The 72,089-nt window shown below is 43.6% G+C and overlaps 1 pseudogene; it reads left to right on the forward strand.

Moving 5' to 3' along the window:
* Positions 1-44,739: 44,739 nt before the first annotated feature.
* On the forward strand, positions 44,740-45,916 carry LOC100346000 (claudin-34-like; annotated as a pseudogene).
* The last annotated feature ends 26,173 nt before the right edge of the window (positions 45,917-72,089 follow it).

A 72,089-nucleotide genomic window follows, 5' to 3' on the forward strand; every position in this document is an offset into this window, starting at 1 on the left:
GAAGGACAGAAGGCAGAGGCAGGAAATGCTTCTGCTGAACTTGGAAGATTTCTTCCTATCCAACCACTCCCAACGCCTCTGACCATGTTAACTTCACTGTCACAGAGGCCCACTTCACACCACCAGGAAAAGCCATGTGTTGATCTGTGCACATGCATAGCGGCAGAGTTCCCACCACTCCCAATGTACATACAAGAGCCTCAAGAATCATTCTGGTGTAAGGTGGGTATTTGGCCTAACTGTTAAGAAGTTTGGTTGGTGAGTGAGCATCGTGGCACAGTAAGTTAAACCAGGGCTAGGGACACCCACAGATGTATCAGAGTGCCTGGGTTGAGTCTCCAGCTACTCTGCTTCCATCCAGCTTTCTGGTTTTTTTTGTTCGGTTGGTTTTGGTTTTTTGTTTTTGACAGGCAGAGTGGACAGTGAGAGAGAGAGACAGAAAGAAAGGTTTTCCTTTTCCTTTGGTTCACTCCACAATGGCCGCTGCGGCTAGTGCACCGCGTGTGTGCTTCTGGTCTCCCATGTGGGTGCAGGGCCCAAAGACTTGGATCATCCTCCACTGCACTCCTGGGCCACAACAGAGAGCTGGACTAGAAGAGGAGCTACCGGGACAGAATCCGGCACCCTGACTGGGACTAGAACCTGGTGTGCTGGCGCCGCAGGCGGAGGATTAGCCTAGTGAGCTGCGGCGCCGGCCTCATCCAGCTTTCTGTTAATATACATAGGAGGCAGTGGGTGATGGCCCAAGTGCTTAGATTATTGCAACCCACATGGGACACTTGAATAGTTACTGGCTCCTGGCTTTGTCCTGGCCCAACTCCAAGTCCTGTAGCCATTTGAGGAGTGAATCAAAAGATGGAAGACCTCTCTCTCTCTCTCCCTCTCTGTCACCCTACCTGTAAAATAAATATGTTTTTGACTGCTGTATAGTATTCTATAGAGTACATGTCCCATAATTTCTTTATCCAGTCTACTGGTGATGGGCATTTAGGTTGGTTCCAGGTCTTAGCTATTGTGAATTGAGCTGCAATAAACATTAAGGTGCAGACAGCTTTTTTTGTTTGCCAATTTAATTTCCTTTGGGTAAATTCCAAGGAGTGGGATGGCTGGGTTGTATGGTAGGGTTATATTCAGGTTTCTGAGGAATCTCCAGACTGACTTTCAAAATAATTTTTTTTTTTAAAAAAATGACTGGTTGGGTCACCTACGTCCCACAACAGAGTGCCTGGATTCAAGTAGCAGCTTCATCTCTGATTCTGGCTTTCTGCTAATGTGCATCCTGGGAGGCAGCAGGTGATGGCTCAAGCCATGCATGTGAGAAACTTGGATTGAGTTCCTGAACTCCAGCTTCATCCTCGAAGCAAATGGGTGCAAATGGGAACAAACAGGAGCCATCTGCCTGTCTTCCTCTTGTTTTCTATCTCCCTGCCTTGCAAATCAATCAGTCAAAATGACTGTGATTAGACCCTCTTGGGTCAGCTTCAGGCCTGGACTAGTCACTGCTCCACTCCCAGTCCTATCCTGCACTCTTTATTATCATCATTTGTTTAACAAATATTCACTGATAGTCTTCTCTCCCTAGCACTTTTCTATGTGGTGAGAATGCCTTTTTGAATGAGGCAGAAATAGCCACTGCCTATGTAGAATGCACATGCTCTCCACTGTATAGAATAATATGGACAAACAGGCAAGTGGACAATGAGGTACAGAAATATTATGGCAGCTATAATTTATGGCCACATTATTTAAGCCCCAGGCATCACACTTCATGTTTTTAGATTGCATTTTTTAAGATTTATTTATTTAGCCGGCGCCGCGGCTCACTAGGCTAATCCTCTGCCTTGCGTAGCCGGCACACCGGGTTCTAGTCCCGGTCGGGGCGCCGGATTCTGTCCCGGTTGCCCCTCTTCCAGGCCAGCTCTGCTGTGGCCAGGGAGTGCAGTGGAGGATGGCCCAAGTGCTTGGGCCCTGCACCCCATGGGAGACCAGGAGAAGTACCTGGCTCCTGCCATCGGATCAGCGCGGTGCGCCGGCTGCAGCGAGCTGGCCGCGGCGGCCATTGGAGGGTGAACCAACGGCAAAGAAAGACCTTTCTCTCTGTCTCTCTCTCTCACTGTCCACTCTGTCTGTCAAAAAAAAAAGATTTATTTATTTATTTGAAAGACAGAGTTACACAGAGAGAAGAGAGACAGAGAGAGAGAGGTCTTCCATCCAATGGTTCACTTCCCAATTGGCCACAATGGCGGGAGCTGCACCGATCCAAAGCCAGTAGCCAGGAGCTTCCTCCTGGTCTCCCATGCAGGTGCAGGGGCCCAAGGACTTGTGCCATCTTCTACTGCTTTCTCAGGCCATAGCAGAGAGCTGGATCAGAAGAGGAGCAGCCAGGTCTCGAACTGGTGCCCATATGGGATGCCTATGCTTCAGGTCAGGGTGTTAACTCGCTGTGTCACAGCGCCAGCCCTTATATTGCATTTTAATACAAAATTCAAAATAATTTTGCAAGGATCATTGTCTACATTTTAGCATTAAGGAACGCACCAAGATTCACATGACAAGTATTACTCATTTGCTGTGTTTATTGACTCCCATACAAGGAAATCAGCTGCTCCTATCTGGAAGACCCACAATTCATCCAAATGATGCCAAAGTAAACTAACTTTTTATTAATTTCTTTATAGGGATTTAGTTAAACCCTTAGTATATTTTCACAAAATATAAAGTGCTTAGAACCTCATACATTCATCAACTTTCCAAAAATAAACCGTTGTCTGCATCCTCACACAGATACTACGTATGCATTCTTGCTGATACTACTATCCACGTGATTTTAAAACCATTCTCATATAATGTGGCAATTACCTTCACCTCTTTTCACTTATTAAACTTGAATGCATTTTTATTATAGAATATTTGGAAAGAACAAAAACTCATGAGCAAATACTAAACAATCGGCTGCAGTCCAACAGCTCAATCACAACTACAGACTTAGTGTTTCCTGGGTTTCTTTCCCTCCATATTGTAATTTCACAAAATAAGATTGCATTCTGCATCCCATCTTATATATGCCCTTTCTATTAGATCTCATAATTTCACATCCCGTTACAACTTAGCTGACCTTATTTGCTATGTCATAATTCTAGTGTATAAAATGTGCCATGACTTATTTACTCATCCTTTCCCTGTTGGACACCTAGATTAGATGATTAATACATCTATTTTCACATCTTCCTATGAGGACATAAAGTACTCTTATTTATTTGTTCAATCCCTATTTATTTTTGCAACAGCATGTTAAGAAAGGACGAGCTGTGTTGAGACATGCCTAGGTTTTTAACTGTCTACGTGTCTAAATCAGTTCATCAGCTTCTTCCAGAAGAGGAGTTATTGTTTCTCTCCCACCTCCTCATTCAGTTAAGGCTTCCTATTTTTCAGGCTGCATTGGCTCAGAATGTCCAGTCAGCCTGTCTCTCTGCTCCTTGAGCATTCACATGTAGTCAGCCTATGTAGGCAGGCCACGCAGTCCTTCCTGTAGGGTAAGTGACACTGCCTTTGGGCCACTCCCGTGTCACCAATTTCAGAGGGACTATCCAAAGTCAGCCTAATTCACATCATGCTTTCTTAACTTACGAGCCATGGCCAAACAGAACTCTGTATCTGTATGTCATAAATGCTTGTTGCAAATTGTATACATTAATGTTGAATGATAATATATTTAATTTTGAAGTCAGTGTTACTGATTTTAAACGTGATTACTACTCCATCCCTGCACTCCAGTCTCCTGGTTTCAGCTTGGCCCAGCCCTAGCCACTGCGGCTTTTTGAGAAGTGAACCAGCAGATAAAAGTGCTCTTTCTTTCTCTGACTCTCCCTCTCTCCATCACTGTACCTATCAAATAGATAAAATAAAATATTTTAATAATTGTTTGAATTAACAATAAAAACAGCCAAAGGATAATGTGTGCCAGGTACTCTTCTAAGTGTTCTGTATAATTTTCCTTCCAAACTAATTTTCATTTCATAGGTGAGGATATAGAAAAAAGTATGGTTTATGCACAGCCCCTTAATGACTACAGGGTTTAGACTCTCAAACTGTGTTGTTTACCTAAGCATAACTTCTGTCATGGTGCCTGCCCCCAATATGTTTGTAAGATCAAATTACAAAGAATGGGTCCTGTTGGGTAAGACCCAGTCACATCATGGTTATCTGCATTTGTCTCAGAAGAAAGTTCAGCAGCAGTGGAGTTTGGGAAGTCAAGAATTGAAGAAAAATAGAATTATATTTTTCAGTCTCTTTTTTTAACATTTACTTAATAAATATAAATTTCCAAAATACAACTTTTGAATTATAGCAGCTTTTTCCCACCATAACCTCCCTCCCACCTGCAACCATCCCATCTCCCACTCCCTCTCCCATCCCATTCACATCAAGATTCATTTTCAAGTATCTTTATATACAGAAGATTAATTTAGTATATACTAAGTAAAGATTTCAACAGTTTGCACCCACACAGACACACAAAGTACTGCTTGAGTACTAGTTATACCATTAATTCACATAGTACAACACATTAAGGACAGAGATCCTACATGAGGAGTAAGTGCACAGTGACTCCTGTTGTTGATTTAACAATTGACACTCTGATTTATGATGTCAGTAATCACCCGAGGCTCTTATCATGAGCTGCCAAGGCTATGGAAGCCTCTTGAGTTCGCTACCTTCTATCTTATTTAGACAAGGCCATAATCAAAGTGGAAGTTCTCCCCTCCCTTCAGAGAAAGGTACCTCCTGTAAAAACTCGTTCCCAATAGTATGTCCTCTTGATTTCATTCTGTGGGGTTGTCCTATAAGCCCCAGCTTCTGGTAGGGATGTGAGCTTGAATTCGGTAGAGCTCCTGCTGTCCAGCCACTGGGGTGTCACTGAGAGGGGTGGTCAGGAGCCACTTAACCTCACACCCCACAAGTGATAGTGGTTTTGTAGCACTGGGAAAATTGCTTAACCTCTCTGAGGCTTAGTTTTCACAGATTTGAAAGAGCACCTGTTCTTACCCAATAGATTTTGTCTGGGGAAGCACTAAAACTAAGTATATGAGGGGCAGATGTTTGGCCTAGCACTAAAGATGCCTGTAAAGACACCTGCATCCCATATTGGAGTGTCTGGGTTGGAATCTTGCCTCTAATTCCTGACTCTGGTTTCCTTCTAATGGAGAGCCTGGGAGGCAGCAGGTGGTGGCTCAAGTAGTTGGGTCCCTGCCACTCATGTAGGAGATTGGGATTGAGTTCCTGATGCCTGGCTTCAGCCTGGCCCAATCCCAACCAGTGTATTTGAGGAGTGAACCAGTGGATGGGAGCATACTCTCTATCTGTCTCTTCTCCCCTTCTAAAATAAATAAATAAAAGGAAACAAAAGGAATGAATGAATGAATGAATGAATGAAAATCACCACCACTGTGCCTGTCCTGTGTACAATCTTCTATCCTTATGCTGATGACCCCCATGATGTCCAGCTTATCCAAAAGCTGTCTCTGCTGGTGCTTCTGTCAGCCATTGAAACACACCATATATGCACTGCAGAATTAGGCATCTGATAAAGAAAGGAGAAATTGTAAGCAGCAGCAATGGATGTGCTGGGACACGAGACTACGAACTGTGAGAAATTTTATATACAAGTTGAGCATGCCTAACATGAAAATCCAAACTCTGCCATGCTCCTAAACCCAAGACTTTCTGGATACAATGTATTCTAAACCTGAATATATACAATATATCCTAAACCTGAATACCATTTAATGCCGCATTGGAAAGCTTTGCTCAATATTATGTCATGGATAAAATGCAAGTGCACTGAAAATACCATATAAACGATCTTCAGGCTCTTAGTATAAGGCAACTATATATGAAACATACATTAATTTTGTGTTTAAACTTAGTTTCAATCCAAAAATATATCATTATGTGCATGAAAATATCTCAAAATCTGAATAAACTGAAATCTGAAACACTTCTGGTCCCAACCTGAACATTTGGGATAATGGATTCTCAGCAAGTAATTTATCATCTCCCAGTCTCATATCATGAACATAAGAGAAGGCCTTGGATTGAGAGTCAACTACTTGATAAATGTGCAGTACTATATATACTTCAGACTTCCACACCCACACTGCCAACTTCATCAGCCTCACCATGCCCAATCCAATAATTGAGCATTTCTGATCTCTCTCACATTCTCAAAAATAAGTTTTAGAAGGTAATAATCATCTTATAATGTTTAGTACTTAGACATAAAAAGGTATAAGTAATTATGATTCATTTTTAATATTGACCTTGGGAGGTGGTCTTTCTCTCTAAGGAATTCCTCTTGGAATAAAAATCACATAAAACTCAACATAAAATCTTTTTTGATGGGTGGCTGAGCTGCCAAGGAAATAAGGGAAATGCTCAAAGACCAGAGGTTAGGAGAAACACAAGACCAGAGAGATTAGTACATACCAGGCAGTATTTTGCAACCCCGGTAGATTTCAATGGCCACACACATGCTCAAGGACAGGAGCTCAAAGCAACACTGTTACAGAGTGAACGAACAAGAGAGAACCAAGCCATGCGGAGAAGCTTGGGAGTAACCATCTGAACTCTCCTGGGTTCTGGGAGGAACAAAGCCTCCCTGGATAGTTCTTACCACACACTCAGACTCATGAAGGTCCGGGACTAGTTAATCTACACCATCGTGTTTTAAAACTTCTCTCTCCTGATTTTTCTTTAGCAAGCTTTTTGACTGATGACTATCCCTAAGTAAAATAATACCCAATGTACTGCTGTATATTTCTAGAGATCCTTGTCATTTTCCTTCCATAATATACACCATCTTATCCAATCCTCAAGTTGCGCCTTTGATTAGATTCAAGACCCTTCATCTCTGTCCTCCGTTCTGTTGATCAACATTCAGGAGACCTAACTGAATCATTTAGCATCAAAAAAATGGGGAGGTGGGAGTCTCTACTAGAAGGTTTGGGGAATATGGAAGGAATTAATCATATCTGCCCCCCAGAGATGCTGTACAGTATTTCCCCAGAAAAATAATGTCCTGATGGATGTGAGTGGTTGAAACAGTGAGTCATAGTGACAGAATGCCTCTTGCTGAATTCATCCAAAAAGGACTCCTGATACAGGTAACAGATCATAAATCTTCAGGTCAAGAAAATGCCAACTAAGTAAGACTACAAGGGATTCATCTCAGATATAATGATATTTGTTTCAACGTAAAAGAGTGCAAAAGATACAGCACATAAACGGAGAAAACTGGGGCGGCTGTGCATATATCAGCACAACACGTTTCTGAACACAAAAGAACAGCAAGGACAATGTAAGGCATTACAAAATGATAAAAAGTCACAACGGTCCTAATGGTTTATATCTCATAACAGACCCTCAGAACTAAAAAGGAAATAACACAAATTCAGGACAGCCGCTGTGACTACAGCAGTTTTCTCTCACTAATTTATAAAACAGATCCTGAGAAAATGAGACATCACTAGCATAACTAGGACTGCTGAAACACACACACTTGTGCACACTGTCGGGGATTATGCTCAGACACAAGGGAGACAGCACAGAGGAAAGTGGTTCTACCAGCAGGTGCTTTTGTGGGGCTGAGGGGGGCATAGCAGTGACCCCTTGGCACTTCTATCTGCACTCCACTCAGCGTTCTGAGCAAGGGTGAATTTTTTTTTTTTTTTTTTTTTTTTTTTTTTTGCATAGCATATGCTCACAATGGCAGGGCTGCTCACCACCACCACCCCAGGAAGGTCACATGTCACTCACATTGGGCTATTCTGGCCATGCGTGCAGGCTGGGAAAGTCCCTAACCGGCAGTAGGAGATCTGTTTGAGGTTAAGGTCATGCGGTTCTCTGCTCCTGATTGGTTTGGGCCTGGAGATGGACAGCTGTCAGGTCAGAAGGGGCTTGATTTAGTGAGTCCTGGTTCTAGCCTGTCTCACACATGCCCTTCCTCAGATGAATGTATAAACAAACCATAGTCTGTCCTGTATTAGATTCCTAGGCTGCTGCTGTAAACCTTCACCACCAATTTTGTGGTTTGAAACAACAAAAATGTGTTATCAGATACTTCTGGAGTCAGAAGTGCAAAACGCATTCAATAGACTGAAAACAAACTCTTTCTCAAAGCCGCATTCCTTCTGGAGGTTCCAAGGTAAAACCCATTTCCTCATCTTCCAGAGGCCTCTGCATTCCTTGGCATGAAATTCCTTCTTCCGTCTTCACAGGACACCGCTGCCACTCAGTTTCTGTTGTCGGAGCTCCTGTTTCTGACTTTGACCTTCTTGCTTTCCTGTTAAAAGGATTCATGTGATTACAATGGGCCCCTTGTCACGTAAGTTAACACAGCCATAGGTTTTTAAGATCAGGATAAGGACATCTTTGGGACAAGTGCTCTTTTTCCTCCCACACATCCATCCAATGGACCCTATGAAACAACAAAGGGAAACGTGCTATTGATCCAGGCAACAGCTTGGGTAAATCTTGAAGGCATGGAAGAGGCCAGGCTCAGAGGCCGGCGCTGTGGCGCAGTGGGTTAAAGCCCTGACCTGAGTGCTGGCATCCCATATGGGTGCTGGTTCTAGTCCCAGCTGCTCCTCTTCCAATCCAGTTCTCTGCTGTGGCCTGGGAAAGCAGTGGAAGATGGCCCAGGTCCTTGGGCCCCTCCACCCACGTGGGAGACCTGGAAGAAGCTCCTGGCAGTCCTGGCTTCAGATCAGTGCAGCTCCAGCCATTGCGGCCATCTGCGGAGTGAACCAGGGAATGGAAGACCTCTCTCTGTGTGTCTCTACCTCTCTCTGTAACTCTGTATTTCAAACAAATAAAATAAATCTTTAAAAAAAAAGAGAGGCCAGGCTCAGCTGATCATATGCTATCTAATTCTTTTTATATGGTTTTTCCTGTAAAGCCAAGTAGGAATGGAGAACAGGGCTTAAGGGTAGGGGAAGGTATGAGTACGAAGAGCAGAAAGAGTGTAGTGAGATCACAGATGTATTCTACTTTCTGATTGTGGTTGTGGCTACTTGAGTTGATACCTGTGTTAGAGCTACCAATTAAAAAAAAATAATAAATAAAGTTAGCTTTTCTCTATGTTTTAAAAAATATAAACTTGGTAAGAAATGAATCCCCATTCCTCACTGAATTTCAGTCCATGCACTGTTTTTAACATATGAAGATGAGTCCACAGAAAGACGACTACAGCGCAGAAGCCAGGGGCACGCAGTCCACACTCGCTGAGCGTTTTGCCAAGACTCGTGTGGTCAGCCCTTGCACCTCCCCAGAATGCCTCTCACTCTACCGCGCGGACCCAGGAGCCCGAGGTGGGAACCTGCACGGATGCTGAAGCCGCTCCTCTGCCTGCCACCACGGACTGACAAATCGCCTGGCAGCAGTGACTCCTAACACTTTTTATTTAGGGCTTTTTAAAAAAATATTTATGTCTTTGGCCTTGTTTAACATTTTTCACTGAGTTCCCTTTTCCTTTCAGGAGGCAGAGGCCAAAATAAACAGCAAATGAGTTACAGGAGCCTCTGCAAGTTGTCTCCTGAGACGCCGCCATTCCCTGGAAAATTCTCCACGAGAGTTTACGAGACAAATATAAACATGCGCTGCACGGAGTTTTCAGTGACCTTCAAACTGTTTGCATTTCAGGAAGATTCCAGGGAGAGTCTGTATCCCTGGCACATCCTTGGGATTCTAGGCTTAAACCTAAAAATCCACACCAGATCTCAGCAGGGCCAAGGCGTCCAGAAACGGCATCGCCATGGAGCCTGGGCGTGAAGGAGAAACTCTTCCAGCATGTCCACTGGGCTTTGGGAAGCACAGTCAGTGCCTCTTCTGTGTGGCTCATTTAATCCCCAAAGCTGCTGCAGGATGGGGCTGCTGTTCTCATCATTCAGAGGAGGAAGGCAGTCGTGGATCTCACAGCCCAGAGTCGCACATTCCGTAAGAATCTCCAGCCCCTTGTGTGCCAGAGAGATACACGATGCCTGTCCTGCAGGACGGTTCTGCTGTTAGCACGGAGGAGAACCTGGCATGTGCTCAGTAAATGAGAACCATTATTTATATGTGGCTAAACCAGGAGCCAGATCCAAGTTCCACGGGCTCAACGTGGCAGGTCTTTTTCCTGTCACCAGGCAGGCCCTCTGCATAACCACAGACACCAAAGACTGTTTGCCCAGCGTATGATGGGAGCAGTCCCCCCACTCCTGAGACCCCCCCTCTCCCAGCTGTTTGCCTGGGGGGGTGGGGGACCCTCTACGGAGCTCCTCTTCCTCAGGGCTTTGCTGCCATTCATGTGGGTGACAAAAATTCCTATAAGAGGAATCAACCAAGAGTGCAGTTTGCTGCAACACCCCCGGAGCCTATGACTAGCAACACTGGTCTCTTGTATTAGCACCTCTGGACAGAGAGTGATTCAGGGACTCCATTTCTTCCGTCTTTGTTCTGTGGGAGAACTCAGCGGCAGTGGGGAACACATCAGAAATTCCCAGGAGGCCTGGCGACCATCCAACAGGCACCACTCAGGGGGAGCCCTGCCTGTCTGTGGCCTACAGTGAGTGTGTGTCTGCTACTCCTTAAGCGAGGCTACATTCAATTCCCTGAGCCTCTGAATCACCCCCACTTGGATACTTGCTCCATTCCAGTATATTAGATGTTGAGGGGTAGGGGAGGGGAAGGAAGAAAAAGTAAGAGTTGGCAAAACATGAGCTAAATCAGGATTAGAAGAAAAGAGGAAGTTGTGTGTATCTAAACGCAGTGAAGAAACAGATTAAATGCTAGGACAGACTCTCCTACACAATGTAGTTCTCTGGCTTAGAGAATTCACTGCTTTATATGGAGTTTTTCTTTCCCTCACCCTGAATTTAAATAATGGATGACCATTTATGAAAATGCATTTTCAAAAATGAAGATTGACAGTATAGTAGTGGGTACCAACAACTTCGTTGAGGGGGAGACAGAGGGGAGACTCGTATGGTCAGGGTGGTAGTGGGCACTGAGTAACAGATAGGAGAGATCAATTCTGGAGCTCTGTAGCATTGTTGGCTGCCTAAATTACTGCAATGTACTGAGACTATCAAAGAAGTCAAGAGAAAGGACTCTGAGTGTTTTCACCACAAAGAAATGATAAATACTTGAGGAAATAAATATGCTTACCTTTTGAGCAATACACAAAGGATACATGTATTGAAACATCACATGGAAACTCACAACATTGTACAACTTTTATGAGTCAATTATAAATAAATAAAGGTACCCTGATACACTGTTGGTGGAGACATGAATTAGGACAACCATTATGGAAGACAGTGCAGGGATTCCTTAGAAGTCTGAAAATAGATCTACCATGTGACCCAGCCATTCCACGACTGGAAATTTACCCAAAGGAATTGAAATCAGCATATGAAAGTTATTTGTACACCCAATGTTTACAACAGCTCGATTCACAATAGCTAAGATGTGAATCAGCCGAGATGTCCATCACCTGATGACTGGATAAAGAAAACGTGGTGTATACATGATGGAGTATGACTCAGTCATAAAAAAGAATGAAATCTCGTCTTTTGCAACAAAAATGGATGCCACTAGAGACCATTATGCTTAAAGAAGTCAGTCAGTCTCAAAAGACAAATATCATGGTTTCTCTGATGTGTGGTAGTCAATATAGAATACAAAAAAATGTAAAAGAATGAAAATTCCATCTTATGATTTGATTATTGTTTATAGCCCTTGTCTATATTCCATGGGACAGTGATTTTTCTACTTTGTATGTGTTGAACATTATGGTTAATGGGGTACTAAACCTGTGAGTATGAAATAATTTGTAAGTATATTCTTGCAAAATTCAAGGAAAAAAAGGGAAATAATCTGTATAATCACTCATCCAAGGATAAGAACAGGACTTTTCACCTTTGGCTGTTTTCTCCTGGTGTTTTCTGGTTGGATCCCTCTTTCTGGAGAGGTCACAGCATGCATTCCCTCATGTCTGTGCATTGGTGGACGTGGGGTTCATGCACGTTCCTCACCCAGCACAATGTGTTAGACCTCCCCTTATCATAAACGACATGAGAAGATCAAGTAACTTCCACTAGTTTGAAGACTATGGAGAAATAAGTTTCAAGCAAAGTGAGATTTTTTTTTAAAGATTTACTTCACTATTTCACTGAGAGGCAGAGTTACAAAGAGAGGGAGAGAGAGAGAGAGAGGTCTTCCATCTGCTGGTTCATTCCCAAGATGGCCATAATGACTGGAGCTGGGCCCATCTGAAGCCAAAAGTCAGGAGATTTTTCTGGGTTTCCCACGTGGGTGCAGGGGCCCAGGGACTTGGAGCATCCTCCACTGCTTTCTCAGGCCATTTGCACAGAGCTGGATTGGAAGTAGAGCAGCCAGAACTCCAACTGGCACCCACAAGGGATAGCAGTGCGACAGGCGGAGGCAAAACCTACTATGCTACAACGTCAGCCCCAAAGAGAGATTCTTGACAGGATCCTGCAAGAGAAAAAGAATGTTTATGAAGAAAATAGTGAATCTATTAAACTGGAAAATTGAGGTGCTAGTATTGTAGCAACATTCATTCCCTGGTTTTGTTCACTGTGTTCCAGTGAAGTAAGAATCTGAGGACACTGCTTGACAGGTATGTGGGAACTCTCCTCCTGTGTAGTATATTTTCTGTAAGTCTAAAATAAGTTCAAAATAGTTTTGTAATATCTTCATTATATAAAAACATATTTACCATGGATAAAAATGTCTATAAATTGTTTCATATCTTCATAAAAAAATCCTACAACATTGTTCCAACATTGTTCATTTTGTAACTGTTTCACAACTTTGAGAACTTTCTCAAAATTAAACCTCAGAAGGAAATTACTGATTCAAAAGATTTTGTTACAGATAAGGATATCAGAGGTTGAGAACAAACAAAGAGCTGGAGGAAATGTTTCCTCCCTCCCTCCCCAGGACAGACTCCAGAATTCCTCCTGTGACAAGCAACCTGAAATTGCCGTGGTAGTAAAGCCTCCCCCAAAACAGCCTTATGTTAGAGTGTGGGTATCAAGACACGTCACAATAGTGTGAACATGTGTAAGCCCTTTGCCACAATGGTCTTCTTAAAAACCTTTTAACAATTAACATTCTGATCATCAACTTATGTATGATTTTTGTAATTAAAAACAGCTCTTTACTAATCTGATAGGTGAAAATGGCTGTGAGACTTTTTATCGCATTTCTTTGAACAAACATTCAAGACTATATCTTTTGATCTTGATGTTTAAGTATTTCTTATTGGTTTGAATAAGGTGTATAAATACATTGTGACACTTCTTTGTCTACATTATCTGTAACAAATTTTCTTAGGCTTGGAAATATTTTTAATAGTAGAGCTCTTTGTTTAGAGAAGCATTGAGCCTGTGATTATAAAGTAAGGTGAAAGTATGGTGGGGGTCTGCACTGTGGTGTAGGGGGTAAAGCCACTGCCTGCAGTGCCGGCATCCCAGTGGGCGCCAGTTTGAGTTCTGGCTGCCCCACTTCCGATCCAGCTCTCTGCTATGGCCTGGGAAAGCAGTAGAAAATGGCCCAAGTCCTTGGGCCCCTGCACCCACATGGGAGACCCAGAAGAAGGTCCTGGCTCCTGGCTCCGGATCAGATCAGTGTAGTTCCTGCCATTGCAGCCAGTTGGGAAGTGAACCAGAGGATGGAAGACCTCTCTCTCTCTCTCTCTCTCTCTCTCTCTCTCTCTCTGCCTCCCCTTCTCTCTCTCTGTAACTCTGACTTTCAAATAAATAAATAAATATTTTAAACAAAATAAAGTAAGTAATAGCAAAAAAACGAAAAGGAAGAAAGGAAAGTGGAGGGAAGGAAGGTGGGAAGAAGTATCTGTTCTCTATATATTAATAAACTCAAAAATAGTAAAAAAAAAACACAAAGACATGCAAACATCTTAATTATATCAAAGTGCATACCTTAGTAGAAACAGGACCTTATATGTTTCCCACTTAATTTTAGTACTAAAGTCTACACAGTTGCATAAAAGTTACTAAATTCTTAAAACAATTTAGTATATTTAGTATGTAAAAGATTTTCTCCATATTTCTTGTACTCAGAACAATAATTTACTTCCTTGAGTGGAACTGAATTAAATTTCCAAATTAAGCAGATGAACAAATGACTCTACGACATGCTATAGTTGAAGGATGTTGATCCCGGGCCAGGATGCCTCTGTTGGAATTTAGCCCACAAATGACACAGGCATTTGCCACGGGTGGATCACATAATATCTCCTTGCTTTAGTTTCTTTGCCTGCAAAATGGCAGTTATACCTGCCCTACACCCCTCATGATGGTGGGGGTCTAATTGCTTCTTGACCTTTTGGCTAAGACCAAGCATGAGAAAATAAGCATATGATGTGTTTTAAACCATAAATTTATTCCTTCATTCCTCTAGCAAGTGATTACGGATCCAGTGGCCTAGCATAGAGCATGGTGTCCACAGAGCATGGTGACAGTGAGTTGCAATTGCCCAGGAGACTAGCTCAAAATCTTGGAAAACACATTTGAAAATATTTTGGACTTTTGTATTTCGTAAGTATGAGGTGTAGCCATTCAAGTAACTTTTGTCCTCTTTATCTCCTGTTACAAGGAATTAGGGAAGAATTAATATGCAGGTCTTTAAATAAATAATCTATCATATTTTTAAAGGATTTTTCCATTTCATCTACAGTTTCAAATTTGGTGTCATAATACTATTCATAGTCCTTTTTTCCCAATAATTTATTTATTTGAGAGCTAGAGTTACAGACAGAGAGAGGAAGAGACAGAGAGAAAAGTCTTCCATCTGCTAGTTCACTCCCTTAATGGCCTCAAAGGCCAAAGCTGGGCTGATCCAAAGCCAGGAGCCAGGAGCTTCCTCTGGGTCTCCCACTAGAGTGCAGAGGCCCAAGCACTTGGGTCATCTTCTACTGCTTTCTTAGGCCACAGCAGGGAGTTGGATCAGAAGAGAAGCAGCCAGGACTAGAACCAGCACCCATATGGGATGACGGCACTGTCGAAGGCTTAGCCCAATACACCATAGTGCTGGCCCCCTCATAGTCCTTTTAAAGTTTGCATTGTTTTGAGTTAATTATTATTTCTTATTCCTAATACTGTTTATTCGTGTCTTCTCTTTCTAAATAACATTCATCAATAAAAATGAATACTCATGCAAAAATACAAAATAATATTAATTGCATGCTGTTAAGTGAAAAAAAAAAGTGTGAAAAAGCTATAGACATAATTAAATTTATATGCTCTTCTAGAAAAGGCAAAACTGGGGAGATTTAAAACGGCCAGTATTCCAGGGTTTTAGAGGGAAGGAAGAGTTTAAAAAGGCAGTGAAGGGATATTTTAAGTTGGTTGAATTATTCTGTGTGATAACATAATGACGGCTATATAGCACTATGTGTTGGCAAAACTCATAGAAATTTAAAAATGTATTTGTTTTTTAATTTTAGGGGCAGAGTTACAGAGAGGCAGAGACAGACAGACAGGCAGAGCTCACATCTGCTGGAACATCCCATAAATACTCCCAAGTGCTAGGGCTGAGTCAGGCCAAAGCCAGGAGCCAAGACCCTAATCCAAATGCTTCAACCATCACCTCTTGCTTTCTGGGGTGCCCATTAGCAGGAAGCTGGAATCAGAAGTGGAGTACAAGTTCAAACCCAGGATGTGGACATGCCAAGCAACATCTTAATCAACAGGCCAAACGCCTGTGACGGGAATGACATTTGGAGCGGGCAGTGTAGCATAGTGGGTAAAGCTGCCGCCTGCAGTGCCAGCATCTCATATGGACTCAGGAGACCTGGAGGAAGCTCCTGACTCCTGGCTTTGGATCAGCTCAGCTCCGCTGTTGCGGCCATTTGAAGAGTGAACTAGCAGATGCAAGATTTTTCTCTCTCTCTTCTCTCTCTCTCTCTCTCTCTCTCTCTCTCTGTAACTCTTTCAAATAAACAAAAAATAAATCTTTAAATAAAGAATGAAATTTAATGTATGCAAAGTTTTAAATCATGTAGGAAGTTGGTTCATGTAAGAAGTTCAAAATGCAGCCATTCTCACAATGATGGGAAGCTCCAATGGCCAAAGCCAGAACAGTTTTGAAATAAATAAATAAAGAATTATACCCAAACTATAAAATAAATATCAAAGAAGCCATACTGATTAAAAATGAATAGATTAATTAATAATGGAAATAGATAATTTGCTCTCTAGCAAATTATGAATGACCAAGTTAATATTATCCGTTAATAGTATCCTTCAATACTTTATAATGAAAGATGAACACTGTAGATGTGTTCCAGTCATGCCTACACTGTGACTTCAGGCCTGTTCCAGACACAGCAAAGAAGTAAAGACACAGGAAGTCTTGCATGGAGTTGCTCTTTGGGACTATGTGTGTGCACTTCCCGTGCCAAAGGTACTAGAGAGGTTAGCCAGATATTTTCTGGCAAAGGAATGAGCTTGTGCCTGAGCCATGCACTTTAGTTCTCAGTGTCTTCCTTTTATATCCATAAAAGGTATCCACTCTACCCAGACAGCCAATGTCAAATTGACACAAAACACTGAATCTTTCATCTGATTGAAAACCCTCCTGTCTTGTATTTAAATAAATATAATATATATATATATATATATGAAAGAGGCACAGAGAGAAGGATAGACATAGGGAGGGGGAGGGAGGGAGGGAGGGAGAGAGAGAGAGAGAGAGAGAGAGAGAGAGAGAGAGAATCTTCCGTTTGTTACTTCACTCCCCAAATGGCTACAACGACTGGGGTTGTACCCGGTCAAAGCCAGCAGCCAGGAACTTCTTTCGGATCTCCCTCATGGGTCCAGGGACCCAAGCACTTGGGCCATTCTCTGTTGTTTTCCCAGGCACATTAGCAGGGAGCTGGATCAGAAGTGGGCAGCTGGGATTCAAACTGGTGCCCATACTGGATGCCAGTGCTGCAGGCCATAGCTTAATCCACTGTGCCACAGTGCTGGCCCCACCCTTCTTGTATTAAGAATGTAATTACTGGGGCTGGTGCTGTGGCATAGTGGATTAAGCTGCTGCCTACAGTACCAGCATCCCGTATGGGCGCCAGTTCTCTTTCTGCATCTCTCCCTCTCCCTCAGTAACTCTGCCTTTCAAGTAAAATAAGTAAATCTCTTAAATTTTTTTAAAAGAATGTAATTGCACACCATGTAAATCTCTCACATTCTCACCAGATTTTACACACTTTTATGTCATTTACACCATTGTGTCTCAATGAGCCTCTCTATCTAGTCCTAGTCCCTTTACTGCATGCCCTTCCCTCAAGAACACATATCCATGGAGCGCTGGCCCCGTTTTATAGATGGAGGAAGTGGAAGCCTATGTGGGTAAATGACATCTCAAAGCAACAGAAGCACTGAGTAGAGAAGCCACTTTGCAAATAGACTGTGGACTGGTTGGTTTGCACTGAGGGGCTCAGCTCAAATCTCTGAAATTTGTGCCTTGCTCACGGTAAGTAACTAGATGAAGCCCTGCTCTTCTGGAATGATGCCTGGCATCTCTGAGTTTGGAAGAATTTCTCCTTTTCCCTCCCAATCAGTACCTCCCACCCTCCCCCAGTGCCACCAACTCTTGGTGTACAAGGCATCTGCCTTTAGCAGGATTCTCTGAGCTCCCTGTAGGGCAGTGCCCAAGTCTCACTTGGCCCTCAATCTGTAGCCCCATCCCAGGGTAGGAGGAAGGTCCTGGAGAGGAGTGGTGTGTAATGGATGAGTGTGACTAGGGTGAGCCACTTGAGATGGAAGGGGACTGATGTGTACTGATCCCCAGGGAATGCCAGGCTGTGGCCTGAGCCCTGTTATCATTCCCCTCTCCAACACTGCAGAAATCAGACCGAGGGAGAATAGGCCATTTGCCCAAGGCCATCTAACCAGCTAATGTCAGAAGCAGAATTTGAACCTGAACTGGCAATTAATTCCATAATGGATGTTCTTTGTGCTAACAGAAAACTCTGGGTGAATTGCAGCATTAGAAGGAATTTAGATTCTGAAAGGCCAAAGACTAATCCTATTTGTATTCACCACATGAGTAAAATGTACCAAATGCCTGACAAGAAACAGGATGGGGCATGGTGTAAGTGTATTTTATATGTGCAAGGAACATCGGGATCTATTTTCATTGGCTTTCTACATGCTTTTTTTTTTTTCAAAGTGAGAACAACCAAATATTTTCCATGTGAGTATATTGAGGATGTCTCAATCACAAAGGTGCCCAGAGCTCAGACTTACTTAACTTGCAGTTTAGGTATCCACCCTCCATTGCAAAACCTTCAAATGGGATATGATGCAATTTTTTTAAACAGACTTGTGCAAAACAAGTATTGAGTAACTCAAATCTCTCCTTATCCTTCTATGTGCTTAGCAACCTTGCAGGTCTGTTGGACAGAAAAAATTTGCCCTTGGACAGCAGTTCAGCAAGACATTGAAAGGCCGGGGACAGCATGAAGTTTTGGAGTGTTGCAATCAGTCAGCCAGGCTGTGATTAACTGAGGAGGAAGTGCCTGGCTCCCATATGCTCCTCCCCTCTCAGGGCTCAGGCACTGGGGACAGAGAGGGAAACCAAACCCATTTGACACACCCCAGTGTTTACTTTGTGGGCTGCAGGGCCTACAGCAGGAGTTGGAAAACTTTCTAATATATTTCTCTGTTGAAAAAAATGATGCAACATTCCAGAAAGTTTGGAAAAATGAAAAGCAAATCATGCATCATTTCATCAGCCCAACAAAAGTGTTTTTGTCTCACCCATATTTTACGCGCTGGAATTGGACCCTGGATGCAGCAGCTGCTGAGCCCTGTTGTGCTGGATACCGGGCCTGTGATTTTTATTTATAATCAAGTGTATTTCTGACAAAAGTCCTTCAAGGACAGTGAAGAGATTTCTCCCATTCTTCAGTCTGAGAAAATTCAGTACCTCTGTAAATTTCCCTGGGCATGTTATGAATCTGGGACTCAAATCCTGTTCTGCGAGACCACAAAGCCAATGTTTTCTTCTTCATCATTGTCAGTCCATTTTGTACCATTCTCACTGAACTGTACCTGTAAGCACGTTATTTTACTACACTCACCTAATGTATTTCAATACAGAAAGGCACATCAAAAAGTTCATGAAAATGTATATGATAAATGGATTTCAAAAATGTTTTATACCTAAATAAATTTAACTTTTAATTCTCTATTTTCAAGAACTTTTTTGGAGAACCCTTGGATGTCATCTAAATAGCAACAGTGGTAATCACCATTTACTCTCTAGAATGTTAATTTCTGCAGCAGGTATAAATCTCCGCCTACAAAATCCAAGATTGTGGGAAATGCAACTTTATATTCTATAAACAGACAATATCCTTTTCAAGTCTCCATTTCGCTAAGTAGTAAGAATGTAACCTCATCCACCAGGGACTTACACCCATGAAGCCCTGGGAGATCCTGTAGGGCAGTGTGTGATCCCCCCTCTTGACTGTGCCTGGCAATGTTGGGGGAGAAGCCGTGGGAAACTCAGGCACTTGCCCTCTGTCCACTTTACAGCCCCCAGGACACCCTGATACCCTTGCAGCTCTAGCACTCTGTCCTGAGTCCACTCTGCTCCCCCTTCCCCCAGGTGCAAAGCCCACCCCAGATTGGTCTGCTTCAGTGCCCCACACCTCTCTTCAGAGCAAGGTGATCCGAGTAGCACAGCTGTGGGGGCTGGCTCTCCACGTCTTCACGGCTCATGCTCTCCATAACCTTGCTACCTCCTCAACGGGGATTCTGTGTACAATGGATCTGCTGCATCTCCAAACGTGACTGTCAGGTGAGCTTGCACGGTGCTGACTGGGATGAGTCAAGGCGAGAGAGGACGCCCGAGTGGCACTTGGAAGTGAAGCTATCTTACCGGTCAGCAGTGAGTGGATGCATTTGTATTGTTATTCAGGGTTCATGTACGACCTGTTGAAGGAATTAGCTCTGGCAATTATAAAGAGTCCACAGTCTGATGGGGGAAGATGTCAGGCTAGCACCAGGAAGGACCCAACTGCAGTGCGAGTCCAGAGGCTGCCTGATGCAGGATTCCTTCTTGCTGGAGGAAGGGGGGGGGGGGTCAACCTTCTGTTCTATTCAGGCCTTCGGCTGATTGGATGAGGCCTCCTCACTTTATAGAGGGCATCTCCTCTACTCAAATTTCACTGCTTTAAATCTAAATCTCATCGAAAAATACCATCACAGAAATCTGCAGAACGATGTTTGAAAACATATTTAGACTCTGTGACCCAAACAAGTTGACACATAAGATTAACCCTCACCATAGACCTTGCACAATACTACAAATACAAACAGCTAAAACAGGCTTTTTCTCCAAGCTTCTCTGCTGATTATTCCAATAGAAGTCCTCAATGCCTAGTGGTCCTGAGAGTGCATTTTCTAAATTAAAAAAAAAAAAAGACACAAAGGAAAGCAACACAAAAATCCCTGTATCTATGGCCATCAAAGAAGGAGGTGCCTTTCTCTGAAGGGAGGAGAGAACTTCCACTTTGACTATGACCTTGTCTAAATATTATCACAGTCAGTGAACTCAAAAGCCTTCCATAGCCTTGGCAACTCATGACAAGAGCCTAGGGTGATTACTGACGCCATAAACAAGAGTGTCAATTTGTTGAGTCAACAACAGGAGTCACTGTGCACTTACTCCTCATGTAGGATCTCTGTCCTTAATGTGTTGTCCAATGTGAGTTAATGCTATAACTAGCACCAAACAGTACTTTACACTTTGTGTTTCTGTGTGGGTTCAAACTGTTGAAATACTTACTTAATTTATACTAAATTGATCTTCTGTATATAAAGATAATTGAAAATGAATCTTGATGTGAATGGAATGGGAGAGGGAGCGGGAGATGGGAGAGTTGCAGGTGGGAGGAAAGTTATGGGGGAAAAAAGCCATTGTAATCCATAAACTGTACTTTGGAAATTTATATTTATTTAATAAAAGTTTAAAAAATAAAAAAATTCCTGTATCTATAACACATGAATTAATTAATCTAAGAAATGTGAACTGTTCCAGGCACTATGTTAATCTTGACAGATTCCTGTTCTGTGGCTTAAGGAATTGGCCCAGATGCAGAATAAGAAAGTAAACAATGCTTTCTGGTGTTCTGGTGTTCTATAACATAGCTATCATTTGCAACAATGTATGGTATATTTCAATATGATCAGAAAAGAAGAATCCAGAGATTCCCAACCTATAGAAATGACATATTTTTGAGAAGTTAGAAATAATTACCCAGAGTTGATCATTACAAATTGTATATGCATCAGAAATGAGCACACTCCATAAATATGTTCAAATACTATGTATCAATATGAAAACGAGCAAAATACTACAATATTGCTTAAACTGGAGTTAGTAAGGGCACTGAGGGATTCCTTTATTATAGTCTTTCATTCGTCCATAAGTGAGGGCAAATTCTGGCCACGCTGGAGGACCAGAAGGTTTCCATTTGGCGTGGTGACTATCCACCAGTGAGCATGTCTCTCTCTTGCTCTCACCCTCACTTTATTTCTGTCTCCTGTTTTCTCCAACACACTTTTTAAGGTCTTACCGTAGCTTGTGATTTGCTTTCAGTCCATCCAAATCTATTCTGGTAAAACAGAAAATCGGGTTGGAAAGAAGGATGGATGGATTGACAGATGAGTGGATGGAAAGATAGAGTTTCCCTTCTGAGAGCCATGGAAAATGTCACGGATGCAGTGACACATGCAAGCATGGTCTAAGAGGAAGAGTGGCTGTTTTCTGGGAAAGAGGACAGTTCTATTTGGGGGCAGGTAGCGTGGAGGGATGAGGTGTCTGGATTGCATAATCTTTGGTGAACAGAGCTAATTAGATAAGTGACTTAGTAATCACATCATCTGGTTAATGCACTTCAGACCAGGTCCCAGATACTTTGGTCATTACCCTGATGGAAAGCTTTTTGAAAAAAAAGAGGGGGGGGGGCAAGAAAAGCTATCTCCCTATGCTCATCCTGTAATTACCCATTTCTTGCCTACCTCTTGCTGTTTTTGATAAGAGTCATTAGGCTAATAATTACAGACTTGGCTAATGTATTAACAGCTCTGTACATGTGCTCTTCTTTAAGCCTCTGTGAAATACTGAAATATGTTAACCTTTTAAATGTCCTCAGTCATAGTCTGTGTCCAACCTTTATTAATGGCCTCACTCAGCTGCCCAAACCTCAGCTAGCTGCAAACGTGTGCAATGTGTGGAAACAAAGCCTTTTCATTTTGTGCATGGCCGTTTCCCTTTTTAGGAACTTGAAATGAAATACTGTGTTTATCCTGTATATCTTAAGAATGTACGTCAGCTGCAAAGCCTGAAATAGACATGGTTTGCTGCCCTAAATATTTGATTCTTGAGTCAAGTTATTATAATTGCTAGACATCCTTCTTTAAATATAGAAGAACAGTGGAACTCCACTTTTGGAATAAACAACATGTTCAGATGTAGCAGTTTCTATCTGATTTTGTAAAATACTATCCTTAGTATGACTTAGGCTTGTTGAGTAAATAGATTGCTGAAATATGATTCCTATAAAGTCGGGCAACTTGAAGAAGACAAGATTAAGAGGTGTCTGAGTTAGGAGAAAATGTTTCCAGCAGTTCAGAGGGGTGTAGATCCTCCAAGTCATAAACATCAACACACCTGTTTGTAAAAATATTAACAATCAGCCACTGCCTCGAAGCCTTGGTGGCTGCTGTCTCACTGATAAATATTTTCTGATGAAAGAGTAAAAGCAAATACATTTCCCACAGACCAAGGCACATATTAGGGCACCTACCTGCCTTTGAATTGTTTGATAACTTATCTTCTGCAATCAAGGCATCAGGCTCAGATTACAAGTCTGCCTTGACATATGCAGAAATACCCTTGGAACAAAAATCATTTTTGTAGCCCTGCTTGGTACATGCAGAAATTAGAGAACAGAATGAAAGCCTTAAAGTTCTTCTGTGGGCATTGGGCAGGTGAAATGCCCACTCTCATCCTTCTTTTTTTATTTTTTTATTTTTTGACAAGCAGAGTGGACAGTGAGAGAGAGAGAGAGAAAGAGAGAGAAGTCTTCCTTTTCCGTTGGTTCACCCCCCAATGGCCACCGAGGCCAGTGCGCTGCGGCCGGCGCACCACACTGATCCGAAGCCAGGAGCCAGGTGCTTCCTCCTGGTCTCCCATGCAGATGCAGGGGCCAAGAACTTGGGCCATCCTCCACTGCACTCCTGGGCCACAACAGAGAGCTGGACAGGAAGGGGAGTGACTGGGACAGAATCCAGTGCCCTGACCAGGACTAGAACCTGGTGTGCCGGCGCCGCAGTTGGAGGATTAGCCTATTGAGCCGCAGCTCCGGCTCCTTTTTTTTTTTTTTTTTTTAAAGATTTTATTTATTTATTTGAGAGGTAGAGTTAAGGACAGTGAGAGAGAGAGAGAGACAGAGAGAAAGGTCTTTCGTCCACTGGTCCACTCCCCAAATGGCAGCAACGGCCGGAGCTGCACTGATCCAAAACCAGGGACAGGTGCTTCTTCCCGGTCTCCCACGCGGGTGCAGGGGCCCAAGTGCGTGGGCAGTTTTCTACTGCTTTTCCTGGCCATAGCGGAGAGCTGGGTTGGAAGAGGAGCAGCCAGGACTAGAACCGGCGCCCATATGGGATGCCGGCGCTGCAGGAGGAGAATTAACCTACTGCGCCACAGCATCAGCCCTCTCACCCTTCTTACCCTAATAATATCAGTTGTGGCACCAAAGTTTAGACTCTGAAGTTAATTTCAACAGGACTTTAGGTAGTTTGGAGCAGTTGGTTCCTTGACATTAAACTTAAAGAGGAGGCTTAAATATCAGGGTTCTTCAAAAATTATACGGAAAAATGGATTAAAAAACAAGTCTATTGTTGTAAAAGTTTTTTTAATTCATGTGTAACTTTTTCATAATACACATTTTCCATAAACTTTTTGAAGACTATAATATGGTTTGTTCACTTGAAAAAATTCTAATGAAATGAAATACCCAATGTTATGTTAAAGATAATGGTGAAAGCTTTACAATACCAGAGAGACTGAGGCAGAGAGAGCTCACAAAGGACCGTCTTGATTGAATATTGATGGGTTCTATCAACTTATGGCCAAAGCACCTTGTTTTTTTCTCTACCAGTAAGTAATGTAGTCAACAAGCATTTATTGAACACTTACTAGCTATCTAGTCTTGTGCAGGTTACTGTAAGTATAGAGTCAGTTAAGACAGATATTTTCAGACCAATTTGCACAAACAGACGCAAAGGATGTAGGCCTTTCAAGAGCTAGGCCCCAAGATGTAAGAAAACAGGATGTGAATTCTCAGAGAATAGAATGAGTAGGGGAGAACGGAGAAGCAGAGGGTGCTTCCTGAGAGGCGATTTTTGCTTTCTTCTTTGGGTTTTGGCTTCTACTTTTTTGAGGTACAACAAAGTCCCAGGCAAGAGTTAGTCCAACTCCCCAGTCCCTGCTTGTTACCGACACATGCATGTGGAAGGAGACTTCCTTCTTCTCATTTGTTTATCTACCTGATTACTGACTTACCTCCTTGTCTCACCATATTCCTTGTTCTCATTTCTCCTGCCCTCACCATCAGCAATAGTTCTAGTCTGGCTAATAGTTATATGTCTTTACACATACTGTGCCTACTGTTGCTTTGTATGCATGTATTTTAATTCCTGCAAGTGGCATTACATTTGATAGTCCAGCACTCTTCCATTTTTTTCATTATGTACCATATTGTTACCATCCAACCATCATGCTACATGTCCATAACTCCTAATTATTGTGTAACAGTCCACCTCTACCTATTCACCATCATCAGGTGATTTCCAACTCTTAGGAATGCCTCATGAGGTGCACTGTTAAATCATCAAAGGTTTTATAATTTTTTTACTAAAATGATCAGTGTGGTATTTCTGACACTCTCCTGGTAGGAAATACAAAGATGTAAAGCACACCCTTGTTTTCTTTCAGAAGTCAGTTGTATAGTTGGGGTGAAGAAGACCAAGTGAGGTCAATAAATAAGTTACTCTAAGAGGAACACACAAGGGCTACAAGATGTAGGAAAAGTTAATTAAAGTATTTCCCAAACACCAAATATCTATCTGGAAAGTATGGGAGAGGGAGGGAGATTTGAGAGCAAAATCTAAGAAGCCTGTTTGGAAAATGGAAAAGAATCGGTAGTGCTGGTAGGAAGTCCACTATGGTCCAACCTAAAGAATAAAGGACTGGTATTCAAAACATGTATGGTACTAAGGGGCATGGAAATTAGTCCATTTGAAAGATGCATGGAAAGTAAAAGAAATGATGGACATGTCTTAGAAATATATTGCATGTAATTTAATGATATTTCACATTGCGAACAGAGATGATGTGCTATTACTAACTCATATCATAAATACCTGTGCTACTGATAAGTGCCAGGCAACATTATTAAAATCTGGAGTTACAGAGGTGAACCAAAGAGACACAGTTATTATACTTACAGAATTTATATTCAGGTGGGTAAAATAGATGATAAATAAGTAAAAAAAGAAGCAGATGAATAAGTGAACTAAACAAGAGATCACCACATAATATATGATAGCTCATGTATCATGGTATGAATTAGAAAAATAACTCCCTCTTCCAGGAGAACAAAATAGAGGAAAAATTATATCATTTCTTCAGTGATGAAAGGCTGGTCTACTCAGTAGTTGCCTTACCTATCCAAAGGTGATTTTTTTTACCACTCAGGAGAAATTTGAGGGTCTGATTTTAAATCCATGCCCTAGAGCCCTTGGCAAGACCCCAACCATGTATGAGGCACCTCTGGGCACACACGGGAGCAGGTTCATGAAGCAAAGAGTGATCGTGGTGGAGATGAGTTCACACTCATCTTCTGCACGCTGTGAGTGGCTTTGCTGTGATACCAAAAATGAAAGGGGTCCAATCCGTGCAGAGTGGAGGGGACAGCATTCCCAAGGAAACAGCAAGACTAAAAGCCCCAGCATACAAACGTGGTTGTTCACAGAACAGAAAGGCTAAGTGAGGGCAGGAGAAGGAAACAATGCAGACCCAATCACATAAGCCATGCTGCAGACCTTGGACTTCTCCAAGATTCTGTCTCCGAGAATAGAATGTTGTGTATGTGTCACTGATTAAGAAGAGGAGGAATAATTTAGTTGAAGAATACCTTTACAATAATCTTCAAAATATCTCTGTTTCTGTGTAAGATATAACTAAATACATTCAGGTCATAAAGCTCTGATGAAAGGAATTGAATCCCCAGAATATTATAATTGGAATGGACCCCTTGTATCCTTTAGTTCAAACTTAAAAGTGTAAAAATAGGAAGACCACTAAAAGCTTCATCTTAAACATTAGAACAGAAAAATAACTGATCTTGGAAAGTAGGGACAGAAGGGACAAAAAAAAAAGTCTACTTGTGCTGCAAATACAAAATATTTGAGACCAGGACATTTACAGAGAACTGGAACGTACTGGCTCATGGTCCTGGTGCCTGGGCAGTGCAGTGCCACAGGACAGGCATTTGTTGATGGTGTCTTTGCTGTTCACATTGCGCAAGAAGACATCACGTGGTGGACAAGAGCAGGGGCTCGAAATTGGAGCCTCGAGTCCATATACAGTCAGCAGGCTCAACCATGCATGTGGTTCCCATGCTTCAACAACCTTTCACAGCTCCCACCTCTTACCATGGTTGATTGGGATCTACTTCCAACAGAGGCATTTGGGGAAACATTTAGAATAAGACCATATCCTATCTAGATAAACTAACAAGTAGCAAGCTCAAAATCTCAAAAATAAAACAAATGCAATTACTTAATCTTCCTATGTCTGAACATATGCATGTTTGCAAACCTCCATTCTGTCAGGGAGTGGACATTGACTTTTGATCTATTTAGTAGGTCTCCTAGGTTTTCCTGGTGCTCTTTGTAAATTCAAGGACACTTTGGCTGCCCTAAGTCATTGCCAGATCTGCAGATACATTGTCCCGTCTGTGTGGTTACCTCGGTCAGTACCGGAATATCATACACCAGGCAATTTGTATGTCATGGATGTTTATTTCTCACAGTTATGAAGGCTGGAAAGTCCAAGACAAAAGTGCCAGCAAATTTGGAATCTGGTGCGGGCCTGTTCCCCCTGGAGGGCACCTGCCACAAGCAATCACACAGCAGAAAGAGAAACGAACAAGCTTCCTCTGGCCTCATTTTTAAACATTTTCATTTCAAAGTGGAGAGAGAGAAAGATGCATGTGGAGAGAGATCTCCCACCCACTGGTTCACTCTCCAAGTACACACAACATCTAGGGCCAGGCCAAGCTGAAGCCAGGAGCCCGGAACTCCACCCAGGTCTCCCACATGGGTGACAGGATACAAGTACTCGATCCACTCCTTGCTGCCTACAAGGGTGCACATTAGCAGGAAGTCAGGTCAGGAGTGGAGCAGCCAGGACTCAAACCAGGCACTTCCACATGGGATGCGACTTTCCCAGCTGGTATGTTACCACTGCACCAAAGCTCTCCTCTGGCCTTGTTTTATAAAGGCATTAATCCCATTCAGGAGGGTAAAATCCTCAAGACCTACTCGCCTCCCCAAAGCCCTACCCCTTAATCCTGTCACATGGAAGGTTAGGTTTTAACATTCAGGACTTGGAGGGACACAGTGATCGTCCCGGGCTTCTCTCCACCTGGCACCGGCGGCAACGTGTTTATCCCCACCTAGTAAGGGTCCTGCGGCTCACCAGCTACAGATCCTGTCTGAGGGAAGCAGTTTGTGTTTTCCCATGTCACCTCTGGGCTTTCTCCCTCAGCAGCCCTGTCTACCATCCCTTCTTGCGCCACTTCATTCCCAGGGATACCAAATTCTTGCCCCCTGCCTGGCCTCAGCACCGAATCTCCTACATCCTCAGTTCCCCTCAGTTCTTTCTCGGAGGCTCTCTATTCACCTCCTGTCCTTGGGAAGCCACCAGCCCCTCTATGCTCATCCCTCCTGGGTCCCTGTTCCCTTCTCTACACCAGACAACTTCTATCCAGTCATTGGCTGGAGAGATGATACATTGTATCTGACAAATGAACGTTGCTCTGGATAGTTTATATTATCCATAGATCACGTGTATCAACTGCTTTTGTTCTCTGCATTCTGCTATAAGATAACTGGCTATCTGAATGCAAGTCAATAGAGTAATAGGACATGTTCCCCAAAGTAAAAAAAGGCCACATTGATTAAAACTATAGTAAAATATATTAAACTATATATGACTTAACAAAATAGAATAATGTCATTTAGAGATGCAAACCAGTCACTTTAGATAATAATAACGCACTGGATTATTTTAAGAAAGCTAGAAGAAAGGATTTGATGTGTTTCTGTCATAAATAAATGATAAGTGTCTGAGGATTTGGCTATGTTTGCCCTGATTTCAACACCATACAATGTAGGGCCAGCTTTGTGGTGTAGCAGGTAAGGCTGCTGCCTGCAATGCTAACATCCCATCTGGGTGTTAGTCTGTGTCCCAGTTACTTCACTTCCAATCCAGCTCCTTGCTAATGTGCCTGGGAAAACAGCACATGATGGCCCAAGTGCTTGGGCCCTGCACCCATGTGGGAGACCTGGATGGAGTTCCAGGCCTCTGGCTTTCGCTTTGCCAAGCCTCCGCCATTGCAGCCATTTGGGGAGTGAATCAGTGGATGAAGATCTCTTTTTTTTTTTTTTCTTGTGTCTCTCCCTCTCTCTCTGTTACTCTGCCTTTCAAATAAGAAATTAAATCTTTCATAAAAAATTATGTGGACTTACCAAGGAAACTAATTGTAGTTTTAACGTGTTATACTAAAATATTATAAATAGTGCTGCCTCTTTCTCAGGGGATCGGTGGGTCTTATTAAACACAATATTCCAGCATAACCACCTTATTGTCAAAGAAGTGCTTGATGGAAATGATATCTAGAAATGAAGGATAATATGAAAAAAATCTATGATATTTGTTACTACGAAATATAGTGTACAAAATATATTTAAAGGACACATGAGTTACTTCAAAAAGTTTGTGGGGAAGCAGAACTAAAAGATTTTTATTTTAGTGCAAAAATATTTGAGATCTGTGCAACTGCTTCATCATATCTGTTTTCCACTAAATTTTTTGAAGAGGCATGGGTTCTCATTTGCATAGATTTCAGAGTTTATTACATCAAAACAAACATCTCTTTACTCCACATTTCCATAAGCTATTTGCAGCACCCTTGTATAGCCCAAAGGAGATTCATTTTGTCTCTGAATATTCTTAAATCTGTTCTTTTTCTAAATGTGGTAAGGAAGCTACAAAGATGAGAATGTGATGATTTTCTAGAATTATCCATTTTACGCTAAAATTTTATTTTTCATTTATAATGTCAAGGCTGTGACAAGTTGCTTTGAATGTGATTTAAGAATAGGTCAATTTCAGGGCTCGTTCTGTGGCACAGTGTGTTAAGCCAGTGCTTATGTCACCGGCATCCCCTATCAGCACTGGTTCTGGTCCCGGCTGCTAGCCTTCTATTCCCACTCCCTGCTAATGAGCCCACCAAGGCAACAAAAGAAAGTCTAAGTAATTGGGCCCCTGCTACATATGTGGGAGACTTGGATGGAATTCCTGGCTCCTGGCTTCATCGTGGCCCATAATTGGCCATTACAGCCATTGGGAGAGTGAACAAGTACGTGGAAGGTGTATCTTTCTTTTCCTCTCTGTCACTCTACTTTTCAAAAAATAAATATCTTTTTTTAAAAGAATAGTAAATTTTCTGAGCTTTCAAGTCATTTGTGGGTTTGATTTTTGGAAGCAGCTGTAGGCACTTGATTCTTGGCAGACCTTATCATTATCAATAAAGCAGGTTAAAATCCCTCATCACTTAGTGACTGTCTATTACGTGGCTGGCACCTTATTTTTACTTTTATACTAACGTCATTACTCCTTTTTTTCATATCTCACAGATGGGAAATAGTCTCAATATTCACTCAACGAAACACTATCAGGAAAGGATGGAGACCAAGTATTTCAAATAGTGAGTCTATTTCTCTTTCCATTAAGCAACCATGTCTCCTAAATTAAATCATTAAGCTGGAAGACAAATGGAAAATTGCTTTTCTGTGGCGTTACAGTGAAGCTCTTCTTGTCCACTGATATCCAAGTCTAGACGCAATTGTAAATGAACAAAGACTGTGAAATCAAAAGATGCCGATGAATATGGTTTGTTTAATGAATCAATTACATTGAATCAAGTGTTATGTATCAAATATTTTTTCTAGCATTATTTCCTCACATGCCCAGAGAAATTCATTTGTTAGAGACGTTTTCTTAATTAAAATACAGTCCATGCACATTATGTGGCAAATCAATCTTACACATGTGCGTTGATGGTTGCTATCACATTTCTCAGCGCTCACACAATGTATTATGTCTTCCCCAGCTTCCCTAGCCTATCAAGTTAAAATTGATGACTCTCTCTTTGTATTTCTATTGTTCCCCTCAGAAAAGCCTCTGGTGCAGCAAGCAGCACAGAGGGAAAAATACAAATATTTTTAATATATGAATTTCCATCCAATGATCATTTGTTTTAAAATGGCATCATTTTGTTAATCTGTTTATTACCATACTGGATAAAAATAGATTCAAAATGTTAATCAGTGTTTCCTGGGTATATATTTTGCGTTAGGCACAACAATTTCTCAAACTCTGCTTATTTTAGTATCGTTATTCAATCTCTGGATTTGTGACAAGGGTACACATCTGTGCATATATATATATATATATGAACTTGAGTGTGTGTGTGCATGTGTGTGTGTGTATGAGGCATGAGACAGAGCAGGTCTGTGGGCTGCAGGAGCTACATGTTCACCTGGTCTTTATCTTCCTCCCTTATACTTCTGTCCAGGACAAGAGCAGGTGCAAATCAGGTGAGGCTAGCCTGCTGAGCTGACGACATAGCAGCGTCTGTGCAGATGAGGACTTGAACAGAATTTCAGTGTCTCATCACTTTTTTTTCCTCCTGTGTATCTATGGGTCTCCCTGTGGTAATTCTGGGGAGACACTGCTATCTCTTTCCATGCAGAACAGGGCCCCTGGAGCTCAGCAGGTGTCTGAAGAGTTGGTATCTACCAGGGCACAGATTTCAGGGTGAAAATTCTTCTGAGATGTGGAAACGGCTCATGTGTAACTATCTATCATCTATCTATCTATCTATATATCTATCTATCTATTTTATTGACAAAGAATCAGAGAGAGTCAGAGATCTCCCATGCACTGGTTTATTCTTCAAATGCCTTCAATCATCAGGGCTGGACTAAGCTAACACTGGAAGCTAGGAATTCAGTCCGGTTCTCCCATATCAGTGGCAGGGTCCAAAACACTTGAGCCATTGCCTGCAGCTTCCCTGGCTGCATGTTAGCAGGAAGCTGGATTGGGAACGGAAGTGGGACTTGAACCTCAGTACTCTGAGAGGGACTGTAGCATCCTAAGCCAGTTTCTTATATGCTACAGGAAACACCTGCCCCAAGGTGGCATATTTTTAAGGACACACGTGTGTGCCAGCCCCAAGCCAGATGTTGTGAAGAGTAAGGAATTAGATAAGACCCCTGCCTTGCAGTCGGGCTGAATGGACAGATGCAGAGGCAGATTCCTTCTGCCTCTCTCGGCGAGCACGGTGATGAAACTGTCACGGGAGATTAGGGACAGCAGGGGATTAGGGATAACAGCCAGGGAGCCAAATCACAAGGCCCTGGGACAAGATGTGTAGTGGTACTATGGCCCGGGCTACATGTAGAAAGCTAAAAAATTCTGTCTTGATGCAAAGGGGAGGTCTGGCAAAAGCTGACTGGACAAGCATGCGGGACAAAGAAAGCAGAGGGAAGCTGTTATGTGAGCACCGTCACTGGCATCGCACGCGGGCGATGCTGATAGCACGTTGGTCAGCAATCTCCCTGTTCTGCTGCGGAAACAACAGAGGCTCGCTCCTTCCGCACTGTAGATCAGCAGCCAGCAGTGTGAGTGCGGCATCGCAGCTCTGACGCACCTATCTATCTTCTTCTGCTGGGTTCTGAGCTAAAGCACAGGACCTGTCTGGAGCAAGCAGTTCTCACAGCACTGGGAGGAAAGGAGCGAGGACCGTGCTGGCTCTCAAAGCTCCTGATCAAGCACAAGGCTCTCGCTTTCCTGGTGGATTAGCCAGATTCTGTCCCCTGAGCAAGGCAGACACAAAGAAGGCAAAGAATCCTCTTCCAGTGGGAACCTGAAGGCAAGGCCAAGGTCGTGCGGTCATCCTCGAGGGAGGACGGGCCATCCTCGGGAAGAACAAGTGTATAGCACTCAGAGCCTGGCCGATCTGGACAGGAGTAAACACTTTCCCTGAAAGGACACCCTGTGAGTGAGAGTAAGGGTAAAACCAGCCCCCCGGTGGCTCCCAGGACCTGGGGAGGTTAGTTCAGGATGCTGTAGAAGAACAAAGACTGTGTCACAGTGGAGGCTGGGAGATCCACAAGGAAGGCGCCGTCTGCTTGGATTTCTGATGAGGGCTCGCTCCCTGGTTTGCTGACCGCCATCGTCTGCCGTGTCCTGCGGCATTGCCTTGGAGTGTTCATGCAGAGGGGGGCAGAGGCCAGCTCTTTGGTGTCTCTCCTTATTAAGTCGCTAATCCTATTGGGTCAGGGGCCCACCTTGATGAGCTTATTAATGTTAAGGGCAACCTTCCAGGCCGTGGCAGGGTTAGGGCATCAGCCCATGAATGTGGGAGACCCATTCGGCTGGCATCACACTCAGTCTTTGGAAACTGAAACCAAGCAGCTCCAGCCTTGGGTGGCTGCCTGAGCTGGGTGCAGCAGGCCCTTCCTCTTCTACCCCCTGGAGAACACTGGGAACACAGCCACAGGCCCTGTCCCCTTCCCAGGGTGCCCTCTGAGTCAGACCTCGCGCATCCATTGCTCTGCATAGCTCATCGTTCCTAGTACTTTCCAAACATCTGCCTTTTTCTCACTCCAACTTTCCAGAGTGTCCGCTCCATCCACCCTCTTAACCCATCAGTTCTCACTGTCCTTACTGTTCTTGCTTGCGCTTTGTCAAAAAGTAATTTATTTTACGAAAGCCACTCATTCACTCTTCTATTTTGCCTCCCTCCGCTCAGTACCCTCATTAATTATCAGACTCTATCAGCAATGCTCTCATGGTCACATTCCTAGCTTTCTGACTATGCTCTCTGATTATTTGGATTATCTCTCATTGATAAATGCGAAAGCAAGAGCTTCTTTGTAACCCAAACTCTAGCCTAGAATCTAATCTAACGAGGTCGATAAAGACAAAAACAAAGAATACGTGAATGAGTAAATGAGTGGCCTAACTATGAGTGTGTCCTATCCCCCTCCAGAGAAATCCGCAAGCTTCCTTTGGCCGCTCCTTTTTCCCTTGAGGAATTCAAAACCGTGCCGCGAGTGGGATTTGAAGCATGACTCGGAGGAAGGAAAAAGTGCAAGAGAGAGAAGGGAGGGAAGGCTTACAAAGCTGCTGGGATCCCGTGGTATGGCTTACTCGTTACTGTCAACTCAATCTGGAGCTACAGACCCTCTGAGCCATCAAAGGACTCCTTGCAACTGGCAACCTAATTAGCCAGACGAGGGGACCATGGGAGGAACAGGCAGGCTCACTTCAGCTCGTTAAAAGCTCCTGGTCTCCTGCTTGGGAAATTGCTCTCCCGTTTTACCAGATCTGTTTGCATTTTGCAGCTCCCCGGGGATCGAACCAGTGCTGGTTGAATTGCTGGCTAAGTCATTTGGCCCAGAGCCTCCATAAAACCTCGGCACCAGCCTTCCTGACTTGGGGCTCTCCTCGTTAAACCTTAAACGTGGAGACAGGAGCCTGCTGTTTGGCTGTCAGAGGCGAGGTGAGACAGGCTGGCCTCCTCTTCCCCCAGGACTTCTGGCTGAGACAGAGCTGGGGAGTGAACGGAGGTGAGGGTGGTGGTAGCAGGCAGTGCGCACTGCTGGGGAAATGGAGGGAGGTGACAACGAATATAAACACTTGCAAATTAGGACTCTGATTTTCAAAATCAACATGAGCCCACTCTGTGATGGCTGGTAGTTCTGTGCTTAGAAAATCTCACCATAGACATCCATGTCCCTCTTTGAACTTGAATCGAACTCAACCTTGTATTTTACTTTATCATTCTGTAGTGGTCTGTGCAGTGCTTAAAGGCCCTTCTTGCTGTTTAGTGGGAATTAAAAGGCACTGTGCATGGGGAGTTTGTAGAGAGAGGAAGGAGGAAAGTAAAGCAGTTACCACAGGATTTCAGCATTGGCAGAAGACAGTCTCCAGGCATCCTCCAACAGCCACGAGAGCTGAGGCTCTGCAAGGGAGGAGGCCTCTGTTCCTTGGATGAGAATCAAACTCCCCAGGAAGAAGGTCCAGGCTTCCCATCTGCCTCTACCTTTGGCACAGTGCTGGCTGCTGCGGAAAAGGGGACTCCCCGTGTGTCATCAAGTCGAGGGAACTCAATGGCGCTGAAGGGTAGTGTGTGAGGTTTGCAGAAAGAAAGTTCAAGTTCAGGCCAGACACTTTCAGAACGTATAGGGCCAGTGGATGAGTATGGGGCAGAGAGCTCAGTTATTCTAACAGGGGAAGAAGCCAGAAAGTAGTCTGTCGACTCTATCATGTATTCAAATAATATCTGTGTGTGCTGTGTTGGGGTGGGGAGAGGGAAATGTAGGTGTCTTTATCACCTGGGACATGTGCTACCGAGCAGAACACAACTGAGATGTTGAGACCATCACAACTTGGAGCAGAATGAGATCGGAGCAATAGGGCTCAGGAAGAATGCAGGTTCCTCTTCCCCAAGCTCCCCATACACTGCCTCCTTCCACTCCGTAGGGGACGGTGTGAGTCCTGGTTCACTTTAAGGCCACATGCAACGTGACTCAACCACTAGGCTCATTGCAGTCCCACGGTTCTCACCTGGCTGATCTGGAATGGGAGCTTCCCCCGAGCCGGTCACTCACCCTGCGTGAGCACAGGGTCACTTGCCACCTCGCTGCACTACTTGCTGGACATGGGGACATCTCACAACACTTGGGCTCAGAGAGCACTAAAGGCAGGATGAGGGTTTATGGGTTCTGTGAGCAATGCCAGCTCCATCGCTGATGAATGAAGTCACCCCTAGGCAGGTTCCTTAAGCTCCCTGAATTGCAGTCTTCTCTCAATGGTGGCTGAAGGAGTGGAGATTGCAGATAGAAGGTGATCATCAGGATACCTAAGTCATTTTGAGCTGGTTTACCAGGTGCATAAATTAACAAACTGCTAAATTGGTGGTTTCTAGAGTTTCTTCTAGCTCTGACTCTGTACTCAGCATGAGGACACACTCCTTGGAGCTGTTAAAAGCAGGTCTCTCAAACGCGCCTGAGCCCCCACGGAACCAAATTTCTGGGTAGGAGGTGCACAAACTGATGTTGAATATCTCTACATTCTAGGTGCTGTGATTGATCACCAACGCCCTGGGACTCAGCTGCTGCTGTAGCCTAGGATGCAATCGCGCTGCACTTGACACGGCTCCTCCGGGAGCCCTGATGGGTGTTTCCTGCAGCCATCCTGCAGAAGTAGAACTGCACAGGAGCCCCCGCTCCACCCCGAGCCCCAGTCTCCCCAGTGCTTTTCTGCCTGTGTACTTAAGACACAGTCCCTTGAATTACTGGCATCTGTCTTATATTAGCATATGAAATAATAGAAAGATAAATGCCTGGTGTCATGCCTGTCTCTAGAAATGATAATAGCTACTGCTTACTGAACACTCCTACCTGCACATACTTTGTTAAATATTTACATGTGCTATCTCTGATCCTCAGGCTGACCTCATTTGTAAGTACAGGAGAGCAGAGAAGTAAATCATTCCCCTGTATTATTCAGAGAGTAGCTTTAAGGGTCAAAATTCAAGATGTACCACCCTTGATTTAAGCCACTTGATATTGATGAGCTCATTAATTTTTCCAAACTTGTTCGCTGCTTATTTGCAAAACTCTATTGCTTTGACTATTTTTCTACACTCATCTTGGTGAACATCTGCAAGAACCAGTGTTGGGGAAATTCCATCTTTGTAACATCACTAAGCACAAAGTTAAGTTTCTCAATTTCAATACATGCTGTCAAATCATCATGCAACTGAAGATTTGAGACTCACATATTTCATGCTGTCACCAGCCTAGGCAAGACCTAACACGAGACTAATAAGGACAAATATTCCAAAGATGAATGGTTAAACAGATACCCTGGTGCCAATCAATTAACCAGGATCTTGCTGTGAACTTTCTGGGCCCAAACACTAAAATATAAAAAATACACACATATATGTATCCACATACATATCCATATGTTTATTCACATGCATGAATATACACTAACAACCACACATATGTATGTGATGCTTATACCTACTTCCATGTAGCCATGTATCACTTAACAACAAGAACATGGTCTGAGAAAAGTACCATTAGACAATTTTTTCCTGCACAAACCTAGGTGTAGAATTCAATCACTTAGCATGGCCTATGGATGCAATTAGAGATCTGGCAAATATGACACGCATGTCCTACCTGGGTCCTACCTAACAGAACATACTATTTTATAGTAAACTCTTATTTAAAAATAACTTGAAGGAGAGTCAGCATTATAGCATTTTTGGTTAAGCTGCTGCCTACAATGCTAGCATCTCATGTGGGCACCAGTTAGAGTCTCAGCTGCTCCATTTCCCATCCAGCTCTCTGCTAATGTAAATGAGAAGACAGTGGAAGATGGCCCAAGTGTTTGGGGCCCTGTACCCATGTGGGAGACCTTGATGAAGTTCCTGGCTCCCAACTTCATTGTGGCCAGCCCTGGCCCTTGCATTTGGCCATTTGGAGAGTGAACCAGCAGGTGAAATATCTCCTCTCTCTCTCTTCTCTCTCTCTCTCTCTCTCTCTCTCTCTCTCTCTCATCTTTCCATCTCTCTCTGTAACCCTGCATTTCAAATAAAATACATCTTAAAAAAATAAGTTGAGCCATTTTGGACATACATAAAAGTGGCACGACCGCAGGTCTGCACCCGCCCTCAGCCAAGCAGAAAAACCTGACTCTGGGGGGGTGAAATAACAGGAGATTAGGACCTAGTGAATGTGTGGTACTAATGAACTGAGACAGAAAAAAGCGACGGTGGGTGAGAGAACTCACATAGTTCACGTGAGTACTCTCCAGAGATGCTACAATTCAGTAACCTTGGCAACCCAGTGGGAGACTGCAGGAGAATTTGAGCCCACACTGAGGGCAGGACAGATTCCCTGTGTGGTCCTTGGAAAAGAGCAGGCGAATATTATACCCACAGGAGCCAGAGATCAGAAGCTAACTACCTTCAATTCCACTCAGCTGTGCAGAATTACTTCCCTTCTGAATCAAAAGAGAGAGAGAGAGAGAGAGAGAGAGAGAGAGAGAGATTTACCATGCCTAACCTGGGAGTGTCACCTTTGGCACACCCTTAACCATGAAGAACCAAACAGAGCTCTCTGGCCACACCCATCTCAAGCCTCTAAGACTCCATCAAAAACAGACAGTCCACTTAATACAGTCAAATTATAACAAGAAAAAAACACCACAGTGAGGGAAGAAGAATCCAAAGAATATCCCCACAATGCCAAGCAAAAAACGCAGAAACCAAGGAAACAAGAACAAGGAAGACATTATGATGCCCCCAAATGTACAAGACACCCCAAGCCAAGATTATGAAGATGATGAGATGGACGAAATGCAATATATGGATTTCAAAAAATTTATGATAAGAATATTTAGAAGTTCTCAAAAACAAATGCTTGAGCTATGGAAACCCTTACTGGAAAGGATAGAAAATCTCTCTCGTGAAAATGAAATCTTAAGGAGGAATCAAAATGAAATGCAGAAACTAGTAGAACAGGAAAGTGTGATAGTGAAGAGAAAGCAAAACAAAATGAAGAACTCAATAGATCGAATGACAAACACATTAGAGAGCCTTAAAAACAGAGTCAATGAAGCAGAAGAGAGAATATTGGACTTAGAAGACAGAGCACAGGAAAGTAAACAGTCAAACCAAAGAAAAAAAGAGGAAATTAGAAATCTAAAAAATATTGTCAGGAATCTAAAGGATACTATTAAAAAAAAGCAACATTCGGGTTCTAGGAGTTCCTGAAGGCATGGAGAGAGAGAAAGGATTAGAAGGCCTTTTTAGTGAGATACTTGCATAGAACTTCCTGGGTTTGGAGAAGGACAGAGACATCCTAGTACAGGAAGCTCATAGAACCACTAGCAAACATGACCAAAAGAGATCCTCACCACGACATGTTGTAATCAAACTCACCACAGTGAAACATAAAGAAAAGATTCTAAAATGTGCAAGAGAGAAACGTCAGATTACTCTCAGATGATCTCCAATTAGACTCACAGCAGACTTCTCATCAGAAACCCTACAGGCTAGAAGGGAATGGTGAGACATAGCCCAGGTACTAAGAGAGAAAAACTGCCAGCCCAGAATATTATATCCTGCAAAGCTCTCATTTGTGAATGAAAGTGAAAAAAAGACCTTTCATAGAAAACAGAAATTGAATTCGTCACCACTCGTCCAGCCCTGCAAAAGATGCTTAAAGATGTGTTACACAGAAGGAGCCGCGGCTCACTAGGCTAATCCTCCGCCTTGCGACGCCAGCATACAGGGTTCTAGTGCCGGTTGGGGCACCACATTTTGTTCCGGTTGCCCCTCTTCCAGGCCAGCTCTCAGCTGTGGCCCGAGAGTGCAGTGGAGGATGGCCCAAGTGCTTGGGCCCTGCACCCGCATGGAAGACCAGGATAAGCACCTGGCTCCTACCTTTGGATCAGCGCAGTGCGCCGGCCACAGCGCACTGGCCACGGCGGCCATTGGAGGGTGAACCAAGGGCAAAGGAAGACCTTTCTCTCTGTCTCTCTCACTGTTCACTCTGCCTGTCAAAAAAAAAAAAAAAAAAAAAAAAAAAAAAAAAAAAAGATGTGTTACACACAGAAACACGGTCATCAAAGCATATATTAGAAAATATCTTGGGAAAATGGCAGGGAAAAGTTACTACTTATCAATAGTCACATTGGACATTAATGGCCTGAACTGTCCAGTTAAAAGACACAGATTGGCTGATTGGGTTAAGGAACAAAACCCATCTATTTGCTGCTTACAAGAAACACATCTTTCCAACAAAGATGCATACAGACAGAAAGTGAAAGGCTGAAAAAAGATATACCATGCCAACAGAAATGAAAAAAGAGCGGGTGTAGCCATCTTAATATTGGACAACATAAACTTTACCACAAAAACTATTAGGAGAGACAAAGAGGGACACTATATAAAGATTAAGGGATCAATTCAACAGGAAGATATAACTATTATCAATGTATATGCACCTAATTACAGGGCACCGGTTTATTTAAAAGATTTGTTAAGGGACTTAAAGGGAGACTTAGACTCCAATACAATAATACTGGGGGACTTCAATACTCCACTCTCAGAAATAGATCAACCGGACAGAAGATCAACAAGGTGACAGTAGATTTAAACAACACTATAGCCCAAATGGATCTAACAGATATCTACAGAACTTTTCATCCTAAACATAAAGAATTTACATTCTTCTCAGCAGTACATGGAACCTCCTCTAGGATTGACCACATACTAGGCCATAAAGCAAGTCTCAGCAAATTCAAAAGAATTAGAATCATACCATGCAGCTTCTTAGACCATAGGGGAATGAAGTTGGAAATCAGCAACTCAGGAATCCCTAGAGCATACGCAAACACATGGAGATTGAACAACATGCTCCTGAATGAACATTAGGTCATAGAAGAAATCAAAAGAGAAATTAAAAACTTTCTGGAAGTAAATGAGGATAACAGCACAATATACCAAAACTTATGGGATACAGCAAAAGCAGTGTTAAGAGGAAAGTTTATAGCAATAGGTGCCTACATCAAGAAATTGGAAAGGCACCAAATAAATGAGCTTTCAAGTCATCTCAAGGATCTAGAAAATCTGCAGCAAACCAGACCCAAATCTAGTAGGAGAAGAGAAATAATTAAAATCAGAGAAGAAATCAATATGATTGAATGCAAAAAAAAAAAAATTACCAAAAAATCAGCCAAACGAGGAGCTGGTTTTTTTGAAAAAATAAACAAAATTGAGACCCCATTGGCCCAACTAACTAAGAAAAGAAAAGACCTGAATCAATAAAATCAGAGATGAAAAAGGAAACGTAACAACAGATACCACAGAAATAAAAAGAATCATCAGAAATTACTACAAGGAATTGTATGCCAGCAAACCATGAAATTTATCAGAAATGGATAGATTTCTGGACACATGCAACCTACCTAAATTGAACCAGGAAGACACAGAAAACCTAAACAGACCCATAACTGAGACAGAAATTGAAACAGTAATAAAGGCCCTCCCAGCAAAGAAAAGCCCAGGACCAGAAGGATTCACTGCTGAATTCTACCAGACATTTAAAGAAGAACTAACTCCAATTCTTCTCAAACTATTCAGAACAATCGAAAAAGAGGGAATCCTCCCAAATTCTTTTTATGAAGCCAGCATGACCATAATTCCTAAGCTGGAAAAAGATGCAGCATTGAAAGAGAATTACAGACCAATATCCCTGATGAACATAGATGCAAAAATCCTCAATAAAATTCTCGCCAATAGAATGCAACAACACATCAGAAAGATCATCCACCCAGACCAAGTGGGATTTATCCCTGGTATGCAGGGATGGTTTAATGTGAGCAAAACAATCAATGTGATACACCACATTAACAGACTGCAGAAGAAAAATCATATGATTATCTCAATAGATGCTGAGAAAGCATTTGATAAAATACAACACCCTTTCATGATGAAAACTCTAAGCACACTGGGTATGGAAGGAACATTCCCCAATACAATCAAAGCAATTTATGAAAAACCCACGGCCAGCATCCTATTGAATGGGGAAAAGTTGGAAGCATTTCCACTGAGATGTGGCACCAGACAGGGATGCCCACTCTCACCACTGCTATTCAATATAGTTCTGGAAGTTTTAGCCAGAGCTATTAGGCAAGAAAAAGAAATTAAAGGGATACAAATTGGGAAGGAAGAACTCAAACTAACCCTCTTTGCAGATGATATGATTCTTTATTTAGGGGATCCAAAGGACTCTACTAAGAGACTATTGGAACTCATAGAAGAGTTTGGCAAAGTAGCAGGATATAAAATCAATGCACAAAAATCAACAGCCTTTGTATACACAGGCAACGCCGCAGCTGAGAAAGAACTTCTAAGATCAATCCCATTCACAATAGCTACAAAAACAATCAAATACCTTGGAATAAACTTAACCAAGAATGTTAAAGATATCTACAATGAGAATTACAAAATCTTAAAGAAATAGAAGAGGATACCAAAAAATCTTCTATGCTCATGGATTGGAAGAATCAATATCATCAAAATGTCCATTCTCCCAAAAGCAATTTATAGATTCAATGCGATACCAATCAAAATACACAAGACATTCGTCCCAGTTCTGAAAAAAAATTATGCTGAAATTCATATGGAGACACAGGAGACCTTGAATAGCTAAAGCAATCTTATACAACAAAAACAAAGCTGGAGGCATCACAATACCAGTTTTCAAGACATACTACAGGGCAGTTGTTATCAAAACAGCATGGTACTGGTACAGAAACAAATGGATAGACCAATGGAACAGAAAAGAAACACCAGAAATCAATCCAAACATCTACAGCCAACTTATATTTGATCAAGGATCCAAAACCAATCCCTGGAGTAAGAACAGCCTATTCAGTAAATGGTGCTGGGAAAATTGGATTTCCATGTGCAGAATCATGAAGCAAGACCCCTACCTTTCACCTTACACAAAAATCCACTCAACATGGATTAAAGACGTAAATCTATGACCGAACACCATCAAATTATTAGAGAATATTGGAGAAACCCTGCAAGATATAGGTACCAGCAAAGGCTTCTTGGAAAAGACCCTGGAAGCACAGGCAGTCAAAGCCAAAATTAACATTTGGGATTGCATCAAATTGAGAAATTTCTGTACTGCAAAAGAAACAGTCTGGAAAGTGAATAGGCTACCCACAGAATGGGAAAAAATATTTGCAAACTATGCAACAGATAAAGGGTTAATAACCAGAATCTACAAAGAAATCAAGAAACTCCACAACATCAAAACAAACAGCCCACTTAAGAGATGAGCCAAGGACCTCAATAGAGATTTTTCAAAAGAGGAAAGCCAAAGGGCCAACAGACACATGAAGAAATGTTCCAGATCACTAGCAATCAGAGAAATGCAAATCAAAACCACAATGAGGTTTCACCTCACCCCGGTTAGAATGGCTCACATTCAGAAATCTACTTACAACAGATGCTGGCGAGGATGTGGGGAAAAAGGGACTCTAACCCAGTGTTGGTAGGAATGCAAACTGGTAAAGCCATTATGGAATTCAGTCTGGAGATTCCTCAGAAACCTGAATATAACCCTACCATACAACCCAGCCATCCCACTCTTTGGAAATTATCCAAAGGAAATTAAATTGGCAAACAAAAAAGCTGTCTGCACCTTAATGTTTACTGCAGCTCAATTCACAATAGCTAAGACCTGGAACTAACCCAAATGCCCATCAACAGTAGACTGGATAAAGAAATTATGGGACATGTACTCTATAGAATACTATACAGCAGTCAAAAACAATGAAATCCAGTCATTTGCAACAAAATGGAGGAATCTGGAAAACATTATGCTGAGTGAATTAAGCCAGTCCCAAAGGGACAAATATCATATGTTCTCCCTGATCGGTGACAACTAAGCAAACACCGAAAAGGAAACCTGTTGAAGTGAAATGGACACTATGAGAAACAGTGACTTGATCAGCCCTTGTGCTGACTGTTGATGTACAATGTAATACTTTATCCCTTTTAGTATTTTTTTGTTCTAGTTAATACTATTGGTTGAACTCTGTAATTAACACACAATTATTCTTAGGTGTTTAAATTTAACTGAAAAGTGATCCCTGTTAAATATAAGAGTGGGGATAAGAGAGGGAGGAGATGTACAATTTGGCACATGCTCAATCGGACTTGCCCCAAATGGTGGAGTTAGCAAAGTGCCAGGGAATTCCAATACAATCCCATCAAGGTGGCATGTACCAATGCCATCTCACTAGTCCAAGTGATCAATTTCAGTTCACAATTGACCACACTGATAGGTCTAAGAGTCAAAGGGATCACACAAACAAGTCTAGTGTCTGCTAATACTAACTGATAGAAAAATGGAGAGAACGATTCAACATGGGAAGCGGGATACACAGCAGACTCAGAATGGCAGATGTCCTAAACAGCACTCTGGCCTCAGAATCAGTCCTTAAGGCATTCGTATCTGGCTGAAGAGCCCATGAGAGTATTTTAGGCATGGAAAGCCAAGACACTCTGCCAAAAAAAAAAAAAAAAAAAAAAAAAAGCCTAAATGAAAGATCTCTGCGAGTGAGATCCCAGTAGAAAAAATGGGGCCATCAAAGAAAGAGGTACCTTTCTCTGAAGGGGAGAGAACTTCCACTTTGACTATGACCTTGTCTAAATAAGATCAAAGTCGGTGAACTCAGTGCTTCCAAATATTCCGCCTGTGGCGCCGGCACACCGTGTTCTAGTTCTGGTTGGGGCGCCGGATTCTGTTCCGGTTGCTCCTCTTCCAGGCCAGCTCTCTGCTGTGGCCAGGGAGTGCAGTGGAGGATGGCCCAAGTGCTTGGGCCCTGCACCCCATGGGAGACCAGGATAAGCAGCTGGCTGCTGGCTTCGGATCAGCGCAGTGCACTGGCCGTTGCGGCCACTTTGGGGGTGAACCAACAGCAAAAGGAAGACCTTTCTCTGTCTCTCTCTCACTGTCCATTTTGCCTGTCAAAAAATAAATAAATAAATAAATAAATAAATATATTTTAAAAAGGCTGCCATAGCCTTGGCAACTCATGACTAGAGCCTAGGGAGATTACTGATGCCATAAACAAGAGTGTCAGATTATTAAGTCAACAACAGGAGTCACTGTGTACTTACTCCTCATGTGGGATCTCTGTCCTTAATGTGTTGTCCAATGTGAATTAATGCTATAACTAGTACTGAAACAGTATTTTGCACTTTATGTTCTGTATGGGTGCAAGCTGATGAAATCTTTACTTAATATATACTAAATAGATCTTCTGTATGTAAAGATAATTGAAAATGAATGTTGATGTGAATGGAATGGGAGAGGGAATGGGAGATGGGAGGGGTGCGAGTGGGAGGGAAGTTATTTGGGGAAAAAGCCATTGTAATCCGTAAACTATACTTTGGAAATTTATATTTACTAAATAAAAGTAAAAAAAAAGAAGGAAAAAAAAAAAAACTAAATGGGATGAGTGCCAGGGAGATCTACTGGACAGGATGTTTATAATGAAAACGTCTGGGTCATGTCAAGCTGGATACCTACTTAGAAGACAAGTGAAGATCGGTCAGATGGATCTGAGAGTGGACTCACCGTCCATGAGTAAACAGACCCCAACTGACCCCTACAGGCTGCCAGAACAGAGAACACGTAAGGAGGGAAAGAAAGACATGACATAATGGCTGCTGTCATTCCATAGACAGCCTAGCAACTGAGAATTTAGGGTGGAGGGCTAAAGAGAGGGCCTGGTGACTGAACACTGGGCCACCAGTGGTTACGAGAACCTACGGCTGCCCCAATCCAGAAGCCTGCGATGGAGAGCCAACAGGGATATCACGGAGGTACTGTGCCATCCTCAGCCATGCTGGCCCTCTGAGCTGCCAGCCTTCTCTCACATTGCTTCTGGTTCACTTGGAGACCACACGGCTGTTCTCATGGGTGTGCTGCCATTATGACCTTACTCGTCAGTAGTGCCAATCGCCAAGTAGCAGGTTTTGCCGTTTCCACCATAGGATGGATCCTCTTCACTACCTCCATGGGCCTTGCAGAGTGGCGACTGTGGTACACGGATGACCCCTTGCTCTCCCCCAAAGGCTTTGCCAGTTTGGGAATATGGAGAACCTGCATTTATCACCATCACCGCGACTCCAACCAAAGCCACAGACATACCAAATTCTGTCACTGACACACCTACAGTGATACCTTCTTCCCTCTCAGTATCCATGTTTCTCAACAACTCCTGCTGGCTGCCAACCTTCTAGGGCTTCTGGGGAGGCCTTTATCATCCTTGCACTTAGAAATGTGTACATGGGCATTGTGGGGACGAATACCCTCTTCAACCCATTTGTGGCTTCTGGAGTCCTGTGCATAATTACTAGTGTCTGTGTCTTAACCACTGCATTCTGGAATTACTACTCCATTGTGAATGTACGAGGCATTGCCTTCCCGTCGTCTTTCCATCTGCCCTTCAAGCCAGATACTCAGGAAGCTGGGAGTGCCATTCTACTGGCAGCACTATTTGCCCTCCTCATGCTTTTGAGTGGCTTGGTTTTCTGCCTTTACAAGTTTCCCCCTGGACAGGAATGTGTATCCTGAGGTTTCAGAGACATGAATTTTCTGGTAACATTGGCTTTGCAGATCCACGATTCCCGTGAGTTTATGGGAAGGACTAACCTAGGATAATCTTCCAGATAGTTACAAGGACTCCAGATCATGGGACATAAAGTGGCTGACTCTTTTCTTCTACTATATTCTGTGTCTGAATTTGGTTCATTGATTGGTTGGTTGAATTATGAACTTTCATTAAAAAAAAACCTTGGCCCATTTGCCAATTGATCTTTTCAGGTCTGTATTTTAATTGCTGTTGGCTGAAATAAATAATCAAAACTAAATCTGCAAAAAAAAAATAAGTTGAAAGAGTACACTCTGAAATAATGATAAAAAGTATAATGCAGTAACTATATGATCAAGTAACATAGTCGTACATGGTGATCAAACATTATGTACCTTGCACCATTGCATAGTTTTGCTTTGCTATGACTCACAGTGCAGGCGGTTTGCTTCCACCAGCATCACCACAAGCACGCTAGTGCATTTCCCTATAACATGATGATGACTATGATACCACCAGGCAATAGGAATTTGTAAGCTCCTTTATAATTTTATGGGACCCCCATTTTACATACGGTGAGAATTTTTCACTTCCAGGGGAGGGCAGGTAAGGACTTTTGCATTCTAAAGCCATTTGTTGCTTCTGAAATCAAAACGTAAATGAATCAATTTAAAGCTAGAGAACTCTATGCAAGCCAAACTTCAGATCCTCAGAACTACCCACGAATTTCCCAGCACGTTCATCTCGCTGACATGGATTTTGGTTTCTGGTCATGCTCGTGATGCAGGTGAATTTCTGGAAAGGTAAAGAGGTGGTTCCATGGTGAGCATACCACTCCCTCGAACTCAGCTGAGATGTTCTGGGGAGTCTGCATGGACCTCTCACTGGGCACCCGGTACAAGTTTAAGGTGGTTTTCTTAAACAGAGTTCCCTTCCATCATCTAGATTTGCCATTACCCATCACACTTTTGTGAAAATGAAGCTCTACTTTGCTGTGGATGGATGGTAGCGAGTTCTAAGCCTCCTGTTGTGCCCAAGGAAGAAGTTTGTAGAACGCTTTGGGATGTTGGCACACTCACCCCCAGTGGTGTGTGATTAATTCATTTTCATTGACTCACATGCATTGACATCTCTGGAGAGTGAGTGCTATAAATGAATTGCCCCCCCCCCAATCCCGGCCACCTCAGGTAGATGATTCAAATAGCATTTAACATATACACATACATACCACATAGCCTAGAGTGTGTGTGTGTGAGAGCACATGCTTTGGAAATACAGTACCTTGACTGCTCAGGGCAATAAGCAAATATATAAACAAAGCAGGAAGGGCCGGCCCAGTGAGGTCTGAGGGGTGGGGAAAGCCCTCCTGTCCTTGGGCTTCTGTGCCAGGACCTCCTGCGCTGACGTGTGCTCCTCAGTCTTCTCCACTCCCTTCAGATCCCTGGCTGTGCCCTGAAGAGTTGAACTGGCCTTGAGTTAAGAGCCTTGCACACATCTGCAAGGCTCTCAGTCTCAGACACCAGATCCAAACGTGCCACACTTACTGAACATGGACAGCAACTCAGATTTAATGCACATTTTATGAGTATTTATTTATTTCACCCTATTCATATTTCTTCCCTTTTGTCATTTATCCCCCTTCCATTCTTGCAACAACAACTTAACAATTATTTCTCATGTCAACAGGGACTTATTCTAGGCCCTGGAGTAATAGGACTTACTTTGAAGCCCAGAACCTGCCCTCAAGGAGTTCAGACTATGGAGAGAGCCAACATTACTCCCTGCAAAGCAGTGAAACCTTTGGTGCGTGGAAGGAAAGTGATGTGGGAGTTCCATTAGTCACCTTTGCATTGCTATGGTGAGGCAGAAGGCCCACAGTGGAAGTGGTTCGAGAGCAGGGCACCCGCAGCTGCTTAGCTCTGGGGGAAGAACCCACACCACTGGTAGATGGCAATCAGAGAGCCGGTGTGTTTAGCAAGGCAGTGATTATACCCCAAACATGGAGCGGAGAGGGGAAAGGTGGGGCCAAACTCAGGTTTTTATAGCCATCTTCTCACAAGAACTACCAAGGAGTCCCACAAGAAGAGTGAATTAAGAGCCTCCCACTAGGCTCCACCTCCTAAAGTCTCTACCACCTAAAGTCTCCACCACCTCCCAGTACCACCACCCTGGAGACCAAGCCAGTAACACAGACCTTGGTGCACAGTCAACATTCAAATCATAGCAGGAGTTGAACAGTGCAAGCAGGGACCCCCATAAGCTAACCTAAGAAGAAGGGCTTTCCATTTAGAGGGAGTAGAGAGAGACTACACAATGGATCCATACGTGAACACAGAACAGAGTAGAAGTGCACCGCTGAGGGAGGGGGCAGCAGGAGGAGGGACAAGGACAAAGAAAATGATAGGCTGGGCCGGCTTATCAAGGATTGCATATTTAATGTAAGAACATTTGCTAATCCTTGCATTTTTGCGATTAAGGACCTCAGCGGGGCTGGGAGAAATGTCGTGTTTGGAATTCTAAGAAGATCTGAGATTAAGAGTTCTTAGCAGCCAAGGTTAGGGCAGCTTTTAGCTCCTGGTAAGTCCTCCCCCGAGACCTGCCTCCACGCCTGCCTGCCCTTGACCTTGGTTACCAAACAGATGGCAGCCTCTGGTCATGTCTTCTCTGTGCACCTCAGGACTGCTGCTCTCAGGTCGAATCACCGGGCCTCTGTCTCCTCCCCATCAGCCCACCCTGCCAGGCTCTGTGCACCCCTCGGCTTGCGAGGGCCATTGGCCCTGCTCACGCTCCAGACTGGGGAAAGCCCTGGCACAGGGCTAGAGCACAAAGGCCCGGAGCTCTGTGGTTAGACACTGTGGTATGAGTAACTCTCCAGCCGGCGCCTCTTGACACCTGCATTGGAATGGTGTGAACGCTTTCCCTTTCCTGTTCTGGGAAATCAGGTAACGGTTTTCACTTGAAAAACTGGAAACGCAGATGCGCATCCTCAGGAACACAAGGCCTCTCTGTTAAACACACTCCCCTCCTCAATGCAGAAACTACTGAAAGACATGCTGAGAGACATGTATCCCGTGTGTGTGTGTGTGTGTGTGTGTGTGCAATACACAATGTGCCTACTTCTGGGAATCTTCCTTGATACAGGAACTGGAGTGCAATCTAAATTACAAGCATGAGGTTATTTACTCAAAATGACTAAGTACAGAGAAAAAAATAGGACACGTCCTAAATTTCTGTCCGTTGAGGAGTAGTTGAATGAGTTATTTTATTAACCACTAAAGTTATAGTTTGGGAAGTGATGGCAACATCATTTCAAGTGAAAATGTGGGGAAAGGTGGCTGGCATAATATTTACATAGGAGATGCCGGAGGGGAGGAAGCCACAAGGTTAGCAGTAGTTATATCTCACTGGGATGGCTCTGTGTGGCTTTTATTTTCTTTTACAGAGAAATACGTGACATTAGGTCTCCTGCAGAAAGCATTTAGGCCAGGTGTGTGCTGTGTGGGAGATCTTAGGCCAGAGCTCGACATTAAAACCTGCCACCGTCAAAGAAACATGGTGCTTTGTGCAAACGATGCACAAATTTGGGGCACAGAGGTGGGCTGGTTGGCTGGCAGAGGGAAGGAAGGGGTGCAACCTCTTGGGGTACCAATAAAAGGGGGATGCATAAATAGACCTACAGCCCCAAGAGATTAAAATGGAGCAGGACTGACACAAAAACAGTGACTCTAAAAAAATCTAAATACTGAACTCTCCAGTCTAGAAAGCATTTCATGCATTTGCTTCAAGGGATTCAGATGTTTCCATTTTGCCAATTTTGGGAAAGACTCTCTGTTCCTCCAGTTACCTCCTGCTGGGTTCTGGAAGCCTGGCTCTCCCGGAGCCCAAACACAAGCGCTTTAAGTTCATGATGACAATGATGGGAGGAAACATTGAAAACGTCACTTTCAAAGTGATGCTTGTAGCCTTGATATTTCTTGTGGATACTAATGTTGTTTAAACACAACTGTAGAATTTCTTTAAAAAAATGAAGATGTGGGGTCTCACTATTGTTCTAGGCTGAGAACTGGGCTTGCTGAAAAAAATTAAGAGACAGTTCTGATGTGAATCTTATGTTTATTGTTTTAAAAGTCCTGTGCTAATACCAAAGGAATGCATTTCTGGTGGGAAGTGATATATTTCCATGGCTTCAGGGAACTTGACTAGTGTCCTAAAAATACATTTCCTTAAACATTATTTTTTAAAACCTTAAACAATAATCAAATAAGCAAACAATCTACAGCAAATATGGCCGTGTAAAATGCCCTTATCACCGATGTTCGATCTGTTAGGAAAGGCTGAGTATCGAGTCTCCTCCCTCAGGAAAAGGCTGCAGAGGATATGAAAGGAAACTGACGAAAAAGACTGGTAAACAGCAAATGAATAGGAAATAAAAATGTTAACCTAGCCAATAATCAAATAAGTGAATATTAATACATCAGTAAAGTTAAATTTGCTCTGAGCAGGGTGAGAGAACATTGGGGATTTTCCTTGTTGTTATTTGGTGCTCCACCTTGGTGAGCAGGTAGCAACACTAACCGCAGGCAGCCTGTTTACTGTAGGAGAATTTAAAATGGGTCCCAGGTCTCTCACCTAGTAATTCTCGTCTGTCTAATAGGTGGATGATTTGAACAAAACATAAGCACAGGTATATATACAAGTATATCATTGCTCTCAGAAGCACTCTTGTATTAGCAAAATAATCAAGATAAATGAAAACAATAGTAGAAAAGTGTTCAAATTCATTATGGTTAATTTATTGGATATAGTTTTATGCAGTCACCAAAACAGGTTTTCCAAAAACGATTTAATCACACAGTAATTGTTTAAAGCAATAAGTAATAACAAATCAACTAGAAAACTACCTAAATATGCTCATCAGTGCATTTACAAATGTCTTTACATTAAAACTCCTGGAAAAAAAACACATTAAAATAATAATGGCTGCATCTGCATGACAGCATTATTCTTTCCCCTCTCACACATTTTTATACTAGGAATGTGTACTACTGTTATGGTTCAATTAAAACTTTTTATTTCAGGGGCCAGTATTGTGGCATAGTGGCTAAAGTCGCCACTTGTGACGCCGGCATCCATGTTCTGGCTGCTCCACCTCTTTTCTGTCTCCCTTCTAATGGCCAGGGAAAAGCGGCAGAAGACAGCCCAGTGCTTGGGCCCCTGGATGAAGCTCCTGACTCCTTGCATCGACCTGGCCCTGCCCCAGCCATTGCAGCCATCTGGAGAGTGAACCCACAGACGATCGATCTCTCTATCCCTCTGAACTCGCACTTTCAAATAAACAAATAAATCCTCAAATAAAAACTTTTTATTTCAAAACAGAATGATATTTCTGGAAGTATAGAAAGTTCTCCTTGACTATGTAACCTTGAGACATTGCAACCATATAATACTATTTGTTTAGTAATCTGTCCCCAAATCTGCCCGTAGTTGATGCTCATGGATTTCAACTTTTGAGGGGATCCAGAGAGATGAAATGTCTTGTCCAAGGTCTCCTGGTGAATGTATAGCAAAGGCAAGACTAGTACCCATGTCTCTTGTCTCCTAATCCAGTAATCCTCCCCCACTGGAAATTTATGCACAGAAAGAGAGAGTGAGATGGGGTGAGAGAGCGAGCTCTTTCATCTGCTGGTTCACTCCTCAAATGCCTACAATAACTGAGGCTGGAGCAGGCTGAAGCCAGGAGCTCAGAATTCATTGTGAGTTTCTCACATGGGTGTCAGAGTCCCAAGTACTTGACATCACCTGGTATCTCCCAGGGAGTGCATTAGCAGGAAGGTGGGTGGAAGCATAGAACCAGGGCTCAAAGCAGACACTCTGATATCAGATGTGGGTGTCACAAGTAACATCTTAGCCACTATGTCAGTTGCCCCAAAGAATTTTTATGATCTGAATGGGAACTTACAGCCAACTGAAAGGCCGAGAGTTATTGAGATAAGGATAGCAAGGAAAAAGAAAATGCCTGCCTAGCATAGGAATCTCCGGCCCCTCCCTTTATGCTGGGTCCTGGTTAAAAAGCTCTGAGCCAGTTTTCTTCTGAAATGAGCGTCCTCATTTCCTTTATTGAGTTCTGCTTGGAGCTCAGCTTTCAGTGGGCTGAGTAGATTAGGCCTGGGAATCTCACCATAAAGAGCGATTTCTTAAGTCATCCACGTAAACCTTTGCACACGACAGGCAAAATGCAGGTGGCTTACCCTTTCACAGGGCTGACCAGGGCAGTGCGTTCTCTGATACCCATCAGCTCGGTCCACCTTGAGCAAATGTGTTGCTCATTAAGCCTCGACAGGTAAAACTGATGTTTAGACAGCTTCTGGAATCACTGTAAAACAAATGAAACGCTGGAGGAGCGCCCGCATTTGCTCCGCAAGCACTTTATCTTTCTAATCCAGTCACCCACAGCTTTCTTTCCTGCTTTCTTCTTTTTCTATTTTTTTCTTTTTCAATTTTCCCTTCTTCTCATGACTTTCTCCCCTTTGTTTCTGTTTATTGCTCTCTTCTCACCTTCCTTTCTCTCATCCTCACTCCCTCCCACCCTTGCTTCCACCCCCTCCTCACTCCCTCCCTTCCCTCCTCCCTTCTTTCCTCCCTCTCTTCCTCTCTCCCTCCATCCTTCCCCCCTACCTTCCTCCCTCCGTTCCTCCCTCCCTCCCTGCCTCCCTCCCTCCCCTCTTCCTTCCTCCCTCCCTTCCTCCCTCCCCGCTTCCTTCCTCCCTCCCTCCCTTCCTCCTTCCTTCCTCCCTCCTCTTTTCTCTCCTCCCTTCCGCCCTCCCTTCTCTCTTCCTTTCTCTCCTCTTTCCTATTTCCCTGCCTCCCCTCCCCCCTTTTCCTTCCCTCCTTCTTTCCCTCCCCCCACTCTTCACCTGACTTAATAAATATTTTTGGCTCTGTTTAGTTATAAAACTATACAGTCACCCACTGAGACCTGAACTAAAAATTGGGGGGAAACAAACAAGGGCTGTGAGTCACACAAGATGACGGACTTTTTTTGATTTGATAACAATCAGTCACCCACCTGACCATGACCAAGTAACTTAATCAGTCCACAGTCGTTAGTTTCACAAGCACATATTTATGGTGTGACTCTGCTATATCTTAAAATGTATTCTGTGAAGTGCAGAAAGCGCTGACCATCGAGTTGTTGAAATGACTCAACATGTGTGCCTGTGGCTAGCCTGAACTGGGCATTATTGTGGTGTCTAATATGCATTAGCTTCCTATCCCTTTTGGCATTTGAGGGGCCTGATATGCATATTTGAGATCCAGTTTTTGAAAGTCTTATAAGCTAGCCAGAAAAAGACGATTTCTTACTTTTCTGAAAATTATACTGTATTTCATGCATTCTAAATCACATGTATCTTATATTCAGAACGCATCTTAAAAACGCTGTTAGCCAGGTGGTGAAGTTGTGATGTAGCTGCTACTAGGAACACATGCAGGATCAGAGCTAGCCATTGTATCACCATCTTAGGTCACTGGACACGTACTTCACAGGTAGCATTTAACTGCCTTTAAAATGTCTACTAAAGAATATATTATGATTTGGCATTGAAACAAAAAGCCATCTGTGTGCACAAAAACAGCCTCACAGAAGAAACTCCCTCCAGCTTCAAGACTTGCAGACAGGTGTCAGCAGCGTGGAAGGACGTGGCATGGACCACAGGACAGGACTCTTGGAAACGCTGCAATAGTGGCGTGGATGGAAAACACAGCCATCTATGACCGTGAGTCAAAAGTGATCAAACACAACCTAAGGCTTGAACAGAACAAAACAAAAACAAACAGTGCAGCATAGCCATTTAGCATTCTGCTCCCTAACACCGTGTGTGGCAGGCACGTCCCCAGCTCACTCAGTATAAACAGCACACCTGTGACTCAGGTTCTGTTGCTTCTGAAATTAGTTCTGATGCTCACTGCACTCCTTAAAGTTTCATAAAGCCATTACTGCAACTGATCCTGCAGAGGAAAGAAAATGCACACGGAGTGGGGGTTGGGGGTGGCGCTGTGGCATAGCAGATACAGCAGCCGCCTGCAGTGCTGGCATCCCATACAGACACCGGTTCAAGTCCTGGTTGCTCCACTTCCAATCCAGCTCTCTGCTATGGCCTGGGAAAGCAGTAGAAGATGGCCCAAGTCCTTGGGCCCCTGAACCCACGTGGAAGACTGGGAAGCTACTCCTGGCTCCTTGCTTCGGATCCGCAAAGCTCCGGATGTGGCCTTTGGGGAGTGAACCAGCAGATGGAAGACCTCTCTCTCTCTCTCTATCCCCCTCTGTCTCTCGGTAATTCTGCCTTTCAAATAAATAAATCTTTAAAAAAAGAAGAAAAACTAATTGTTTATCTTAAGTGCAAAGAAAGTAAGAATGGAACACCACCATGGACCTGGAATAGCTCCTGACCAGGTCAGGATGGGCTCCATCTTGAGATTGGGCCTGGGCCAGCAAGCAGGGCTCCTGGACACATCCAGACGGAAGCAGCAGGAGGCTGCCACACTGAGGAGAAGGACTGGGCTTGGAGCAGCCCTCTGAGACTGGGTGTGCCCCAGGAGGTGTGCACTAGAAATGAGGCTGAGGGTACCATGGGGCAGCCAGCAGTGTGTCAGTATAAAGGGGGTGAGAGGTTGGAGAAGGAGGTACCAGAAGGGAAGCGGAGGAAGACTAAGAGGGGAAAGAGCCCTGGGGTCCCCGGGATGGGCCTGGAGGGGAGGAAGTCGCTGGACATGATGCACAATTCGCCCCCTCCAAGCCTGGGTGGAAGGGAAGCCTGGGTGGAAGGGGAAGCAATGGATATGAATGGGGATGGTTGGTAAATCCATCTTGGACAACGCAGGATGCAGGACATGTTGAACCTACTCTCTGCACAGAAGGTGAAGAGGAAAAGAAGGGGCTGAATGTTTAGGCACTGTAGTTTACCTGTTAAATTAATTTTAAACCAAATACTACATCCATGCAGAAAACTGCTCAGACTGTGAGTGTGAGCTCAATGAATGCCCCCATGTGATTGACAGGTCCAAACTGAGCATGACTCCCAGCCAGATGCCTCCTCCTGCCTGCTCCCATTCCCCGTTACCTTCCGAGGACAGTCACTCCTGATGACTTGCATTGCAACTCTAAGTGTCTGGTTTAGTTTTGCTGTGCTGCGTCAGCATTTTAAAAGCAGAGAGTCATTGTATGAAGCAGGTGTGGTTGTTCATGCGGGAGGTGGAGCTGTGACCTCTGACATCGACCAGATATCCTATTTAGCACAAAGCAGGCTTGGATTGGGAATGCAGATGCAACAATTACTAACTGCAGTTCCAGGAATGCTGCTGTCTCCCTCCAAACTCTGATTCCCTCACTGGTAAATCAGGCCTGAGATACTGAATTGGCAGTGTCCTTTCCAGGGCCAGGGTCAGCTGCTCCTTCACTCTTGGTTGCAGGCTCACAGGGGTGAATAAAAATGAGAGGGAGAGGTGATCTATTTGCTCAGAGCCAGGCATGGGTTTGGGGGTGGGGAACAGGTCAGGGGAGACTTCATTGAGGATGGATTTATCTCACGGATCAAACAGCAATCCCACTCCCTGCCTCCTCAGATACGACTTTGTGCCCCGCACCCCCTCACTGCATCTCGCCTTGCTGGAAGCACATGTGTTAGCGCGCCTGCATGGGATCTGCCCTTCAGTAAGAGACCCATTCACTAAGTTGCTTTCAAGAATTGCAAAATGGCCATGAATGCTGAAGGTAAATGAGGGGATGATCCTTGCCTTCCGGGTGTCCAGAAGTCCAAGGACGAAAAGGGAGCAGAGACTTGCAGGCGTGTTTACAGGTATAAATCAAGTCCAGCACAGGAGGGACTCATGAAAGGACCTGGCCACACAAGGCGTCCTCCCACAAGCTCTGCTTTAACCGAGTGGATCAGCATTCTGAAGTGTGGATCTGGCTCTAGAGGGGAGCCAGTGTCCACATAGCCAGGCAGGCAAAGGACAGGATGAAATGAGAGCCCAAGTCCCAGCCATCCAGCCACTCGACTGCCCCATCCAGACAGAAGCAGGGGCGTGGAAGGTTGAGAGGCAATGAAGACAGCCAGGCCAGCTGATGTCAGTTGCTCAGGGATGAGATGGGGATGGGGGCTGTCTCTTAACCAAAGCTAAAGGCCTGAAGAAGTGTGGAGCAAGATGGCAAAGCCAGAGGAGAGCCACCCACAGCCCAGAGGAGCCTGCAGCCCACATCAGGAACAGGAGCCTGAGTCCATGGTGGAGGAAGCAGCCCCCGCGGGTCCAACACGAGGCAAAGGCAGCACTGAGTCCTTGCAGGCCTTCTCCACAGGTTTGTTGGCTCCATTAGCAAACCAGGGTCCAAGCAAACAGTGGTGGGGAGTAAAGGTGGGGTACATGGATTAACATGTGGCTTTGCTTTAGATATAGGTTTGAGTTCTGCTTAGTCACATGCTTGCTATGACATCATTATCTACCACCCTGGGCCTGGATTTCCTCATTACGCTACAAGTAACATCCCATAAACGTCTGAGGATTAAGTGAGATCTCCAAAGGAAAAACACGTAGCAAATTGTCAGGCCTGCTTTGTTATTCTTAACCCTATGCTCAGCCTCTTTGCACAAGAGAAAGCTTTTGATCTCTTATCTTTCAGAGGTTCTAATTAAGAACCTTTCTTGATTAGAGATACATGGATCTTACATTTTTTCTGGCTTTTTTTTTTTTTTTTTTTGACAGGCAGAGTGGAAAGTGAGAGAGAGAGACAGAGAGAAAGGTCTTCCTTTTTCCGTTGGTTCACCCCCAAAGTGGCCGCTACGGCCTGCGCATTGCGGCCAGCGCACTGCGCTGATCCTAAGCCAGGAGCCAGGTGCTTCTCCTGGTCTCCCATGCGGGTGCAGGGCCCAAGCACTTGGGCCATCCTCCACTGCACTCCCAGGCCACAGCAGAGAGCTGGACTGGAAGAGAAGCAACCGGGACAGAATCCGGTGGCCCGACCGGGACTAGAACCTGGCGTGCCAGCGCCGCAGGCGGAGGATTAGCCCAGTGAGCAGTGGCGCCGGCCTTTTTCTGGCTTTTAGACTCCAAATCCACATTTTCAAGTCCAGAACCAGCACAGGCCATGGAAAGGATCTGATTTTTGCAATTCTCCTGGGGTCCTGATTTCAAATCCCAGCTCTACCATTTACGAACCCTGTTACCTTTCATTTGTCTTTATGCTGTCTGACTACTGATTAATCTGTAACGGAATTCAAAACACTATATTCCCCCACTTTAGAGCAAAAGCACAGGACACTGGTCCATTTTGAAAACTACAGAACAGTTGGGTTTATGCCAATGGCAAGTTCGTCTCAGAATAGATCAGACATTTCTTTCGCTACAGCTTGCATGCATGTCAAACACAGTCCTCGGGTAATTTGTGAGGGAAACGAAAGGCTGCCTTTCTGGGAGAGCTCCTTGCATGGCAGCCTGCCTGGCCTCCTGTCAGAATTCCCTTTGCTTATGTGTAACTCCAGGCTGGTATTGATATCTGCGTGCATATGTTGGCTCAGCGACTCCTTCTCAGGCGATAGATTGCTTCTGCTGAAGCTGCCAGTGCAATATTTTGAAAATAGACATCCATTTCTAGGAGAAAAGAAATCCAAATAAGATTTTTTTTCTCTTTTACATTGAAAATCATTATAATATCAGTCGCTTTCATGTCAGCAAGATTTTTGAAGATGTTCAATGACACATTCTTGCAGAGATCACCCAATGGTATAGAGGGAAGGGTTCTGGGGGAACAGTCACCCTACAACATCGCTACGATCTGTGCAAAGATAAGGGCAAGGTGTGCCTTGAAACAGACTTTCTGATTCTCATTCTCACTCTTGTATTGTGGGTTATGTTGTGTCCTCTCCTGCCCCCTCTATGCATGGTAAAGTCCCAAACCCCACTGTCTCAGAGTGTGGACTTATTTAGAAATAGGATCCTTGTGGATACAATTAACTAAGTAATGATGAGGTTATATTGGAGTTGAGCGAGTCCCTAGTGCAATATGGCTGGTGTCCTTACATACCAGGGAAATGTGGACACAGATAAGCAAACTGGGAGAAAGCCAGGTGAAAGACAGAGGCAGGAGTAGGGGTGATAAGAAGTCTACAGACTGAAGAACCACGAACGCCAGCGAACCACGAGAGGCCAAGAGAGAAGCCTGGAGAAGACCCTCCCTCTCAGCATCTTGCTTCCCACATCTTGATTTGCCTCCTGGCCTCCAGGTCTGTGAGGGAATAACTTCCTGTGTAAGCCAAAGCCACCAGTGTGTGGTTTTGTTTGTTTTTGCTTTGTGATAGCAGCCCTGAAAAATCAGTATGCACAGTGAGTATGCCTGAAACCCTGAGAGCTACAGAATGTTAGACCTAGAGGACGCAGCTGGAGACCAAGCATGGATTTGCATCACTGTCCACAGGAAGTGCTCCCTAGGCAGGTGCCTCTGTGCTTACAAGAGGGCTTGATGAGAACTCCCAATTCCTGCGAAACAAAAAGCAGCCAGGAGTTTTTATTTTTTACTACATCATGCTTCTTTGCTATTAGATAGAGGGGAAAAGTTAGAAATTATTCAATATAAAAGAGTGCAACAACCCAGGAAGATCCAGACCTCCAAAATCAGCTCCTGCTCAGCTCTCTGAAGCGCCTACCTCCTGTACAGCTATGCGGCTGCAGAGGCCTGTCTCTGGGTCAGACTCACTCAGGACTCTAAACGGGCCTCTGCCTGCCATTGTCCCAGAACGTGGAGCAGGCCACTCCTCAGAGAGTTAGAAATACCACCAAAAACCCACTCCCCAGTTACGCATACAACTCTTCCACCTGCATTCCTCAGTCTTGGCTCTGACAGCACTGTTTATCCCTTCTCTACTGTGTTTTCTTTCTTTCTCATTTAAATGTTATTATATTCATTTTATTTGAAAGATAGAGAAGTGGAAAGAGAGACAGAGACAGACAGACAGAGAAGAAATGCAATCGTCTATCCACTGATTCACTCTGCAAATGTATACAACAGTTGGGGCTGGCCAGGCAGACTCCAGGAACCAGCACAACCCTCTGAGTCTCCTATGTGGCTGTCAGGGGCCCAAGCATGACACCAAATAACTGCCGCTTGGCCTCTTTCTAAACAGTATTTTTATTGTATGTTACAATTTGCCTGCATATTGTATTAATCTATACTTATTACTTGGGTTTCTCCATTAAAATGAAAGCTCCAGAAACTCACCATCTTTTTTCTGTTTTGTTCACTTATGTTTTCCAAGTATCCAGAATAATGATGACCCTGTTTCCAGGTTTCATTATTTTCTTTTCTTGAAAGAATACGTAAATATTTTTAAAATATGTTTACTTGAATACTCCCAAGGTTGCTACTGGATTGATGGCTCTGCTGTTTTGAGAGATGGCTCATTCCTGAGGTCTCAGGCCCTGGGGGAACGTCTTGATTCTGCAACATTGGGTTTTGGTTTGGAGGTCTGAGTTATGGCCCAGAGCTGTGTCTAACTGAGACAAGTGCCACAGGATCCTGAAGGAGATATACTGGTTTTAACATTTAGCAGCTGACATCTCTTTTATACTATGTGCAAATGTTTACCTTTCAAACACATTATGTTTAGGCTATGATGAAAAAAGAAATCCAAACAAGCAGATCCAAATATCCTCTGGAGCTACATTGTGCAGTGACGTGGCAAGCAGCACATGTGACTGTTAAAATTGAGACCAAGTTCAGCATTGGTTCAGTGGTTAAGATACTACTTGCGATGCCCACAGCCCATATTGGAGAGCTTGGATTTGCACCTCAGCTCCGCTTCTGAGACCAGCTTGCTGATACTGCACATCCTGGAGACAGAAGACGGTGACTCCCCTGCTTGGACACCTGCCACTCATGTGTTGGACGTGGACTGAATACCGGGCTCCTGGCTTCAGCCCAGCCCAATCCCATGTTGCAGGCATTTAGAGTGTGAACCAGTGAACGGGAGAACTTTTTCTCTCTCTATCACAGTTTCTCTTTCACATCAATAAAAATTGGAATAAACAACAAAGTAGGCCGTCTCTGCGGCTCACTAGGCTAATCCTACACCTGTGGCACTTGCACCCCGGGGTTCTAGTCCCGGTCGGGGCACTGGATTCTGTCCCGGTTGCTCCTCTTCCAGTCCAGCTCTCTGCTGTGGCCCGGGAGTGCAGTGGAGGATGGCCCAAGTGCCTGGGCCCTGCACCCACATGGGAGACCAGGAGAAGCACCTGGCTCCTGGCTTCGGATCAGCACAGTGCGCCGGCTGCAGCGCACTGGCCACAGCGTCCATTTTGGGGGTGAACCAACGGACAAGGAAGACCTTTCTCTCTGTCTCTCTCTCTTACTGTCCACTCTGCCTGTCCAAAAAAAAAAAAAAAAAAAAACAAAGTAGAATAATACAGCTGTTTTAAAAATTAAAATGAATTAAAAGTGATAAAATTCAAAAATTCAGTTCTTCCATTATGCTAGCCTTGTGCTAATTTTGAATGCCCAGATGTGGCCACTGATTGGCAGGTTTGAAGGAGTTGGGGGGGAACATCTCAGAAATGCTCTCCTTTTGTTTCTGAATGGGTGAGTGCTTGGCATCACAAGGGGGAAGCATCACAGTGAAAGGTGGAGGGTTTTACTCCTCACAGGGGCACAAGACACGCTGGTCAGATGATATGGGCAAAACCAACACCACTGGGCTCTCTGCTTCTGTTCTTCCACAATTTATCAGATCTGCAGACAACAGGAACCATGACTCTGTGGGTGTTTGGGGGCTACATTATGATAATCAGGTTTTCAGATTCAGGGATTGTTCAATCCACAGGGAAAAGAAGCAGTGTGGGCAAAGGCACAGATGTGTGACTGTTCGGATGAGTTCAGGGATGGACAGATTGCTCAGAATGGCCGGGATGGGGGCATTGTATGAAGGCCTTATGTAGAGAGAGCTATGGAAAGAAAGCAAGCACGTGTATACTCCTTGAGGAGGGAAACTGTGGCAGATATTTGTATCCTTAGCACCAAGAGTAATGCACTACTTTTTCATATGTGTTTTATATAATTAATCAATTAACCTTCTAACACATCAACTAGCCAACTAACAAGTGACAGATGAACAAGGGTCATTGTAGGCAACACTGTGCTCTAGTAATAAGCAAACTCTGAAATTCCAGGGGTTTTCCACCAAAAAGTTTTCTGTTATTTATTTGTCTGTGTGCGAAATGAGTCAGGGTGGAGAATAACTATGCACCTGGCCATTCAGGGACTTAGACCACTTGGGACTGGCCATTTTTAGCTACAGTATTTTACAAAAGCTGCGGTGGAAAAAGTACAAACAAATGGGCATGATTGTGTTCCAATAAAATTTTATTTACGAACATTGAAATTTGAATTTCATGTAACTCCCACATGTCATGAAGCATTATTCTCTTCTTGATTTGTTTTCAATCAATTAAAATTTTGAATAATGGTCTCTTAGCTCATGGGCCATTTAAAACAGGCCATGGGCCAGCTTTTGCCTGTCGTGTATATTATACTGACACTGGTCTCTTATTATATTAAGTGGGTGTATCACCATGAAAAGGACTCATGGTCATGAAAGTTCACTTTGTTTTCGTTACTTTTTGAAATGGCATATATTGTGATGAGACAAAAATCAAGGTATGGAATGAATGTTTTCCATAAACACACAGAGACCCTGAAGAAAAAACATACTGGAAATGATTGTTGATTTAGTCAATCCCAGGGTGTTGTAATGTTGTACCACCCCCAGGCACAATTTAGAGCAAACCCACACAATTAGTACAAACAAAGCCAAATAAATCCAGGCTGGAGGGGCCTGGTGTTCCTGGAGCCCTTCCTGCCTGTGTAACAGAAACCCAAAAGGGAGATGCTTCCCCAGGGCACTCCCGCTCTGGAGGCCACCAGCTAATTGTGAGAATTCCCAGAGTCGCTGAACTGAAAGTTTGCCCCTCTTAGGGCCGTAGGAAAAGAAAACACGTTTGTCAAATTTTCCTTGATCGGATGTCATCCTGTCCCTAAAAATTCCCAACTGAATAAACACCAAGGAAAGCACGGAGGAGATGATTTGTTCTCAAAGCGATGTCTTCCCAAGTTTTAAAGTAAGGCAGGCTTGCTTCAGATAATTTGGAAGATGAGATAAAGACATATTGATGAGGGCAAAGGTATCCTGAGTCTCAGAACCCAGAGACCAGTATTACAAACTGGAGGCCATTCCTCTGCTGTCATGAGGCTCATTTTGAGACTACAAGGATGCTTCAGAAGTCCGTGGAATAATGACATTGATAAATTCATGTTGGTGGCTGGTGCCGCGGCTCACTAGGCTAATCCTCCACCTACGGCACCGGCACATCAGGTTCTAGTCCCGGTTGGGGCACCGGATTCTGTCCCGGTTGCCCCTCTTCCTGTCCAGCTATCTGCTGTGGCCTGGGAGTGCAGTGGAGGATGGCCCAAGTGCTTGGGCCCTGCACCCGCATGGGAGACCAGGAGGAAGCACCTGGCTTCGGATCAGCGCAGTGCACCAGCTGCAGCGCACTGGCCACGGAGGCCATTGGAGAGTGAACCAACAGAAAAGGAGGACCTTTCTCTTTGTCTCTCTCACTGTCCACTCTGCCTGTCAAAAAAATAAATTTAAAAAAAAGATAAGCTCACGTTGGTGCAGATACTTTTGAAAACCACAAAGCAGTTTTCCATAATATACATTTTCCATAATTTTTTTCAGGACCACCCATGTTATGCCCTGATGTGTTTTTTCACTTAACACAGTACTTAAACACTTCCCTAAGTCATTTAAGGGTCCTTGGGCTTTCATTTTCGTGGACCACATAATTTCGCACAGATATAATTTTATGTAATTAACTCACACAATGAAATGGACCTGCATTAATGATCATGCCTTAGCTTAACAAGTACTTCAGCTTTTCCATGTGAACCTGCTCTGGGACCTTCTGATGAGTCCTGCCACGTTCTCCTACCTGGAGCTTTTGGGCAGTGAGGGAGGCAGGCAGGTGGGCCAGCAACAATTCTACCACAGTGTGCTGTGAAGGAGGGGGCACATCTGTGGGGTGAAGGCCAAGGGGAGGGCACGGCAGGCTTCTACAGAACATGTGTGTCCGTCGAGGAGGGGCACTATTTTGAGAGATTAGGTTGACATAGACCTGCTGGGCATTCAGCAGCAGAGGACCTGAAGGCTCTCCCCTCAGCACAGCAGTGCAGTTTTCTCCATCAGAAAACACTGAGGAGCACCCTTGCCCAGAGGAAAATACTCTGAACAGGTTTCAGCTGCCTTAGATATTGTCTCCTTCCATTCCACATAGCTCAGAAGACGCTCAAAGTTAATCCCACGGCACTGCCTTCAGCCTGGAGGTGATGTCACCCATGAGCCTTCAGGTGTGGTGGGTGTTTTCCAAGGATGGTCTTCTCAGTAGCCAGAAACCCCAAGTTTGAATTAATTAGCATAGTCTTGCTCACCTGGGTCCCTGTCTGTGAAACACTGTATGATCTTAATGCAAGCTGGGTTTTCATTAATCCAGCTCGCTGTTCTCCTGTTGAGCCCACTGCCAATTCAGGGGATGCAGGAGACATCCTAACCCATTTTGCTACTAACACATGTCTCTTTTATCTTGTATTTGTTACATCATTTGCTTTGAAAAGGTGAGTTTCTCCCATCGTGATCTATACACTATGGAAAATTTGAGTAAACGTGAATATGCATTCGCGTGTGCATATGTCATCTGCCAGAAACTGCATACAGCTGGCTTGAGCGTGCTAAGAAAATGCAAAACCCACCACCTCATGCATCTAGCAGCTACTGCATGTGTGGAGAGCCACGCCTATTCCTGTCTGGAGTCAGATGTTCTCTCTGCTGCTCGTCCTCTGTCCTCCACCTCACAGTGACTCAAACTGGACGCCCTCTCTGGCACCCACTTCCACAACCAAACCCGAGGTCTTTTCCAAATTAATGTGCAATTTTAACAGGGCATTTAAGTATGTCTTGGTTGTGTAACATGTGCACGCTCCACTATCATTTTAATTCAATGCCTGTCTGTGTGAGCATGTGTCATTAGTAAAGTTTGAAGTATGGGAATGCCGGTTCTTATGGAAGAACTATGTCTAATGGTTTCTAATGCACACTTTTTCACAGTGTTACAATTTATAGGGACACTTATGTCAAGTTATAGTAGACCTTAGGGTTCCTCCATAATTATTTTATTTTGCTTGGCTTGCCAGTGAGATTTATTTTACTGTTTTTTAAATAAAGTTTGATAACATATTCTGAGTAAGTGTTTTGTTCTAATTTTACAGGTGACTTGTCTGGTTTTTTTTTATGATAACTTTCTATGTAATCATTTTATAATTTATTCATAGATAAATCATCTTATTGTATCCTTTAAGTCAATTTTTTTTCTTTTTTTTTAACTTTTATTTAATGAATATAAATTTCCAAAGTACGATTTATGGATTACAATGGCTTCCCCCACATACCGTCCCTCCCACCCACTACCCTCCCCTTTCCCACTCCCTCTCCCCTTCCATTCACATCAAGATTCATTTTCGATTATCTTAATATACAGAAGATCAGCTTAGTATACATTAAGTAAGGATTTCAACAGTTTGCTCCCACACAGAAACATAAAGTGAAAAGTAATAGATGATTTTTTTTAAATGATGATGAAATCAGATCAGACCTATTGTCATGTTTAATCCCAGTGAGAGTCAAGTTGGGAGTTGATAATTTCTTTTTTTTTTTTTTTTTTTACAGAGGATCAGTTTAGTATACATTAAGTAAAGATTTCAACAGTTTGCACCCCCATAGAAACACAAAGTGAAATATATTGTTTGAGTACTCATTATAGCATTAAATCTCAATACACAGCACATTAAGGACAGAGATCCTACATGAGGAGTAAGTGCACAGTGACTCCTGTTGTTGACTTTACCAATTGACACTCCTGTCTATGGCATCAGTAGTCTCCCTATGCTCCAGTCATGAGTTTCCAAGGCTATGGAAGCCCTCTGAGTTCTCCGATTCTTATCTTGTTTAGACAAGGTCATAGTCAAAGTGGAGGTTCTCTCCTCCCTTCAGAGAAAGGTACCTCCTTCTTTGAAGACCTGTTCTTTCCACTGGGATCTCACTCACAGAGATCTTTTGCCAGAGTGTCTTGGCTTTCCATGCCTGAAATACTCTCATGGGCTTTTCAGCCAGATCCGAATGCCTTTAGGGCTGATTCTGAGGCCAGAGTGCTATTTAGGACATCTGCTATTCTATGAGTTTGCTGCGTATCTCACTTCCCATGTTGGATCACTCTCCCCTTTATTTATTCCATCGGTTAGTGTTAGCAGGTACTAGACTTGTTTATGTGCTCCCTTTGACTCTTAGTCCTTTCATTATGATCAATTGTGAACTGAAATTGATCACTTGGAATAGTGAGATGGCATTGGTACATGCCACCTTGATGGGATTGAATTGGAATCCCCTGGTATGTTTTTAACTCTACCATTTGGGGCAAGTCAGCTTGAGCATGTCCCAAATTATACATCTCTTCCCTCTCTTATTCGCACTCTTATGTTTAACAGGGATCACATTTCAGTTAATTTTTAACACTTAAGAATAACTGTGTATTAATTACAGAATTAAACCAGTCATATTAAGTAGAACAGACAAAAAAACTACTAAGAGGGATAATGTATTTTTAAGGAGAGTAAGTGAAATATGACTTAGAATTATCTTGTGTCTCCTGACCCAAGGGAAACAGCCACCAAAATTGGATGGCCTTTGGAATGGAACACATCCAGATCAGAAAATTCTGAATGACAAAATCCTCTACCTGAGCACTGTCAGCAAAGCACTCAAATATGCAAAACTCACATTTATCAGGTATCAACATCTAGAAAATGATATTCACCTTTCAGAGTCACCCTGGAAATTAAACCACAAAAAGTAGTGAAAGTCTCAAGCTAGTGCCTTGGGCAGACAGATGCCTGCTCTCTTCTCTTGCCTTCGTATAATACCAGATAGTATAATCCAGGTTTCCCCAGAAAACCAGAATACACACACACACACACACACACATATACACACAGGAATATACATGCATGTATTCATGGACAAATACATACACATACACACAAGCACACATACACAGTATCTAGTTTGGGAATTGGCTCACAGTATTACACAAGCCAAGAAGCCCCATTCCCTGCTGTCTGCGAGCTGAAATTTTTCCCCTACTTGGTCGACAGGCTCCACTGTGCACTCCTAAGTGCAACACCAGCTGTCTGCTCAGAGGCCTTGCCTGGGCTCTGAGGGCCCTCCACTAAGGCTCATCGTCTCAAGCTCTGTTAATCCTCTGACTTGGTGTCACACATGTGCCCTGCAGTTGCTGCTTAGAGCTCTCTTCCTACCCTCTCAGTTCCCTGGTTCACAACGATTCACCTCTTTAATAATGGTTTGCACTAAATCCTCCCTGCTTGCTGAAATCACCGATGCGATTCGTATCCTGGATTCACACTGACCAGTCTGGGAACAGGCAGAGACAGAGCTCTCTACCCATCAGCCGTGCATGGTGGCTGACCAGGATGAGATGTTGCATCTCAGACATTACTACCCAGTGATGGATCCTTACGCAGTAGCTAGAATCTTAAATGTAAAGCTGGCTAGCAGAGGCCTGAACGATGTCCACAAGAAGTTAACTACTTGAGTAGACCCTCAGCAGGGCCCAACGTAGGGGAGCCAGAGGGACTGACTACAGGCCTCTTCTTGTTATCCACAAACCACCAGAAGAGGAGAAAGGGAAAGAAAGCTAACAGAAAGCCAATGTCCATGTGTGACCATCCGGAAGTTTTCTCTGAAATTCCGCATTTCCATGTTGAATATGGGAGAGAATATCTTATGTGGGAACTGTGACTCTAACATTATGCATATCTGAGCTAGAAGAGAACTCAGAAAGCATGTGTCCCAAACTCGCATCTAACAAACGGGTACACTGAGGTCCAGCAAAAGGGCAAGGCCCAGGTCACCCAGTGGGTTAGTGCTGGGGTGCAGACCAGAGCACAGGTCTCCCAGTTCCTGTTCCTTCTGTTGAAACCGGGGTTTGGGAGTTCACTGGCTAAGTTTCCATGTTTTTCCTAGAGAGCACAATCATTTCTGGGCAATCTGATTCCTGCAGACCAGGGAGTCTCACTCCTGTGTCTGGAAGCCCCAGGGGATACCAGAACTAGAGCCGCTATTCTCTGTACTCCGCCTGCCTGGCCTCATTCTCACTTTGTCTCACAACCTTCTCTTCCCTCAGAGCCACAAAGTAACGAGTGTGAATGCAATGAGGCTTGTCAGGCAAATGCAGGGTCAGATCCTGTCTTTAGTTGAAGTTTTGATATTTTATTCATTAATGTTGATGCTGAAAATATTATGTATTGCAGGGTGGACATCATGGCACACTGGTATAAGCCACTTCATCGGATGCCTGAATTCCGTATCAGAGTCAGTCTGAATCCAGCTGCTCTGCTTCTGATCCAACTTCCTGCAAATGTACCTAAGAAGACAGCAGAATATGGTTTAGTCCTTGGGCCCCTTATCACTACGTGGGAGACCTGATGGAGTTTCTGATTCCTGGCTTTGGCTTAACTCAGCCAAAATGGCAGGCATTTGAGGAAAGAACCAGAGTACTGGAGATCTTTCCCTCTCTCTCTCTTTCTCTCTCTCTCTCTTTCTCTCTTTCTCTCCTCTCATTGTCACTCTATCTTTGGAATAAATACATAAAATATGACTTATCAGGATTACTGAGTTTTTCTGTCAGTGGTTCCCACTTATATTTTTTGCATCCCCAGGGATGTTGTTTGCTATGTCCTTGTTCTTTCTCTGCCTTCCAGCCGCTCCCTCCCCTTCCTCCATACTCCAAGCTCCAGACAGTTCAGTTTTGACAATGTCATAGTCACTTTCTGATTCATGATGCCCTTCTGAAATACTGAAAATAGTCTGTTGACAGCCCAGACAATGAGTAGCATGAATGGTGACCACCTATGATCATTTGACAGAGATGCAGGCGACGAGGGAGAATTCCTCTACGTGATAGAAAGGCTGCTATGGGGAAGCAGAACAGCAGAGACATTGAAGCCAGAGAAATGGGTCTTGGATCTTGACAACACTACTTGGCTTTAAGTGACCCCAGTGGACTGTGTGTGAGATGTGAAGGCAGTGTGCATGCAGATGTGACCAAAGCATACTACCAGCTCTTACAGCAACCACAATCCACATGGAGGGATGATTTATTTCTCTGGGCCTTGCTTTCTACAGATAATGTGGGAATAGCTTCATTTCACTGTGAAGATTAAATATGGTTCTTTAGGAGAGATGGCTTAGCATAGTGTGGTGCCCAGTTAAAATGTGCCTCTACGTAAGTTAATTCTCCACTGGAAAATTGGTAGCAGGAGTCAACATACTATGCAGTTATTCTTCCACCAGTTGGACTTATGGATCTACAGGTGTTCATACCAACTTACTCAGAAAGATCCCGGGAAAAAATATTGGTAGCTTTCTAACGGATTGCCTTAATATTAAATGAAATTGTTGGGGGAAACACATTCCTTTTAACAGCACTCAAGGCCTTCAGATTTTTATCCCATGACCCCAGTGTTTTGAAATTTTTGGTATTTTTTACAGTGAACTATTGGTCCATAACCTCACTTCTCTGTGTCTGAGCTGTAGTCTTCCTGTGTTGCTTCCACAGTGGCTTTGTGTATGGCTTTTCAGAGAGGGATCAAGAATTAGCTGAGAGCTGCTTAGCACACCACTGCTGCTGCAAGGGCAGTCTTTATCCAAAGACATTTTCTGAGCCACTTCTCTCACCATGCTGTGGTAGGCACAGTCCTGAGACCACTCGTATAGAGCCATGTTCCTTTAGAATCTCCTGACCTGGGGTGCAGGCACAACCTATGACTTCCTTCTACCAATAAAATCTGACAAAAGTGAGGATCTAGCCGCTCCCACAATTGTGGGGATCATAGCACACTGTAGTAAGAGCTACTTACGCTGGCCTTGAAGATGTCAGCTGATATGTGGAGAGGCCTGGCTGAGGAGTGATTAGCCAGGGACTCTGGGTTCTTTGCTGAGGTGAGAGTGGCCCCAACTGATAGATACCAGAAAAGCAAGAGCCTTGGTCATAAAACTGCAAGGGACTGAACTCTACCAGCCAGTTGAACTTGGAAGGGGTACAGCCCAAATTTCACCTTGATTTCAGCCTCATGAGACCCTCAAAAGGAAAAATAGCCAAGCTTCACTGGACTCCTGAAACATCTATACCATGAAATAGCAAATGTCATGCTGCTTTACAAACTAAATCAACAGTGATCTGTTATATATGGTAACAGAAAGCTAACAGACGTAATAGCCACTTCATAATCTACGTTTCCTTCAATGACCTCTCTTTCCACATAGAAGATGATGGTAAGGACGAAGCACTGTCCATGCTTTTGGAATTCCATTTATTCCTGAACCCAAGACTTCATATACAACTGATTCCTTTCATGGTACACACTGTATGTTCCCTTTGGCAGCATTGATTGCTTCACATCGTTTTGATTAGGCACAACAGATCATTTTGCCAAGTGTGTATGCAGCAGTCCTGATAAGGGCACAAGATTGAATTCAATGGGGTCTACAGATCTGGTGGACTTGGAGGGAACCAACTGCTGTGTAACTTTAATCAGAAGACCTATGGAATCAACAACAATAAACTTGGAGTTAACCATTTGCAAACTTCAGACTCAAGGTTTATCAAGAGAGCTCAAGACACATCATAAACACATGCTAGCTGTTTAGCATATAGGCCAATTATGTATTCATCAGTGGTAACAGGAGGCTCTGCATAACAGTATCAGGGGAAGCATGTGGCACCTGCCTCCCACCAACCACACAGTGGATTCCATCACATTTCACAGCATAACAGAGGTATACTGATGAAGGTTGGACTTTAGTCACTTTTTACATCGTAGTAAACACCACCAAATTGCATGGGTTAGACAATAATGTGTTTTTTTCTTGTCACAAGGTAGATTGATTTGGTGACTCTTCTGTTTCTCATAGTGTCATTGTTTGTCCAGACTGCTATGACACAGTGTCTTAGACTGAGGATCTTTTAACAGCAAAAAAATTATTTCTTGCAGTTCTAGGGGCTGATGAGCCCAAATCACGGTGCCAGTACATTCAGCGTCTGGTGAGAGATCACTCTGGTTCATAGATGGCATCTTTGTGCCGTGCCTTCATGTGGGAGGAAGGGCAAAGCAGAACTCTGGGGCTTCCTTGTACTGGCATTAACCCCATCATGACAGCTCTGTCCTCATGTCCTGAGCATGAGGACAAAGGCCACACTTCTTAACACTCGAAACGAGTAATTAGGTTTTGTAATAGTCATGTTTTTGTCACTATTGCAAATACATTACAAAAGCCGTTTATGAAGGAAAGAGTTTTATTTTGACCATGGTTATTTGGAGGTTTGCAGTCCAATATCTGTTGGAGGTCTCTTGAGGATAGTGGATGGGAATGGCCACGCACAGGCATAGGAAGCATCATGTGGTGAACCAGGAAGTGGAGAGGATGTGGACTTATCAGATCAACCCTTTCATTAGAATTACCTTCCAACAACACACCTGCAGTTACCCACGCACCTCCCACCACAAACATCATAACTGGTCAAGTCCGCCTCTCCCAGTGACATGAACTTATAATTTTGGTAATGAAATATCTGTATGATTTGGAGATCCAAGTCACGCTCAAACCACAGTATGTTTCAGAATATGAATTTTAGGGGAACACAAACATTCAAAGCACAGCACATGTTTTCTGCTGTGATCCATCAGATAGCTGCACATACACCTGGTGGCTGGGCCAGTCTAGCCTCCCTGAGGCTTCGGTGCAGTCGGCTGGAACCCCTCACTTCACTGCTGTGTGGCCTCTCTCCCCATGTGGTGGCTCATCCTCACAGATCTCCCCATGCGGGTTCTCTCTACAGTAGGAAATATTGAATGCCATTTGCAAATCAGCTGGCTGCCAGCAAAACAAAAGGGACATCTTCCATGCCCCTAATTCCACAGATTCATTTCCACCACCTTCATGTTGGTTAAAATATGTCATCTGCCAGTCAAGTTTCAAGGGAAGGGGAAACTGACTCCCCCGCTCAGAGACGTGCATCTGGGCCCGAGAAGCCCAGAAGCATTGCTGGTGACCACCCAAGATACGAGTTGTGAATCTCTCCACGAGATGGGACCTAATATTGATTTGGGGTTTATACTAATACTGATGTGTCATTTAAATTGTTAAATAGGTATTCTCAAATTATTTTTCATAGTCGACACAATTAATTTCAAGATCTTCACTTTGTTTAATCAGTTATAAAAGTGTCTCATTTTTTGGAACAGAGAAAGGTTATTACAGCATAGTAGGGCTGGATAAAGTTATCACCAGTGGGTGGGGCAAGAAACACCAGAAAATTCCTGCCATACACATCCCACAGAAAACCACTGATGTGTCTTGGGGGTAGTTTTCAAACATGCACCCTGTAACTCTCAGGATACACATCATCTCCTTAGATTTCCTTTAATATCCAATTATTTTTTAAAGACCTTGCTCATAATGTTGTGATAAAGAAAGATATCCATGATATTTTAGGAGAAAAACTCAAAATCTGAACTGATAAGGCTTTGTCACTTAGCTAACTGCTGGAAATTGAATACTGTCATACTAAAATGTCCCGTATTATTTATTTATTCATTCATCGATGTATTCAACAGTGTGATGAAGAACTTCCTGTCTAAAACCATGACTCTCCAAGTAGGGATGCAGCATGGAAATTATACCCTGAGCCTTCAGCACTCAAGAACACTTAATGACCACGAGAGTTTCTAAAGGGCACAGAGCAGGATGAGGGCAGGGAAACAGGCCTGGCTCTGAATTCAAGTGCCAAGGTTACAGTTAATCTTATCTTAGCATAGTTACTTTGCTTATATAGTTCTAGTATAGGAATGATAATTCCTAGTCAAGAAATCAATTGTAAATTTTTCATCAAATCATATATGCAGAGAACTTTAAGTCAATGACAGCAGTATGCTTTAGACCTCAGTAACTCTTATGATAATGCTGCATCTTTCTGTATCGGAATAGTTCTATAATGGAGAACATGCTAGAATTATCTGAAAAGTGAACATTTTCAGTAATTGCATGCCTGCTTCTATAACTATGAAGAATTCTCTCCTGGAATTTCTTACCTTTCCAAGTCAGAGAATTTGAGTTCCATGCTCTTAAAGTATAGAT

Source organism: Oryctolagus cuniculus, chromosome 2, assembly GCF_964237555.1.
Source record: "Oryctolagus cuniculus chromosome 2, mOryCun1.1, whole genome shotgun sequence".
Lineage (NCBI taxonomy): Eukaryota > Metazoa > Chordata > Mammalia > Lagomorpha > Leporidae > Oryctolagus > Oryctolagus cuniculus.